The sequence below is a fragment of the Schistocerca cancellata genome, chromosome 2 (assembly GCF_023864275.1).
Source record: "Schistocerca cancellata isolate TAMUIC-IGC-003103 chromosome 2, iqSchCanc2.1, whole genome shotgun sequence".
NCBI lineage: Eukaryota > Metazoa > Arthropoda > Insecta > Orthoptera > Acrididae > Schistocerca > Schistocerca cancellata.
In genome coordinates this window covers 637985311-638057399 of record NC_064627.1, presented here as the reverse complement: position 1 = coordinate 638057399, position 72089 = coordinate 637985311, and the positions used below count along the sequence as shown (strand labels likewise).

General features: G+C 39.1%; 1 protein-coding gene across 3 annotated transcripts; it reads right to left on the bottom strand.

The window, feature by feature from the left end:
- Nucleotides 1-20645: 20645 nt before the first annotated feature.
- LOC126162307 (BUD13 homolog) lies at nt 20646-66940 on the bottom strand. 3 transcript variants are annotated; one of them, XM_049918731.1, is made up of 5 exons: nt 66203-66340; nt 42728-44630; nt 40918-41072; nt 32689-32867; nt 20646-20944 (listed from the first exon to the last, which is right to left on the bottom strand). In XM_049918731.1, the coding sequence occupies exons 1-5, from the start codon at nt 66304-66306 to the stop codon at nt 20772-20774; spliced, it is 2514 nt and encodes an 837-aa protein (XP_049774688.1). In that variant the 5' UTR covers nt 66307-66340; the 3' UTR covers nt 20646-20771. The 3 variants fall into 3 exon arrangements, with proteins under 3 accessions (XP_049774688.1, XP_049774687.1, XP_049774689.1); XM_049918730.1 differs by lacking the exon at nt 66203-66340 and adding an exon at nt 66497-66931 and having other exon boundaries at nt 20649-20944; XM_049918732.1 differs by lacking the exons at nt 20646-20944; nt 32689-32867; nt 66203-66340 and adding an exon at nt 66497-66940 and having other exon boundaries at nt 40968-41104.
- Between the last annotated feature and the right edge of the window lie 5149 nt (nt 66941-72089).

The following is a 72089-nucleotide window of genomic DNA, read 5'->3' as shown; positions in this document are numbered from 1 at the left end:
GATTGATGCAACATCTAAGAAATTGTTGTAGGCACATCAGACACTACACCAGCTCACTGGTGCACAGCCACCATGTACAGTCAACATACCTGCAGCCAGACCCTTGCCCCTTCAATGTCACCCCCTCTACAAGACTCTAAAGTCAGTGGCACTTGGCTTCTCCATGTTTCTGCCTAGTGCACTCCCCTCTCGCACCTCCTCCACTTCTGTGAGTATGAACAATGCACCATGGAAGGACCACATGAGCACTATGAGGTTCACTGTCTACTCCCAAAAACCAGCATCACACAAAAGTGGCTGTCGAGGACCTGCTAGATGCAGGCATTATCCACCTCTCGCACATCAACTGGCCTTCCTGCATGCACTCTATCTTCACAAAACTGGTTTGTTTAGTTTCTGTCAAGCCTACAGAGCCCTGAACATTTGCACTATTATGGACAACTACCAGATCCTGCATATATAGGACTTCACCCAACTACTTGATGGTGAGCAAGTGTTCAGTCTACTTGACAGACACCAAACATCAAATTTCCATGTTCAAAGATGACATACCTAAGATAACACTCATCACACTTTTAGGACTTTTTGAGTACTGTTTCATATCTTGCAATCTCAGGAATGGTACCCAGACTTGGAAATGATTCATTGATTCTTTATTGTCTAAATTTGATGACATCCTCATCTCTTTCTCCTTCGTCAAGGAGCAGGAACAGCATCTGGCCCAAGTCAAGGCCACATTGCATGACAACAGCATTGAAATCAACCCCGAGAAATCAGAACTAACTTTTGTCAGTGCTATTTTCCTAGGCTACACTGTTTCTTCTGAAGGCATCCATCTGACATCCTACCATGTGGATTTCATTCTTAATCTCCCAAGGCCTACTGACTACTGTGAACTGCAGAGATTTCTTGGCATTACAAACTTCTGTCACCATCGTCTGCCTCTTGCTGCCTACATCTAGGCCGCACTTACTGATGCTCTGCCTGGCAAAAACACCTCCAGCACAAGGAGAGTATCTTGGACAGAAAAAACACTCTTAAGATAGCTTTAGCCCACAGTGTTATGCTGGCATGCCTGGTACCTGATGCACTCATATCTGTTATTGCTAACATGAGTGTTATGTCAACAGGTTCAGTCCTGCATCAACACATCAGCAATACCAATGACCACTCTCAGATTTTTCTCCAAAAACCTATTGTCTTCTCAGCGTAAGTGGTCAGCTTTCAACCATAAGCTCCTTATGATTTACGAGGTGGTCAGGCACAATAACAAAGGGCATTAGTTTATCATCTTCATTGACCACCCTTTTGCTCATAGATGCCATCCGCAACCAAGGCAAAGATATTTCCTCTGGATGACTCAGGCACATGGACTTAATCTGTCAATATTCCACAGAAGTCCACTACATATGTAGAGCTGATAACATCATCAATAATTATTACTCATGAGTGAACATCATCAACTCTCTCATTGATTTGAACAAGATGCCTCTCTTAGAAAGAGATAACACTGTACTTGGAAGCAATCAAAAGAATCCCAAATGCGCACAACTTTTGAATTTTGCATACTGCCAGGCTCCTCACTGCCAATTGTATATGATGCTTTGACAGATACTGTCTGCCCAATCATACCTCCTTCACTTCAATGAGCAGTGTTTGCATTCTTTCATGAACTCACTCATCCAGGCAATAAAGCCACTACATGACTTGTTACTGAATGCTTCATCTGGCCTGCAGTCAAGACCAATTGCCATCTATCCCTTGTCAGAAAAGCGAAGTAGGAAGATGCACACAGCCACCTTGGGATCAATTTAATGTCTCCAAGGGTCACCTACAACACATACACATTGACATTGTTGGTCCTCTCCCTGCTTCTGAACATATTTGACACATACTCTTGATCATCAATCCAGTCATGAGGTGGTGGAGGCAGTCCCACTATCTGATATAATGGCTGACTTGAATGCTCATACTTTTAACAAATGCTGGATCTCTCACTTCCTTCATTACTACTGATCAGTGCCACCAATTTGAGTCAAACTATGTGAGCTGTTCAGTGCCAACAAGTTCCACACCACTGATTATCACCAGCAAGTTGATGACTTGTTAAATGCTGGCTCTACACTATCAAGGTGGCTCTCATGTGCCATGGCAGTTCCTGATCAGAAGTGCCACTGTGGATTGTTCTTAGCATCCACTCTGCACACAAAGAGGATCTACACATTTCACTCGCTGACATTCTGTGTGGTGAACTGCTCATTCTGCTAGCTGACTTTGTATAGCAACCAAACTACCAACTCAAGACAATCTCCCCACTCTAGCTGAACAAGTACACTCACATATTTCTCACATTTGTATTCCACTGCTGAAGCTGCATAGTTTGCTATGAACCTTCATTTGTAAAGAACACTCTAACTGTGAATATATCATGCTTCATGATGACTCAGTTCTTGCATATCTCCAGCCTCTATACTCGGGCCCTCACAAAGTCCTTAGCTGAGGAAAAAACACTGTGGACATACTGTTAAATAGCAAATGCAAAACTGCCTCAGTGAATGTAGTGAAACTGGCCTGGACATTAGCCAATGACCTCTCCCTAACTGAAACCCGTGATGCTCGTGCCATGAGTGATGATGTTTCTCTTTCCAATGGAGTAAATGATGCTTCTTTACAGAATATTGTGCACTAAGTGTGACAGTTTCCTCTTCATCCCTTCATGCTCCCAGTCTACAGTGTTAACACTCAATATTGAGGGCCTTAACTTACCTGAAGTCTCTACTGAGATATGTGACAGCACAGCCTTTGTCTTCCTTGTCTCTCTGATAGTGTGACCTACTGCATCCACAACCAACATTCAACTAATGGACACCTTTCAGCTGCCAGCGACACAGACGAGGGCTAAAATCTGAGATGATAGTATACTCTCCATTACCACCCCTCTATGCCCACCACCCATTGATTACGCCTTGGTTGATGAGCTTCCTCCCTTTTGTGCAGGATGTCACCTTTGCTCTCTTATGTGGCTACATGACTTTGTTGTGACAGCATAATCTGTCCAGCTTCTTCCCCATGCTCTGTGCTACCTGGAGGGGTGGGGGAGGGATCTTTGTTGACTGTCATTCAGTCAGACAGCACCTCTGTGCTTTGACTGAACAAACTTCATTTTCGCATGATGGCTGGTTTGTGTACTGTTTACTTGAAAATAAAATGTGTGGTGGCACTGCTATTCCCTCATCTGCTGCTAGGGGCAGAAGTTACCACATCTTCATCCACATTATGTTTGCTGTCAGCAATAATCTCACTAAAAATTATTGAGTCCTTTGTGATAATAAACATGCCAGCACCACTGATGTCTAATATGTCCTTATGAGGTATATTCCAATTTGATTTTAAGAATTCTTGGCTGTTAACTTCCAGTTTCAAGTACTAAACTGAGATGGAACCTTGATGGGGTGTGATCACTGTCAGCACACACATTATATGTTGGATCAGTTAAAGATGAAACTGAGGCAACAGAAGGAGGGGAGGGGTCATTGGCTGGGCCCAGAGGGACAGCAGCTGTAGCCTGAGTAAGGTCGTCAGAGAGTGACCAGGCGGGTTGCAATCAATTCGCTGAGACCATCTGACATTTGTCATTAATGTTTGTGTTCTGTCTGTGAGTGAAGACTTGGTGAAGGCCCAAGTAAGGAGGCTGAAGTGATGTGTGAACTGAGCCATCATGAAGCATCACGTAATGGCAAGTAGCAGTTCTTTGTGGACAAAAACTCAGGGTAGAGAATGTAGCTGCAGAGGTAGTGTAATGGACATGTGCAATGTGCACATGTACATGATCAACTAGTGTTAGCAGCTCATTGTCTTTTTGAGGAGTAAGAGAAGAGACAAATTTGGTGGGTAGGACAAGATGTCTGTGAGTGGTGCCTGGTGATCCTCCTTGCAAGCAGTGTGTACCCCTAAGAGGGTGATGTCCTTCACCAGCAATGGAGGTGAAGCTTTGACACTGCCAGTTACTCATACTGGAAAGATGTCAAAAAATAAATAAATAAATAAATAAAATAAAATAAAATAAAAATAAATCAACAAACGTCGGCTGAAGAATCCACGACAGAAACTAACATGTAGTTTGTCAGTTAATGAAAGCAAACGCAACTGTTCCAGCTGTAATGCTAGGGAGGGGAACACCTTCAAATCCTCTTGTGAATTTGTCAATGACACAGAATGTAGCAAAAACCATCTGAGGGTGCAAGTGGACCGACAATGTCAGTATGGATATGACATAGGTGACCCTTGAGGATGCTTAATTGTACAAGAGGGGACTACATGTGCCATCCAACCTTCTTCATCTGACATGGCATGCATGCACATGTACAAGTGTGACAATTGTGTTTTACACCTGGCCAAACAAAATGTGCTGTGATTAGTTTTGTAGTAGATTTGATATGCAGATCAGCCAGTCTGTGGAGGGATACAAAGATTGTCTGGTGTAGAGAGTCAGGCACAACCAGGTGGAGCATGCCTGTTGATGTGTCGCACATGATGGATGTGAGTAAACCCAGGTGTTAAAGAGCGTTTTGTGTCTGTCAACATTTTGGCTAGCTTGGGACCATCAGTCTGAAGTCTTGTCATCTTTTATGTCTGGGGAGTTGAGATGATGTTAACATGAGACAAATAGTCTGCAATGGTGTTATCAGACCCATGTATATACACTACATCCATGGAATACTGGCAGATGAGATCCATATACCAGAGCCATCGAGGAGAGATCAAACAGTATTACAGATGGCATCAGTCATTGGGTGTTGGTCTGTAATGATGGTCAATTTGCATCCCTTGATATCATCATGGAAGTGTTCAATTGCTTCATAGACCGTGAGAAGTTCATGGTCAAACGTTGACCACTTGCACTGAGAGGCTGGAAGTTTTTTAGAAATGAACCAAAGAGGTTTGCTTGTATCACCAATATGCTGCTGCATTATTGTGCCAATCGATGTGTCACTCGCATCCACAGTAAATGAGATGTGAGCATCGGGCACTGGTTGAGCCAGTGTGACAGAATGGGAAAGGAGCAGTCATGAGTGACTTGAAAGCTACAATCATATCGTTTGTCCAAGGCACTTTCCTGGCTACCAATGAGGATGTCAGTAAGGGAATGCTGAATAGAGGCAGAATGTGGGAAGTGATGGCAGTGGAAATTTTTGATACTAAGGAATCTACATAGTTCACAGTAGTCTGTAAATAAAGGTAGATTGTGAATGAACTCAATGCAGTCAGACATCAATCAGATGCTGTCAAATAAAATGGTATAATCCAGGAAGGTGATATTGTCATGCGTCAGTTGTGACTTTCCGTGATTGATTTCGACACCTTTGCAGTGGAGCATTGATTAGATCTGTGACAGAGCTGTTCGTGCTGCTTGATGGTAGATGAAAAAAAACAAAATGTCATCAACAAAAGCGTATGGAAATGGCAGGTTGAATAAACGAGATTCAATAAATCTCTTCCACATTTGGGCCAAATTTTTGGGGGCATAAGACATGATGCAGTACCCATAAAGCCAAAAGAGGGTAATCAGTGTAGTTTTTGGAATGTCATCAGTGATAAGCCTTGCAGCAGTCCAGATACTAAACACCTGTGCACCATTAAGAAATTGGGTGAAGTCTAGGCTGAGAGGGATTGGCTAGTTATCTATGATAGTCTGAGAGCTCAGGACCCAGTAATCCCCAGAGAGATGAAACGGGACACATTTCTTCTGGACATCTGGACATACTGTATGGGGAAGATCAGTTGCTGTGATGATGGGTGGATGGACCTTCCATTGTATTAATTCTGTGGCATGTATCATTAGAGATCACTGCGGCGAGCATGTTGTTGCAACTCACCTGAGGAGCATCACTATCAGAATGTGAGCGGGGACTACACTGGTGTGACACACTAGAGAGATGAATGCACTGATCTTGGAGTCCTAAGGCATCAACAGCATTGAAGGTAGAACAGATTGATAGCAGCCATGTCACCCAGTTGTGAGCTAGTGTAGTATGTGAAGAGCCTGTGCCAGCCATACATATGCAGTACCAATCTGTTAATGCAGTGAAGCACTTAGCACTTGGAGAGCATCAACAGCAGAGCACTCAAGTGAAAGCTTGACCAATGAAATAGTGAGCTGGACTGATAACATAGAGTACTAAGAGAGGAAATGTAGGAGGGGGTCCTTGTATAGGCAGCACAGAAGGGGCAATGCTTAACGAGATGCATGGTGTAGCACTAAAGCTGACTATATGGGGGTGAAAATCTGAAATGTCTAAGGAAATTGGTGCCAAGCACGGTGGACCTGGAGATCCACAGCAGCGAGGACAGGAGTTGTGTGCCGTGTACTATGCAGGCCTGGATCTGAGGGGTGGGGGGAAGAGGGGGAGGGGTGGAGGCAAACCTGTGCATCTGTCCCAGACGGCAGTTTCAGGGGGTGCCAAATTCATATTGTTGAAGAAAAAAAAATCTTGTCTCACAAAGGGCCTAGCATCCAGCACACATTGGTCTATCAATTATGCATATGATTTTGAAATGCGTCCCAGTTGGTTTTTGAACTTGATTTCTGAAAGAATCATAAGTTGATTTTTGAATGCATGCATAATGTATGTGATGTCTTTGCCAGGGGAATCCCCATCACCTCTAGAAATAAAAAACTTTACAGAAGAGAAAAGGAAACGGTGCTATATGAGCTGAACCAAATAAAGCCAAACGAGTGAATGTCAATTGCTGTTTATTTCTGTAGTTGATTGTGTGTACGAAGGAGCAGCATTGTTATAATTATTATCAAAATCCATAGATTCAGATTACCAGAGTGAAAATAAGTGACTAACAGGAATAATGAGTAAGAAAGATCACATATTATTTTCTTGGCGTATCCAAGAAAATGAAATCTTGACAGAAAACTTTTTGCCAGATTGCTACACTACCAGTTGTACAGTCCCTGGTTAGCAGCCGCTTTAAGTTCTATTGTCAGAATAGCATGGGAAAAGTGTTGTATGAACATGTAATAACGCCTAACCGGAGAATAAATGCAGGATTACTGTACCTGTGATTCTGTAGGGGTTAGTTAAGTTAACCAGAGGATAGGTTTTGACAATGGGAGGAATAGTCACAGAATTAGTATTGACAAGATTGTTTGTTAGAGCAAGGAAGGAGAAGAAATGGAGAAATCACTTTAATGAAATAGAAGAACATGACAATTCCAAATTTATATAAAAATTTCGTACCACTAGTTTTCCATCTCAAGCTTGAGACACTGGAGCATATGAATGAAATGTGAAACTATTTGCTAACATAAAACTTTTTGCTTGTTGTAGGCCTAATAGGCATTTCATATCAGTACTTCATGAATTATATTCTGTTGTGTTATTTACATAATGAGGTACATAAAAATGACCATAAGTGCCAAAAAAGTCTCACTTATTTGGCACGTGCTTAAATTGTTGCAGTATTAGAAAGGCCTATTTCATTTTATCCAGCAGACAGTGGCAACATAGACGTAATTAAACCAAGAAACCGTACCAGTCTTGTGTACTATTTGTATTACAAGCTTTTTCAGTATTAGACAACGATATTTTGATATTTCATGTAGCAAAACTTTGATGAGGTAATAGATTCTTTCGCAGAAAGCAAAGCGTGCAGCGTAAAGCTGTAGCGAGATTAGACAGAAAGAAATCCTGGGACCTGAGGATTGAAGAAATGTGTACTGTCTTGCTTGTCCTTACTGGTTTTATGATTCCTACATTTAATTTTATGTCACACAAAAGAGAAAGTTATTAGCTAATTGGGAATAAAGAGTGCAAATTTTCTGAAAGGTTCTTATTCTCTGGGTGACAAATAATCCCACCCAGTATTAATTGCAATTTTATTTTAAAAGAGGGGTAAGATGTCAAACTGGCCAACTGGGAGCAGAATAGGCACAACAGGACATTTTAATTTCAACAGTCCTGAATAAAAGTTTGACAGCTTCCATTGTAAAATACACGTTTGAATTCAACAGAACAAAATGCAGTGATGTGCGACAGAAGAATACTGTGCGAAGAGGTGTGGCACTGCACTTTGGCACAATTAAGACTAAATAACTTGCCTTACATTTCCTCGGACATATGTGTTTTATATATCATACTCTTCAGAAATACGTGTACTATAAAAAGGATATATTTTTGAAAAAGCAATTTTTTCTTTTCAGATTTATGGTGTACTGTCTCAAACGCACGAGGAGGGGGGGGGGGGGGGGGCGCCTCTATGAAGTTGGCACTATGTCAGGTTGGTGGGGAACATATGCGGCAGGGCCAGTGCCGTAAGTGTAACACTAGCCTCCACACTAGTATCAATGAGAAATCAAAAGCCTCACGTCCAGTCTGTAATGTAAACCCCAGAAGATAAGGAGTGTTTGCCAACTGTTTGTTGTATGATGTGCACTGTACGAGGGATGTGGGCTGGGGTGCCTAAACCAGTCTGTGCCCAGAGTTCACGGCACAGGGAGGGTGGCAGTTCCAAGTGGCATCTTCAAATGTAGCATGAAACCAGTAGAGACAGTACACAGGATGAGGATTAAGCAGCGCTGCATGCATGCCCTATATTGGTTCTGTGGAGAGCTGTCCTGTGGTTTGGCTGCTTCCTCAGTAGAGGTGGGAAGTGATCAGGAGACAGTGCGGGTAGTGCATGACAGTTACTGCCAGAGGGCTGTGTGTCGCCCTGAGCAACCGTGTGCACTCTCACATGCCCTCTGCTAGCTGAGCAAAGTGTACAAAGTGGAGTGAGGTGCGGGAAGGTGGGAAGTGGTGTGTAGGTGTGTGTGCGTGGGGTGGGGGGGCTGGGTCAACATTATCATCCAAATGACCATTCAGGCTTGCAAGAATGTGACTGCCACAGAATGCTACATGCTTGATCCATAAGGTGTAACTTACTTTGCAGTGGATCAGAAGCATGTGACAATAATTGTAATTGCAGTCCGTACAGGAGTTTGGAGAGACACAATGTCCACAGTACAATATCCCACAATAATTCGACATTCAGTGACATGCAGAGTTACCACCAAAGTTGGGATGGGGTCCTACATCCTAAGTTCTCATTGTGTATAATATGATGCACAATCTTGGAACGTCGAGAATGTTGTCCCCCGAGGTGAACCATGTACATGGATTGTCTTTCAAAATGGAAATAATTAAGGAAACCCGCTGAGATGAAACAGTTTGCATAGATGTTGATTTAGGAGGTAAATCTGCAGTAACCAGTGAAGGCAGTACAGTGTTGGCAGCTGTGAAATCTTGATTGAGCAGTTGAGGGTGTCCCAATGAGGCATCACCTGGGTTTATCATGGTGGGTTGACGTGATGACCGCATGCAGCAAAAAAAGCAGTAGGAACAAGACTGGGGTAGGATGGCATGCTAGGGATGACCAAGGTCATCGAAGGTAATGTTGCATGAACATGCAGAAGATGGATGTGATGTGATGTGTCGCCCAAGGCCCATGTACGGGGGCTGAGGATGCACAACACAGGAGATGCAGAAGTGTGTTTGACCACTGTGGAAGGTATAGTTGTAGCTGCAGAATGTGAAAACAGAGAAGTTGGAATATATAGAGTGTGGATGTTATTTGTATTGCACAGACCCCACGTCACTGAGTGGCAATAGTGAAGTACGTAGTACAGTAGCTGCACATTGTGAGGTAAGATCAAGGCTATGTTAACGGGTTGGGCAATGTCCAACGTGCTAAAATTGACATAACTGTGTGGAAACAGTGAACCTGGTGCACTGTTTTCATGCCATTACGCAGTCGGTGAGGTTAGAGCATCCATTCAAAAAGCATAGGGGCAGAATTGTTCCAGCTTCAGTTTAACCATAGGATGTGGAGGATGACACATCTGAGATTCACAGTCTACTGATGCAGTGTAATGTGTAGTACAGGGTTTGACACATTGTACATTGCAGGATTCATAGTTAGTAAGGTGCAACACTTGGAAGTAAACAAACGCCAGAATAAGTTTTAACAGAATGTAGGTTGGTCTGGGGCTGTACACACTCAGGTCAAGAAAACACACCAATTACACTTGTGGTACAATGCATCCAGATGCTACGAACTATAAATTGGTAAACATAGAAGTCCAAGCAAACGTAGCTGCATTGTCAGTCCGTGAACAAAAGCAAATCCACACGATAGGCATCAAAAATGATGTTCGTGAGCACTGCTGGCATCACCAATGTGGCAATTCCAGTCCTAACGATGACATGGTAGAGGATGGAAATCAACAATAAGTGATTTGTTGTTAAAAATTTTAATCATACATAGAAGCACAATACAATTGAACAATTCATAATGGTATGAAGACACAAAGACCAAGAGAGCAGTCTTAAAGACCATAACATCAAAAATGAATGGTAGTGTTCTAGTGGAGAATGGTCACCAAAACCAACAATAGAAATTCTATTCCAAATTGTCATTTCTCATTACACACTGATTCACAGTTAAATGTCTGACAGTAAATATTTCATCCAAAGATGGCATTATGGAGCTGTGACAGGTGATAAATACAAATAAAACAATTTTCTGTACAACGAAAAACCAGTCGAATGTCACAAATTTAATTTTTTTTTTCTCTGGATGACTAGTTTCAGGCTGAGACCCATTTTCAGATCACTGTAACATAGTAAAAAATTGCATTTCCATAGATGCGAAAACCACGTCAAAAATGTGTAATGAACAGCACATTCAGAGTTATCTGTATGCATTATAACTGTTCATTGCACATTTTTGACATGGTTTTCCAGTCTATGGAAATGCAATTTTCGACTATGTTACAATGATCTGAAAATGGGTCTCAGCCCGAAACTAGTCATCGAGTGAATAAAAAAAGTAAAATTTGTAACTTTTGATGGTTGCTCATTGTACTGATTAACACAAGTTAATGTTATATTTTCACACATTCTATTTAACTCAGTTTTAGAGAAATAATCAGGACATGGGACAAAGGAGTCAATGGGGTAAAGGTTGGGAAACACAGGGACAGGAACATCAACATGAAATGTCAGGTCTTTGCTCGTGATGTAGCCATCACAACAAATAATAGAAAAAAATCCAAAGCTCTACACACTTTACATGAAATCTCACCCTATAGCAGACCACAAATATAATATGAAAATACGTAGTACATGAACACAAAATCCATAGACAGACACCCACTGGAAGCGAAAAAGATAACACAAATAGAAAGTTTTAGATATGTGGGAGAGAGTGTACAGAAAACGGGACTGAACTCGACATCCAATGAAGAAAGGATTACAAAACAGATAGCATATAGATTTATGTGGAACTACTACAACAAAGCAGTATCTCCATCAATGCCAAATTAAGTTATATAATACAGTAGTCTTACCAAAAGGCCTCGTATGCCTCAAAAACATCAGCATTCAAGGGAAAAACAAAAATCAAAGAGACAGAAAAATAAGAGAGGAAAATACTGAGAAAGATCTACGGCCAATTCAGAAAGTGGATATCTGGATAAATAAACCGATAAAGGAACTGTATGAACAGACAGTGATGATTATAAACACCAGGAAAAGGAGACAAAGTTTACAGACCCATACATAGGATGAACAAAGGCCGACAGAGCAAGAAAATTTTTAACAGACCAATGACTTATATACCGAAAACTAACTGTGCCATGTAAACCATGGAAGATCTTAACAAACTAAACATCTCTACAGATGACAAGACAGATGGAGGACAGAGAGAAAAAAAATCGGGAAATGGAACTTTCAATTTCAGATTACAAAGGTTTTTCAGGAACCCCTAAATGTTCCTTGCAAGATGGTGCACACACTTGAGACTCTGAAAATTTTAATCAACCCCCCCTCCCTTTTGTTGTCACAACTATCTTTATGGTTAACTCTTTTAATAAGTTTTGAGAGGAGAAAGATTTACAATAAACTTTTTACTTATCTTCTTTTCTCGTAGTTGGTTCCACTTCATGTCTAGGGGCTGATTCTTGAAGCTGAAATTGTTGACATTTTAGTTTCTCATGGTTCCAATTGATGTAACTAATTTGAAAGAATGCCTGCGCTGTATTTTTCTTTTCACGGTAATTTATTCTCTCACATTTTACTGTATTACACGTCTCTTAAATCTTCAAATTAACAAAGCCAAACTTACATTGTTCTTCCAAAATACAAAATCACGTCCAATGACATCACAGGCATGCCCACTACCACTTACTCTGCAGTAATAACAGTATTCCAAAAGGTTTGCAAGTTTTCTTGAGAAACGAATTTCTATAATTTTTATTATTGTCTTATAAATGACTCCAGAAATAAACATAATAAATAGTATCAGATTGCATAATTTTACGATGACTAATTGCACTCTTTTCAGGAATCGTGGACTGGTCATCTGAAGTAAAAATGTAGTTGCAATGTGGGAAGACATTTGTCTACCACTGTTAAAACACAAATTGTTAATCCTAGAGTGTTGTTTTCCAGCTGCCCCAAACATGAGGTACAAACACTGACCAAACACCACCCAATCCGAGAACAGATGTGAAAAAATGAAAATAGCATACATGAAAGTAAGGAATATGTACAATAAAAAATGTTTATCTGAAGATGTTAAGTTAAGGCATTATAATACAGCTGTAAAGCCAGCAGTCTTACTTTCATTTGGATGCAAAATTGCTTTGGAAGATTTGGAAAAGATACAAAAAAAATCTTGTGAAAAATATTAGTCCAATCAACAATAAAGAAGGCAAATCTATTTTGAGATCAGATAAGGAAATATACTCATATTGCCATAAAATAACAGATGAGATCAGGAAAAGACACGTTATACTCTATGGGTATCTAAGAGAGTGGAGGAAGACAGCTTAACAAAGAAGATCTACATTCTTTCAAAACAGGAAAATAGACAAAGAAAATGAGTGGAGAGGCAAGACAAAAAGGACTTAAATCCAAATTGAGCAAGAGACTTTACTCAACAGAAACAAATTCTGATTAGTAATCAATAAATTAACAGGTTTTCAGGAAGATTGATAGGAAACAACTAGAGTCAAATGGCCAGATGAGGGGAAAAAAGCTCTTTCTGAGAAAATGAAAAAGTTTTGGAGAAGAATGAAGGAAAATCAGGAAATTAGTGGGCAGAAGAGAGGAAGAAAGAAACAATGAATATATGAGGAATTTTTGGAAGGAAGAGACAGAAAAAAGGCTATGAAAATAGATTGGGTTTTTGTGCTCTGATAAAGAAGGAATTACTGATAGTAATAATAATTGTGTATGTCTTTAAAACATCCATGATTAGTGTGTAAACCTCTAAAGGAGTGTGACAGTTGAATTTTGTCATCAACAGGTTGTGGAAGTGAAGGTTGGCAGTTATTATTCTGTATTCTGTAGGATTAATAGACACAGTGGTGCTCTGACCTACTATAATAACGTGTGTGACGAGGGCCTACCGTTGGCTAGACCGCTCGCCTAGTGCAAGTCTTTTGATTTGACGCACTTTGGCGACTTGCGTACCGATGGGGATGAAATGATGATGTTTAGGACAACACAACACCCAGTCCCTGAGCAAAGAAAATCTCCGACCCAGCTGGGAATCGAACCCGGGCCCTTAGGATTGACAGTCTGTCGCGCTGACCACTCAGCTACCGGGGGCGGGATCAATCCCTACTGAAGATGGGATGGGGAGATGGTTCTTTCTTTGGTTCCGACTTCCTGTGTTTTTTATTTCTACTTTTTATTCACCTTCTCTATCTTAATAATCTCTTTTCACAAAATTTCCTTGTATCAATCCCTCTTATTTGCAACGCAGTTTGAATTACTGACCATATTTAATGAACACTTTCATTAAAGGCAGTTTGCTGAGGTATAATAGGCATAAACCATTGTGCAGCAAGGACCAAGCGATAGTGACTGACCACATCTAGTTAATGTGCTCATTAATAAATACTAGCCTGATATAAGATGTGTAGAAAGAAAGATTTTTTTTTTTTTTTTTTTTTTTTTTTTAAGAAATGGGACAAAAGATTAGATAAAATTACTGATTTGAAATGGATCTGTGGTCAGGTTAGTGACTGTAGGTAAGAAAATTATTTGAAAGACATAATGAAAAAGATGTAATTAGATTTAAGTGAACACGTGATAAATATATATTGCCTTTTGGGTTCCAGCAGTTATTATGTTAAAGGGAGTTGGAAGTTTACAGTCTGAAAACTGCCTTTTTTTACAAAAGGAAGCATAGGCGAGGGACCAAAGTCCATGGGTTTGATATGTGATGGAAATGGGAGAAAAAACCTTGAATTCTTTATAAATGAATAAGCCTGGACAAAATAAAAAAAAAAATAAAAAAAATTCATTTTAGTGATAATATAATTAGAAATGGTAAAAAAGTTGTAATTCTATTTTGGGTCTGTTCTGGAGGGTGCATTTAGTAGCCTAAGTATTGTTTTAGGGCTTGCCAAAGGGATGTACAATGTTAATTTTTGATAAAAAGCTGTCTTTAAATGTGTGCTGCTCTTTTGGGTAGGGTTTTGTTGTAAAAAATGTTTAATAAAAAGTTTTAAATGATTAAGAGATCAATCAGCAAAAACCAAAGTCTTCAGCTGTACACCATTGATCCTTAGAAGTAATGATGATGAAGGAATAGTAGGTAAGCTGTGCTACGAATGATAAAAAAATATATAAGAACACTAAAATAAAATTAAAGAAAAATATTTAAAAGCAAGTGATGCTGAGTCCTAAGTATACACTCTTCTAATTCAAGCTATAGTTAAAATTTGTTAACACACTAATACTATTCTTAACCAGCCCAAACTATCCATTATGGTGAGTGAAACGTTAATTACATGCTCTAAATATATTAGACACGTTTGGTTTCAAATCTGATAAAAGCAAATGGCAAAAATTTTGAAAACCGGTGTATGGATTCCGAAAGCCAATGGTATGCTTACATTATATATTTTCTGTCTTTCTCCACCCAGATCTCATAGGCGTGAAAAAGTACAACTGTTCAAAATTGCTGCTCCATAGCAAATTGAAAATAATAAGAAAGTCTGCAGAGTTTTTAAACCAAAAATTTGGCTTCCGTTGGAATTTATTGGTGGTTTATTATCTTCTTCACGTCCCACCTGTCATATATGACATGCAGAAGTGGTAATCTTTGTCTGCATACAGAACCCATGCAATGCCAAAGATACATGTGTCAATAACCTGATCACCTTCCATGAGATATTACACCATACCACAGCAAATTTCAGTGCTCTGTACAGTCAGTCATGAAATCAGCTATTGTTTATCTGACATCCACAGTGTAAGAATAGCAAAATGATGTCAAGATTTTATAAGTGTATGTTTTCATTAATTTATTCACATCCTATCTTGAACCAATGCTGTTTTTTTGTGAACAGGCTATGAAAGGTAGCAAGACTTTTGGATTTGGCTTTCTTTCACTCTTAATTTTTCTGTTCATGAAGACAGGTACAATTAGGGAATTTGTATTGATATCTGATGACATTTTGATTGACATATTAAGGAGGGTTGACAATGGCTAAGTACTAAGTCCATTAGTACCTTATTGCATGGAGTAATTAAAGGTGACATGACTGTATTTATGCTTTGTTGGACAGTTATGGCTGTAGCTGGGTGAGGGAAGGCTCAGTGTGTGTACATAGCAAAGAAGGGTGCTTTACTGCTGTCAATTTGTGGAACAAGAGGGACTTGGACTCAAGTATGTCAGATGACCCTGGGAACTCCGGCTGCCACTATTACACAGTGAAACTCATGCTGGTGGACACAGGCCGAGCAGGGGTGGGGGAGGAAGTCTCATAGCCTCAGGGAGAGATAAGCACTTAGTGAGCTGCTGCCGAGCTGCGATGGCCCGGTGCCTTGATAACTGATCTTATCCAGGGAGAGAGTATTCTTCTGAATCTCCAGGTATCCACTTGATGTTTCCTGTGAACCTTCCTGCCAATATCTGTACCTGCTAGGATCGTGAAAAACGTTTTGCCATGGTGGCTGAAATAGACCAGCATGGCAGGACGCTCATCACAATGTTGCCAGGACAGCTCTCTTGTTTTTTAGAGTCATGGAGGCACCCTCAACAAGCTGCTTCCCATGCATACAGAGAAACAGTCTCTTGATTGGGACACCAATTGTCACGTCAGAAGAAGTGCCAGTGGTGCCTATTCTTTGTCATGTATAACAACAGGATTGGTGGAGGAGAATTTGCCCATCTTCTGGAGGGAGGCTGTATGGAGGATAGAGAATTTTGCAATTGGTGTGTGGAAATGCTGACACATTATTATTGCGTGCTTTAGCTTTTTGAGAGTACCCCCCATGCCGTGTTTTTGGAAAACCATAGTGAAGAGATGGAGTGAACATTCAAGTGGAGTAAGATCAGGCTTAGGCTGTGGGAGGTGTTGAATTGAGTTGTCAGCCAATGGCCATTATAGGTATTAGACTGAGGATTTGGGACTTGCACATGGGGAACAAGATGAAGGTCCACTGTCTGAGTGGATGCAGGGACACACTGGTCACCACATTGCTGATCCCAGCTGGTGTATGGTAAGGATTCTGCAGCTCCAGCACAGCAGGAATTTTTAAGGTGTATTTTCACTGCCCACACCAAGCACTTTCAAACAGCTGCAGTCACAGTCCAATTTGCCTTTCGTGGCAGCGTGCAGCTTTGCAGTTCACAATCACTGTCAATGTATTAGTCGGATCATGTTACCATAGTTAATGTTAGAATAGGAGTTAATTTTCCACCCACTCCCCAACTTTGTCAACCATATATCAGAACACACAATTAATTTCATTGTACAATTACTTTGATGCAATCGATGTTGCTTCTATCATAGGGCAAAAGTTCAGAAGAGGTGCTTGATGAATCATCAAGTGGTGATGAGGCTAATAAGACCGCTTTCCCAACTGACACACAATCTGTAGTATTGTAATCTGATGATAATTCAAACATGGCAGCTCCACTATTACTTCTGTCAGAATGATGAAGTAATCCCCCTTGGTGCCATGCAGATATGTTTGGGCCCTAGCAGCTCAAATAGCTTTAGAAAAAGCAGTTTGGGAAGCAATATGTAACTAACCTCACCAGGATTTCATAAAACACATCACAGCACAGCCTTCTGACCTAGTCTCAACATGTAAGAACTAGATGTCATTCATATGTACTAGGATGTAACTAAACACAAAAGCCAATAAAATAGAGGTATTTTTAGGAATATTTATTAAGATGTCATTTCGAGGCAATTTATTTGCAGTCATGGTGGCTTATATAAACAGCAGCTTCCACACACTAACTTCCATATGTCGTGGTATAGCACTTTGTTCAAATAGCCAATCAGGGAGACTGAATGTTATGATCTCTCAGTTTCTCTTGGTGTGAGGGTTAATGGTATACTTCTGGGTATTTGGCCAAGTTTCTTTTTCCATTTTCCCACAGTGTTTCAACAAGCACAGTTGTCTTCTTCATATGCTGTGAGTTACATTACATGTACTTGCTGCTTGTAGTTCAGGTGAGTACACACAACAACGTTACTCACAGCACCTGATGAAGGTGACTGGGTCAGTTGTTGGAATACTGTGTGAAAACAGAAATAAAAACTATGCTGGACACCTTTAAGTACACCACTGAGACTAAATATCCACCTTTTTGAAGTTGGTCAATCTTGAAGATAGACACATAGGTCCAGTACGTCAAGTTGCTAAAGGATTTAGGAATGACAGTGCTGAGGTAAGCCCACTATAAAAATTAGTATAGTATTTTAGTCCAATAATATCTGTACGTACCGTACCAATTGATATATCTACGTATGAGTGTATGTTCCACATCTCCTCCAAACCCACTGAACTGCTTTCAACCAAATTTGGCACACATACTCCTTACTTTCAGGCAACAATCGTTATGGATAAGAACCACCAACCCGTCCTAGCTCAGGAGATATGTCATCATAAACAATGAGATGCATGAAAAAATGCTGCATCGAGCATTAAGTTTTAACCCATTTATCCTTTACTACTAACAGACTGCTACAGTCGAGTCAACTGTGAAGCACAAACAGCTGTAGGCAAAACAACAGAGCTATAAAAAAGCCTTGCCATAGTGACATTGATAAAATTGTGTTGCAGGCACGTGAAGTAGCTTTGCGCAGCTACCTGCACGTATAACTGTAAATATTGTTTATAATAAAGTTCCGATTTACTCGAATCTAAGCCGCACTTTTTTTCCGGTTTTTGTAATCCAAAAAACTGCCTGCGGCTTAGAATCGAGTGCAAAGTAAGCAGAAGTTCTGAAAAATGTTGGTAGGTGCCGCCACAACTAACTTCTGCCGTCGAATATATGTAGCGCTACACAGGCATGCTTTGCAGGCACAAAGATAAATACTGGTGCCAAAACCTCTGCGTCATTTAAAAAAAAAAAAAGTGCAAGACGAGCTTTATTTCCTCCGCCCTGAGTTTCAGCCACTGCATTTTCATACATTATCCATCGAAGTAAATACAAATTCTGTATTGTTCATCTTCGAATGTTGCTGCGTTTCAATGTACTATGAAAATCCAACTGGCAAGACTGTTAGAGATGTTTTTCAATATGGCCAACTCTACGTGTTGAATTTTTTCCTACCTGTGAGAAGAGATGGTTGCTAATAGGAACTTTTATGACTTGTGAATCACATGCAGTATTCTCTTCACCATAAGAATAATATGAATATAAACATTTTGCCATGCATTCTTTCGTGTTTGCTGCTATCTCATTCAAATTCTGTCTGCCTAATAAACTACAAAAGTAGAGAGAGACAACAGCAAACCGAAAGAAAATACATACCATGTCATGTTTATATTTGTATTATTCTTAAGCGTAATAGTGATACAGTCAGAAATGAAGCACGGCAATTGACTAGATTTTCAAAACTAACATGACTAATTTCTGTGCAGAATGTAATGTACTAAAGAGGAGTCTGCAAAGATTTTCAAACAGAGAAAAATTTTCTTGTTCAGAACATCTTCAATCATACGCAGTCTATTACTTGGTTCTTGTTGATCATTAGCAAAGAAGCAGTGTAAGTAACAACAAAAAGCAGTCTCTTGCCATTGTTTCACTAATGAGACGATTCCTCTCTCTCTCTCTCTCTCTCTCTCTCTCCTATTTTTTTTTTTTTTTGTTGTTGTTGTAAGCGGCGGTAGCACGCACAAAAGCAAGCCATGCCTCGAGCGGCGACAGGCCGTAAACACTCATTATCAGAATGCGACAAACAATGCATGATACAGTACAGTAATGCATCTTCAGCTTAGTGTGACGTAAACACCTATAACAAAGAGATTGGCACTTATCAGATCAAAGAAAATTAAGCAATCAATTCAAATCAGATGAAGCACGTGGAAAAGGAAGGGTATCCACATAAATACGCATGGAGCACCTGATACACAGCAATGGCTACCTGATAAAGCTTAACTGCTAAGATTACGACTCGAACCAAACTACAGTAGCTGTATCGTCATTCATTTGACCTAAATTGTCTCTCCTATTACAATGGACCAATTTTGTTACGATTTGGAGATGCGGCCAAAAACTTTTCTCTCCCCTTGAATTTCGAGTCTCATTTTTCAGGTGCGGCTTAGATTTGAGTAAATACGGTAATTAAACATTACACAGATTTTGTATTTTGCATATTATGTTTCTTAACTTGGGTACTGTACAAACACATCTGTACATTACACATTTTTCTTGTAGCACTGTTTTTTTTGTAATTTGAAAGGTATTTCCAACAATAAATGCAAATGCAATTTTTTCAATTTTGCACTAAAACACAGTTGATTTTCTGTCTTCATTTCTAATAGAAAATCGGTAAAATGAATACCTGGGTAATGCTGGGTTTGTCAGGTAGTTACAAATAAATCTGATTTCAGTGTACATGATGATGAAGCTTCAGAACAAAATACACTTACATTAGCACAGTGAGATCTGTAACAGCACTCACACCAGCATGGCAAAAGGAAATGCACTGTTGAGTGGCATATATTACCGATAAAATCAAAAGTCTTCAACTGCAATTATACTGAGATAAGCACTGATGGAGATGATTTTTTTGCCTCATAAAATAAAAAAAAAATTAATGTGTTTTTCCAAAACAGACACATGAGTCTTACTTCTAGATTAGAGACTATTTAGGTTCTTTGGTGGTGGGGAGGAAGGGAGGGAGGGGGGAGAGGGAGGGAGTTGGGGGGGGGGGGGCGGACAGAGTGGAATGCGGTTGTGAATAAAAGAGTGCGACAACTGGAGATCACATACGCTTGGTCACTGTAACTAATCCTTTAGATAACTTCAAATTGTGAATCAAATACATACGGTTAAAATGGACAGTTAAAAATGACATCAGCTAGCTGCTTTTAGGAAATTTACTTTAAAATACCTACAAAACAGACTGCACAAAAATTCAAGCATATCTCATAAAAACTGAACACAATCATGTATTTCAAATTTTCATAAACAGTGCTCTTAAATTTAAGGGTAACACAGAAGGTTTTAAGGTGTGCATTGTAAATTAATAAGCAACTTGTAAATCTTAACAATTAAATTCAGGAACATTTGTAGCTCAGGAAATTTGGGTCCCATATAAACTAAATGGAAAAAAATGAATGTACACATTTTATAAAAAATATCACTATACATTTTTTTTATTTTCAGCTACATAGTATGTACAAAATCATTCAGATAAAAAAATTAAAATCATGGATCTGTTCCATTTTTACAGACTACATATCTGAGGTGCTCCATTTGTGTGCTTCCTCTTCTCGAGCTCGCCTTGCATTTAATTCTTCAAACCATTTCTTTTCATAGCCATTAGAACGGTCAACTCCATCCCAGCGATGTCCTGGTGGTATACCAAACCTATTTGGTAAGTATGATCCTTGGTATTTCGGTTTTTCTGAAATGAAAATAATGAACTCAATGAGAATTAAAAATCATTTCAAAATGTGTTTCAAACCCAATAACATAAAACAGAAGCTTACTATTGAATAAATAACACTACCCTCATACAGTCAGACAAATACATCAGGCAAACGCACAAAATCATAATGAAACAATTTTTGACTATTGACTCTTTCTTTCTTTTTTTTTCTTTTTAAGATTTCTGCTTCATATACTATGATCCTGAGACTATCAGGTGCAACAAAAGTAAGCAAAAATTCAGTGTGCTTTACCAGTGCAAAATATATTTACTCTACCTAAAAATGAAGGCCATTCTGCAGGAAATTTCACCCAGTTCACAAAAAGTCTTCAGAAGTCACAAAAGTGGCATAAAACCAACTGCACTATGAAAAAGGGCAACACCTTAATGCAATAACATAACAGATTACAATGATAAGAACTAGAAACTACTAAGAGCTTTTCAAATGACCTAAAATGAGCACTACGAAGTTAGTCCTAAATTTAGATCATGAAATTTGAGATTATTTACATGTCTCATATCTGTTCGAAACTTGGTAAAAGAGAGACATTACTTTAAAAGAACTTCATATATAATCTGCAAACATACTGCTCCCCTCTCTTATGTTTACTGAATAGCTGCTGCTGTACTAAATTTGTATCAACTGAACTTATGACTAGGGACCAGATAATTCCCATTTTACGATAAATGTGAATACAGACGCAAAGTCTGCTGAAAATGGAGAAATACAAACTTACCTAATACACACTATTTAATAAAGAATTATTTCCAAGCGCATTATTTTATCAGAGATAGTTTGAAATAACTATTTTCTGCACACAAATGTCAAAAACAAACAAATTTTTGGTTATTGGTACTGCACATCATCTGGCAAAGCCCAGTTCGGAAAGATAATGTGCGTAAGAATGTATGTGCAAAATAAAATGTGGACAAACACAACATCATATCGGTGCACTTGATGCTCTGATGCCGCGCTATGCCGCCTGTAGGCAGTCCAACTGTCTGTATAAGATATAATCCACATAATGCAATGATGCACTGAGCCATGAGATCTAGCATCTGGGAACAGGGGAGCCATGAGGGAGGGGGGGGGGGGGGGGAGAGTGGGTTGAACAGTGGCTGAATCAAATAGCATTAGAGGTATGACCCAAACTATCTTGTTAACAACACTCTGCCAACTTCAGCTAGCAAATGTGTGGTTGCCATTTCCAAAAGCATTGTGTGTGCATTGTTCGTTGTTTTCTCATTTTGAACTGAGTAACAGACTAATCCTGGAATTCCAATTACCACTCTCACAACACCAAAAGATGTCAGTGATCCCTCTGACAATATGGCAATGTAGACTGCTGCCCTGTGAGAGGGGAGGCAGGGCTTGTTTCCCTGCACTGCTCCTTTCCCCTCAAGTGGTCAATATTCTACTTTGTTCATACTCATGGCCATCTGTCAGTTCATGTGTCTGCACTATACAGTGTAGAGACTGGAAAACAATACCTATCACATATTTCGATCACACTGAAATTCTTCCCCTAGCATTTGAAAACAGTTATTTTCAGTTCTACACTAAGTGTCTTGAAGATTCTATCCTTAGCATTGTCACATATGGGTCACATGGCTATGAGTGCCCATAGAAGGTCAAATTAATATTCTGCAGATTTTTTAATCATCAGATTGGGTGGGAAAGGAAAAATAGTGTTGAGAAACATCTTAAATCAGACACACATTCAGTTAACTGGTGGGAAAATGTTGCTGCTTCTCAACAGAAGTGTCATTTGGTGGAACTTAAATATAGCCAAAAGAAGAAAATGAAAGGCCAATTTAAACAAAAAGCTGTTAAAGTTTTCACAAAAGCAAATATTCCAGTCAAAAAGTTCCTCAATCATTTTTTAATGATTTGAAAACACTAAGCCTTTGCTTTCACTCATGCAGCATGACAGCCTTTTAAATTTGTATGTCTATTTTTTTTTTAATTAAAAAAGAGGGAAAGGGAGAGGAAATTTATACATCTTCCAGTACCAAATCATGACAAAATTTAGAGTGGAACTTCATTTTTAACACTATCTGCACACTGTACACATGAACAATGAACCTGTGCAGTGCTTCTCTTCAACTCAACATGTCTTCAGAAAATAATTTTTGGCCTTCTACTACTACTACTACTACTACAGTGTGCACATTAGGTTATCAGTCAGCCATGAGTGTAAACAAACCAGAACGTAAGACCACCACAGGGAGAGGAGCAATGCGAGGGGGCAACCTTGCCCTCCCTTTCATATCACTGGCAGCCTCCACCAAAGTTTTTCGCTTCATCAAAAGCACAACTGACACACAGTGATAGTGATCATCAGACAGGAATTTTACACATTATAAATCACTAAAATAAGAAGGCAAAAGGGCACTACTAATTCCCGAAACAGGAAATAAAGGAAAACCTTACATTATGTCCATTTATTTACTAGACTACACTAGACAAAAACACATTCAGCATAAATATGTTACAATTGTTTTGAATTATTTTTTAAAGTACCTTTAAGTTTTAAACAAAATGCTAATTGTACACGACAGAAAAGTGAAAATGTTTCTTGAAAGCCTACGTGTTACAATGTCTTGCTTCTCAACATCAACAGAGATAATTGTAGCAAACTAGAAACAGTGAACAATTTTATGGCCCACTTCTACTGCAACAGACTTGCCATCTTGTAAAATTTTTGAAATGTTTGGATCAGGAATTTCAAAAAACTTTTTATACTTGAAACTTCCTGGCAGATTAAAACTGTGTGCCAAACCGAGACTCAAACTTGGGATCTTTGCCTTTCATGCGCAAGTGCACTTGCCTGTGAGCACACACTCCACTGCAGAGTAAAAATTTCATCCTGGCATTTTATATTTTTTGATAACTGATGCAGCCCATTCCCCTGGCACTCTCTCCAACTTTTGCAGGCCAACATACACAATTTGCACTGACCTTTCCAAAGGGGCCCTGTTTCTTGAAGATGGCAGATCACTTGTAACCAGGAACCAAACTCAGCCATAGGAAAAGTTATGGTAAGGCATTTCTCACTTACAAAGGTTCACAAATTTTCTTTGCAGCTTCAATCAGAGATGCCTTATCCTCCAGAGCAATATACTTGGGGAAATTTTAAGTAATGTAAGCTACTGCTGAAATACATGTCTCCCATCTTGTTAAGGTAGTATGAGGGAAATTGGGGTAAATCTGGTGCAATGTTTTTAAATACCTTTAAATATTGGAGCTTTTACAAAGATTTTCTTAATACTGGAAATCAACTTGTTGACACCCAGAAAAAGCCAACCCTGTGATAACCATGTGCTACACTGTCCATGTGGAGCATGTTTGGAAATGGGACTTCTAAAGTTTTCATGTATGGTGCAGTATCCAAGATGAAAAGTACCACACTGTTTCACTGAATTTCTTCGGGCTACAGTAACATCAACAAATTAGTAAATAACAGTGCAATAGTTGAATTGTTAACCATTTCCAGATACACTGTTATAAGCAGGAATACTTTTACTGATTTGCCTTCTTAAGGATCTAACTGTCCAGCAATGACATTGGTAATAAAACCATCCACAGGATCACTTGACTCGTTGACGGAAATAATTTTATTTTCTTTACTTCATCTTTAATGATTTTTATTACTTTATGGTAACATTCACTTATGTAACTTTTTTTTTTTTTTTTTTTTTTTTTTTTTTTTTTTTAAACTTGACTCACTGGACACAGATTCATGCTTATACTCCTCCAAAAACTATCTTAATGTAGGATTCTGTAGTTTCCAGAAAGGGTTATGGTATCAATAAAAATTTTGCATAAATAAAATGCAAATTGTTCTTTCTGACGCAATGTTACAACTGCTGCTGGAAGCAAAAAAAATCTTGCTCCCAATAGTTTTGGACAGTGCGTTTTTGTGTTTGGTTGAACTAACATGTTGAGAAATGAAATATTTCTTTTCATTATTTACTGATTGCTCACATATTTTGCACAGGAGTATTTTACCATCATCAGATGAAACATTGGACCTAGAAGCATAAGTAACTTGGCAATTTGCTGTGTTAAAGGAACACTGCATTTTGACATGTTACTAGCTACCCTGCAAGACAATACCATAACAAAAACTGGAAGAGATTAATAAAAAAAATAGATAAAAAATAAAAAAAAACCTTCTAGCTTTGGCACTTGTTGCTTTTGAAGAAGGTATGATCATCAGTCGAGACTTTAATAATCCAACGAGCAACTGGGAAAATAACAGTTTTGTTAGTGGTGGGCATGACGTGACATTACTACAGTGAAACCACTATTTTACATTTTCTTGAAGTCCAGACTTAAAAAAAAAACACAAAATTGAAGAGAAAATGCAGAATCAATGACAATGTTAAAACCCCCAAAATATGAGCAAAAACACATGAAACTGGCATATATGATTAAAAATCATAATCCTGTTCAATACACTGTACAAAATCTGTATTTGTGAAAGAAATTAAAGTACAATATACAAATTTTATACAATTATTTGTGGTAATAAATTTACCAGTTCTTAAAAAATGACAGATGTGTAACAGCAAGTAAAAACTGACGCCAGTGTTCTGGGTACAACGTAATTGAGCTATTTTCCAACATGCTACAACAAATTATAAGTCAAAACATGTGTTTTTAAGAGATCTTTCTTTTGTGCTCACACAGAAAAAAAGCAAAAATTGATGAATATGGCGAATTAAACCAAAAACCAAAGTACAGTGAAAGGCGTTGGAATCTTACATGCGGGGTATGTGTTTTCCTCCTATAGCCAATGGCAGTGCAACATACTCTGGTGACACATGTACAATGACCTCTAGTATATTGCTTGTAAACTTTTCCCTGTTTAATGTGCTGATTAGCCGAAATGAAGTGTTCTGCAGTTGCCAACGTGCACTGTTTGCACTTTGGACTCATCGCTTGCTGTAGGGTAAACACAGCAGGTTTCACAAAAGCACGTATATACACAAAAGTTTCCTTCACATGTGTTATTAATACCAATGAATATGAATTAAAGTTAAGCCTCCTGTGATTTCAGTGTTTTTCTGTCCCAGCAATCCATACATTCAGAACACTCTGCCTCCCATCACAACACATTAAACTTCAACGAGGACTGCAACAAAGACGAACAAGCCATCGCACAACTATTCACCAAATACATCCTGTTAATTGCACATAGCAAATGGAGTAGCCTACACTGGCTACAGTTGGTAGACGCATGATACATTCTGGATTCTGTCAACAGGCTCCGAGCAAAACTACAGAAAGCAAAATTAATGCACAGTAGTGAAGGGCGAATGAGGTATAACTGTATTAAGTAAACCTATGTGGGAGCTGCAGTCACTCCATTTGTTATACACCGATCACTTCAGCCATACTTTGGAAAAAGCCACCAAGTAAGCTTGCTGCTTATCACTCTATATGCTAGAAGCCACTGCATTAGTGTGATGTCACCATGCTATACAGATATTGGGTGCAGATGGAAAACAAACATCTGAGATGATGTAATCCAGCAATTTTCACATCTTTCACAGATTTCAGTTTATTTCCCCACGCAGGCTATAAATTTTTGCTATTTTCAAGGTGAAAATAAAATGAAATAATGCTCAAAACTGCATGTTTTAAGGATAATTTGTGGTAATAATGTGTTTGGAAATGACTCCATTACCTCATACAAAAGCGATAGCGAAAGTGATAGTCTTTTCAGTTATGTACTGTACAGTATTCCTAACAGCAAAACCCACTTTTTTCCTAATAGATCTATTATAGGACGTAAAATTTTGAAATTTCTTTCTTGGTTGTTTATGAATTTGCAATTTGGTTATGTCAGTTGATGTTACGAGCATTGGTAAAATTGGTACCTAGGAGGAGAAAAATGAAATTCTCCCATCAACTTTGGCTTATAGCTTCTTTGCCCATTTATAGTTTATAATCCAGTACTTTAGGAATTTCAAATGTTTCATAAGGTAAGGTCTGTAAACTTATTACGTGTGTTAGTGTGGTGTGGCAGCTGCACCGGATGTTGGGTGACATAACAAGTTGCCAGGAAATGGTCCACCTTTCCTTGATTATGACCAAGCATATTCTTTGAGTCTAGGTGTTTGCAGATAAAAGGTTGATAATATTGTTGCTGAATACAGTAGCACATCGGAAATACACGCAAAAAGACAAGACAGAGTTATACGTGGGACAAGAAAAGATGGCAGACAGGCCGCTTCCTCACTTACTGGCTCGATCCGGAACACTTCACTCTGCCTGTCCTGGTTTTCTATTGATGCCACAATCCAGCAGTAGTTTCATCATAATAGTGCGGTGGAGCTAAACATTGCATATTGCAAATGGCATTGGCAATGCCGATCATGGATTACATCAGCATTTCCTCTCTCATGTCTCCCCTCTCCTCAACAGTCAAAAATATTCCCTTACATCCGTCACCAGCCATGTTGAGAACCGTCTGTCTTCTGTGCCACTTGTAAGTCATTCAGTATCATCATGTGTCAATAAGTAGGAAACAGAACAAAGTCAAGCAAAATGTCAAGTATGAACAAAGAATTGAGGTAAACATTACTAGGAAGAAACATAAAATTGGCTATTGATATTGTGGGTTTTTGAGAAGCACTAAGAATTTATGGTGTAGAATCGTGAAAAATGTAAAATCGGAGAATGTAAAATTGGAGAACGTAAAATTTAAGTTCCACTGTAAATGTCTTCTCTGAAAACTACCTAGAACAGATAATTTGGAGACCCATTAATGATGGAAATAAAGACACACAGGAATAAAAGGTGTTAGCTGCCAATAGGCAGTGATTTATATCAATGGTGCAAGTTGAAAATTTGTGCCAGACCCAGGTCTCCTGCTTAGTAGGCAAATGCGCTGACCACTATGCCACCAGGACACAGTTGTAACCACAATCGTACAGACTACCCTAGCACGCTTCTCAACACATCAAAATTCTCAACTTGCATCACACACTAGTGATGTAGTGCCCCTGCTCATTAGCCTCATTACTTGTGACATCTAGCCCATACGAGTTTGAGCATGAAAAATAACATAAATAATCCCATTGGTTGCATCACAATACGTGAATTACATCCCAAGAAATTGCAAAGCGAAGTTGACGTTTGAAATAAATGAAGCGCACAGCTAGCGCAGGTCCTGAGACTCAAGTGCGCGATTCACGCTGCCAGTAATCGTGATGTGATTGATGTACTATGTCAGTGGAGTGTTAATAAATGGTGTGGTATTGTGCGACAACACATCATTGACCCATATTTCATTGTGGCACACCTAACCAGGATAGTTCAGCCCCTTCTTGAGCTGTACCTTACTTGAACCAGTCCACCTCTTATAATGTCTCAAATAATGCGGTATCAGAATGATGGATGTCCTGTGTATAATGTTTATTGTTGCGAAATGACAACTAGAGGTACAATTAGTGGTAACACACTTTGTTTCACATTTCTAAACCTCATAAATTCTGAAATATGTGGCTTGTAAAGGGAAGCAATGGCGTCACAGTTTCTGACATAATGCATCGCATGTACTGTGCTCAGGGCAGGGGTTGCCTGCACTGGCACACATTATTGTTGTTCTTGCTGTTGTTGTTGTTGTCTTCAGTCCATAGACTGGTTTGATGCAGCTCTCCGTGCTACTCTATCCTGTGCAAGCTTCTTCATTTCCCAGTACTTACTGCAACCTACGTCCTTCTGAATCTGCTTAGTGTATTCATCTCTTGGTCTCCCTCTATGACTTTTACCCTCCACGCTGCCCTCCAATACTAAACTGGAGATCCCTTGATGCCTCAGAATATACCCTACCAACCGATCCCTTCTTCTAGTCAAGTTGCGCCACAAATTTCTCTTCTCTCAAAATCTTTTCAATACCTCGTCATTAGTTATGTGATTTGCCCATCTAATCTTTAGCATTCTTCTGTAGCACCACATTTCGAAAGCTTCTATTCTCTTCTTGTCTAAACTTTTTATCATACACATTTCACTTCCATACATGGCTACACTCCATACAAATACTTTCAAAAACGATTTCCTGACACTTAAATCTATTCTCGATGTTAACAAATTTCTCTTCTTCAGAAACGCTTTCCTTGCTATTGCCAGTCTACATTTTATATCCTCTCTACTTCGACCATCATCAGTTATTTTGCTCCCCAAATAGCAAAACTCCTTTACTACTTTAAGTGTCTCATTTGCTAATCTAATTCCCTCAGCATCACCCGATTTAATTCGACTACATTCCATTATCCTCGTTTTGCTTTTGTTGATGTTCATCTTACATCCTCCTTTCAAGACACTTCCCATTCCGTTCAGCTGCTCTTCCAGGCCCTTTGCTGTCTCTGACAGAATTACAATGTCGTCGGCGAACCTCAAAGTTTTTATTTCTTCTCAATGGATTTTAATTCATACTCCGAATTTTTCTTTTGTTTCCTTTACTGCTTGCTCAATATACAGATTGAATAACATCGAGGATAGGCTACAATCCTGTCTCATTCCCTCCCCAACCACTGCTTCCCTTTCATGCCCCTAGACTCTTATAACTGCCATCTGATCTCTGTACAAATTGTAAATAGCCTTTCGCTCCCTGTATTTTACCCCTGCCATCTTGAGAATTTGAAAGAGAGTATTCCAGTCAACATTGTCAAAAGCTTTCTCTAAGTCTACAAATGCTAGAAACATAGGTTTGCCTTTCGTTAATCTGTTTTCTAAGCTAAGTCATAGGGTCAGTATTGCCACACGCGTTCCAACATTTCTATGGAATACAAACTGATCTTCCCCAAGGTCAGCTTCTACCAGTTTTTCCATTCATCTGTAAAGAATTCATGTTAGTATTTTTCAGCCGTGGCTTATTAAACTGATAGTTTGGTAATTTTCACAACTGTCAACACCTGCTTTCTTTGGGATTGAAATTATTATATTCTTCTGGAAGTCTGAGGGTATTTCACCTGTCTCATACATCTTGCTCACTAGAGGGTAGAATTGTTAGGCCTGGCTCTTACAAGGCTGTCAGTGGTTCTAATGGAATGTTGTCTACTCCTGGGGCCTTGTTTCAACTTAGGACTTTCAGTGCTCTGTCAAACTCTTTAAGCAGTATCATAGGTCCCATTTCATCTTCTTCTACCTCCTCTTCCATTTCCATAACATTGTCCTCAAGTACATCGCCGTTGTATAGACCCTCTATATACTCCTTCCACCTTTCCGCTTTCCCTTCATTGCTTAGAACTGTGTTTCCATCTGAGCTCTTGATATTCATGCAAGTGGTTCTTTTTTCTCCAAAGGTCTCTTTAATTTTCCTGTAGGCAGTATCTATCTTGCCCCTAGTGAGATAAGCCTCTACATCCTTACATTTGTCCTCTAGCCATCCCTACTTCGCCATTTTGCGCTTCCTGTCAATCTCATTTTTGAGATGTTTGTATTCCTTTTTGCCTGCTTCATTTACTGCATTTTTGTATTTTCTCCTTTCATCAATTAAATTCAATATCTCTTCTGTTACCCAAGGATTTCTACTAGCCCTCGTCTTCTAACCTACTTGATCCTCTGCTGCCTTCACTACTTCATCCCTCAGAGCTACCCATTCTTCTTCTACTGTATTTCTGTCCCCCATTCCTGTCAATTGTTCCCTTATGCTCTCCCTGAAACTCTGTACAACCTCTGGTTCTTTCAGTTTATCCAGATCCCATCTCCTTAAATTCCCACCTTTTTGCAGTTTCTTCAGTTTTAATCCACAGTTCATAACCAATAGATTGTGGTCAGAGTCCACATCTGCCCCTGGAAATGTCTTACAATTTAAAACCTGGTACCTGAATTTCTGTCTTACCATTATATAATCTATCTGATACCTTTTAGTATCCCCAGGATTCTTCCAAGTATACAACCTTCTTTTATGATTCTGGAACCAAGTGTTAGCTACGATTAAGTTATGCTCTGTGCAAAATTCTACCAGGTGGCTTCCTCTTTCAGTCCTTACTCCCATTCCATATTCACCTATTACGTTTCCTTCTCTTCCCTTTCCTACTATCGAGTTCCAGTCACCCATGACTATTAAATTTTCGTCTCCCTTCACTAACTGAATAATTTCTTTTTATCTTATCATACATTTCATCAATCTCTTCATCATCTGCAGAGCCAGTTGGCATATAAACTTTTACTACTGTGGTAGGAGTGGGCTTCTTATCTATCTTGACCACAATAATGCGTTCACTATGCTGTCTGTAGTAGTTTACCCGATTTCCTCTTTTTCTATTCATTATTAAATGATACCCCTACTTGATTTTGTATTTATAACCCTGTATTCACCTGACCAGAAGTCTTGTTCCTTCTGCCACCGAACTTCACTAATTGCCACTATATCTAACTTTAACCTATCCATTTCCCTTTTTAAATTTTAAAAGATTATGGGATTTTAAAAAGATTATGGGATCTGACATTCCACGCTCCGATACGTAGAACGCCAGTTTTCTTTCTCCTGATAACAACATCCACCTGAGTAGTCCCTACCCGGAGATCCGAACGGGGGACTATTTTACCTTCGGAATATTTTACCCAAGAGGACGCAATCATCATTAAACCATACAGTAAAGCTGCATGCCCTCGGGAAAAATTATGGCTGTAGTTTCCCCTTGTTTTCAGCCATTCGCAGTACCAGCACAGCAAGGCAATTCTGGTTAGTGTTACAAGACCAAATCAGTCAATCATCCAGAATGTTGCCCCTGCAATTACTGAAATGACTGCTGCCCCTCTTCAGGAACCACACATTAGTCTGGCCTCTCAACACATACCCCTCCGTTGTGGTTGCACCGATGTTACGGCTATTTGTATTGCTGAGGCATGCAAGCCTCCTCACCAACGGCAAGGTCCATGGTTCATGGTGTTACGAGGTTCAATTTAGAATTCAACAAGGCAATAAAACAGTATCAAATTATCTGCAAGTAATATCTGAAACATCCTTTCATCCCAATCAGCACTTCACAAAATTACATACAGCAAGTTACAGCAAGAAAATTTTCAATAAAATTACAGTTCAGATCACAGGATAGGCAAAATAGCTTCTGCATCATATCAGAGAACCGCAAACGTTTAAAAAGTGGCAAAACCATAACTATTTCTCTGCTGCACTGGATGACAATGACAAATGCATTAATGTTTGGCTGAGGATAAAATGAAAACTAAACAATAATTTGTCAATATTTTACAATATGAAATGTAATCACTGACAAAATTTCACTTACTAACTTACCAAAAATTTACTTGATAACTTATCATTATCCACTAATCAAAAACCAATCATTATAAGAGCATTTGTGAACTGAATTATTTACTGCAAAAACATATAATAGATCCCATTTAAATGTTACAAATGGAACATGTATTTCAAATCATAAATGAAGTCTATATTTCACACTGTGGTTTAAAGCGAACTTTGAGACTTTAAAAAAAAAAAAAAAAAAAAAAAGAAAGAAAGAAAGAAAGAAAGAAACAAACAAACAAAAACACACATGAATCTGGTTTCAATCATTTGAAATCAAAGAAACATCTTACCTATAATGCCCTACCTACGATAAGTTAAATACAATGCCCTAGTAGCAATCTCCACCAATACCATCATTTACAAGACATAAATAAATCTCTTCACCTAAAAAGTTAATGTCTTTGTTTTAATTTTTTTAAATAAGTTAATTACCTTTGACACCTTCTTCCTTTTTCTTATTTCGGATGTATTCAAGCATTGGATCACCTTCTCTCTCTTGGTCCCGCAAGTGTCTCTCCAGATCTGCATCATCAGCATATCTGGCCAATGGTTTGGACATTTCATACAAATCTTCCTTTAACTTCTCTGTTTGATCTTCCACTTGCTTCAACCTAAAATATATAACAAGGTAGATTTTAATGTTTCATCCTAAGTATGTAGACGATGATGCCTAATAATACGAAGAAAGTTTTTGGATGTAACTCTAAGCTTCTGCATAATTACATATGAGGTAAACTGGTCACTAGCTATGTCTTCTATACAATACAATTTTCGTTCATCTACATAGGTTATGCTCTATTTAACAAAATATCATGACAAATTATAGAGAATTCTGGATGGAAATGCTTTGAGAATTGAATGTTTTATCACAGGACTAATGAATCAATAAATACCATGTCGACCTCAAACACATCACTCCTTAGTACCTGTGTATATTCTCTAGGCAGTAATGCACGAGTTAGAAGTTATCTTGCAAAATCAACATGGATATAACAGACACATGGTATTTTCCATGAAATGTATTCAACTTTTTGTTTTCTTGTGAGTCTTCCACTAAAGGCTGCAGTTACCTCAGAGTCAGAAAGTTCACAGTATTGCATATACTGCAAGTCTAGCTCCCGAGTTTATTACATCAGTTTTTCCAATTAGGTCCACGAAGTGACAATTAAAAAGGTCTAGGCCTCTGTCATCATGTACCAGTTCCCCTTTTTTTAATAACTAAAAACAGTTTACGCATTTTACTAGTTGTTACCCTCTGTGGCAGTGAATTTATTATTTTTAGGAATAAAGCAATCAACCACTTTTCTGGAGCAAATTAAAAAAAAAAAAAATCAAAAATAAATAAAAACACACAAAAAAAGCGATTGGTTGCTGTATTTCTTCAACAAAATACTTTAAACATGCTCCTTGACCAAGATCCTACAGCTAAGGTTGTGAAAATGACCCCTGGGCAATGGCACTGCTATTGTCACCTTCCAACTGCAAAGCACAAGTGGCTTCAGGTGATACAACAGTAGTCTACTGTGCTGCAACAACACTGAGATGACACATACAAAATTGTGTTACACGAATGGTCAAGATACATGTGCAAAGCAGCAGTGCCTATCCCAAAATAACTGTCAGCAACCTCTTTCGTCAACTCTACAACAGCTCCTTTCAACCATCTCTTTGAGGCATTGGTCTTCTGACTGGTTTGAAGTGATCAGCCACAAATTCCTCCCATGGACCAATCTCTTTATCTCTGACTACCACTTGCACCCAACATCCTCAATTATTTGTTGGATGTATTCCAATATGTTTTGCTGTAGTTGTTACCCTTTACAGCTCCCTCTAGCACCATGCAAGTTATTCCCCGATGTCTTCACACACATCCTTCCATCCTGTCCCCCCTCCTTTTCAGTGTTTTCCATATGCACCTCTCTTTGCCAATTTTGCAGAGTGTCTCTTCATTCATTAAAAGACCACCTAACTTTCAACATCATTCAATAGCAACACATCCTAAAAGCTTCGATTCTTTTCTTTTCTTGGTTTGCCCACAGTCCATGATTCTCTATGATACAGTGCTGTGCACCAAACGGAAATTCTCAGAAATTTTTCCCTCAAATTAAGGCCTATATTTGATAACAGTAAACTTCTTTTGGTCAAGAATGCCCTCTTTGTATGTGCTAATCTACTTTTTTTGTCTCTTTGCTTTGTGTATTCTGTTTATTTTGCAACTACAGTAGTAGAATTCCTTGATAGTGTCCAGTTTGTAGCCATCAATCTTGATGGTAAGTTTATTGCTAATCTGTTCTCTGCTATTCCTATTACTTTCATATTTCTTCAGTTTACTCTCAGTAGATATTCATTGTTCACTAGACAGTTCATTTCATGCAATAGATCCTGTACCACTTCTTCACTCTCATTGAGTTAAGCCATGTCATCAGTAAATTTTATTATCCTTTCACCCTGAATATTAACCCCGTTCTTGAACATTTTATTTCTGTCATTGCTTCTTCGTTGAATAGACCAAACAGTAGAGGCAAAAGCATGCAGCCCCTCTAACTCCCTTTCAATCAGAGCAATTCTTTCTTGGTCTTCCATTCTTATTGTTCCATCATGATTCTTAAACATATTTTCTATAACCCACCTTTCCCTACAGCTTAGTCCTATTTTTCTCAGAATTTCTAACATCTTTTACCATTTAACATTGTCCAATGATTTTTCTAGGTCAACAAATCCTATGAGTGTGTCCAGATTTTTCTCAAGTCTTGTTTCCATTATCAAGTGCAGCATCACCATTGCCTCTCTGACACTTTTACCTATACAAAAGCAGAACTGATTGCAATCTAGCAGCTTTCCAATTTTATTTTCCACTCTTCTGCATATTATTCCTGTCAGTAACTTATATGCATGAGATGTTAAGATGACTGTGCCATCTAGCAAACATTATTAACTCTGGAACAATACGCAGCTTTTGATATTTTGGTAATGTTTCTCACTACATACAAATATTCATTATGAGAGCAATAACATGTACCAAGTTGTCAAATCCATTTAAATTATTTTATTTAACCATAGCTTCTTTCATACTATGTTGTGGCAACAATTACTATTTTTACTAGCAAACAGTTACGATAAATACCATATACATCGCATTTATATACTCTCAGGTGGCATATTGCACATTCTTCTCTTAACTGTTGTAATATTATCAATCTTTCTGTTTTCCTTGTTAATATTTAAACATGACTTACATTATCCACTATGGCCACCTATATTTCAATAACACCACATACACTAATGAATAGATAAATTAGAGCACACTGCATATATTCTTATACATAAAACATTTTCCATTATGTTGTTACTGTTCCGTACAATTCTGATGGTAAGATTAACAACTGCAAAGCACAAAATATTTTTAAAAGTTCATTCAGGATCCTTTTACAAATTAATACTGAAAACACTACAACTCATTATTTGACACTTCTTGTTTGTTAGGCCTCAATCACACTTAGTTCCTGTTTCTCCCACTGACACATGACCTTGTACTGCAATAATATGGTGTTAGCAAACAAGAAGAAGAGAAATTTGTTAAGATCGAGTATTGATTTAAGTGTCAGGAAGTCGTTTCTGAAAGTATTTGTATGGAGTGTGGCCATATATGGAAGTGAAACATGGACGATAAATAGTTTAGACAAGGAGAGAATAGAAGCTTTCGAAATGTGGTGCTACAGAAGAATGCTGAAGATTAGATGGGTAGATCACATAACAGCAGCGAACAAGAGAATCAGACATTGTACAATTGTTTTCATTATATCCTTTCTTAGCTGTCAAATCAGCTACTTCTTGTGAGGTTTGGTATTCTAAATTAATGAGGCACTCCATCTGCACATAGGATTTTCTCCATTACAAGTACTAATCACAACACTGAGAAGATATTCAATGCGGTGGCTGATGGAAATAAAAGAATGGTCAAAAGCCTAAGGAAGGCATATGAATTTTGACTAATAGTAATACAAGTATGCAGGAATGAGAATCACATTCTACCTTCATGGGAGTTGTGCCCATATTTCCCATATTGCTTGGCCCTTGCATCACAGTGTGATGTGATAAAAACTGATGGCATCTGGAACACTGTAGTAGGTGCAGATAGAGAGCTATACCTTACAGCTAATATGCCAAGTGTGGTATGTTGTGGGAGCTACATCTTCAATTTTCTTTATAATTTAGGATGTCAACATTTCCAGCTACCTCCTATTTGTTTATTAATATTCATGCCCTTCAATTCTGTGAGGAATAATACTTTTTCAAATATTAAGAGTAGAATAGAACTGTCTTAAGTGAAGAGTGAAAGAAATTTTGCATTCAGAAATATAGTGAGTTGACGTAACAGTGCCATGTATCAGAGGATTCTAATTTTTCAATCTTTTAATGTTCGTAATAGCCCTTTTCGTCAGACACGGAACTCTGTATCTCTCATGTCTTGAGCAATATATGTTTGGAGGAAACTGTAATGAAATGTTTTGAAGGGAACTAGGGTACACCAGTTGATGGGAAAAGAATAAAATAAAATACATAACATTCACTGACAACATGGTGCTTTTGGCTAACAGATAATGAACATGGAATAAAATAACTCATGGTCTGAGTGTGACATGGTATGAATGAGGGATGAGAATTGATAGCAAGAAAACCACGAGTATGGTCACAGGTAAGAAACACACAATATTGGGAAGGGACAAATTGAAAAAGTAAAAAAATTCAAAATATTTACGCACCTTATTAATGAAGCTAAGCAAGCATTCAAAAGGAAGTAGTTACTATACAGAATACTGAACAAGTAACAAAAAGACTGGTTAAATGCTTTGTGTGGAGTGTAGTTTCATACTGTGTAGACACGTGGCTGACAAGGAAAGATGCTGACAATAGAATGGAGAGGTTTGAGATGTGGGTACATATATACGTAAGAGGACAGAAAAGATAATGTGGACAAAGTATTATGAATGAAGTATTACAAAGAGTCAGCAAAAATAATACAGGAGATATTAAAGAGAAAAACAAGCTGACTAGAACACTTGTCTAAGAAGACAATGCTTACAAACCAATGCTATAGAAGGGATGGAGAAAGGAAAAAGGAGGAGGAGGAGGAGGAGGAGGAGGAGGAGGAGGAGGAAAAAAGATAGTAGTTGACAGATAAAGTGAAAAACAGATATGGAAAAAAAGGACAGAAGGCAGAAAGATTTGGGGGTAATATTATGAAAACACTTGTTAACATGTAGAATACTACTACTACTACTACTACTACTACTACTACTACTGAAGACCTAGCTAATTAGTTTGGTAACAACCAATATTGCATGGAGTGTTAAGAGTAACATGTGATGTCATAGTTTCTTGAGTAGCCGGGAAGATACAGCTCTATCCAATCAGTCCTGTTACATCTGGGAAGGACTGGTAGAACTAGGCACGTATGACACAGATTGTCAACTTATGACTGTTTTTCCTCAACAACCACCAACACAATTAGGCACTGCTCACCCCCCCCCCCCTCCTCCTCCTTTCCATCCCCTTTGGTAAAATTTAAGCCACAATATCCAGTCACTGAAATGCACAGCATTTCATAGGCATACCCACTGGTGGTCACACTAAGTTCCCAGAGTTTACAGCATTAGAAAACTGACACATTCGACCAATCCAAAGGTTGGGATCTTAAAAGTTGCCAATACTGATTGGATACAGGATAGACATGCCAGAGTCTGTGTGGAGGCCAGATGATCTCTCTTAGTTCTTAAGCCAATGTTTTAACCCAAAATACAATAGACTGTTTGAGAGAGAGGGGGAAGTACAGTAAGAAATGGGGAAGAATACTGGGTTACAGTATTTTAGGTGGGTGGGTGAGGGGAATATTACTAAGAGAAGTAAACAAATGTTGCATATTGAACAGAAGGAAAGGAAAAGATATGAAAGGATCAACCAGTTTACTGATCTATGTCTTTCACTTCTACCTCAAAAAAGTCTGGGAAGTCCAGGATGGAATAAATATTTAGTGGTCTTATCATTGTGCCTGACTGCAGCTCAACACCACCTCTGTGTGGGGAATAGCAATCTATCAATTGTTGATATGTCCAAGGGATTGTTCTATAATCTGCTTTATGTAATACAAGTTTTAATCTGTCTTACACTACAATACTCTAACGTTTGCTATTGTTGTTGATGGATTTAAAAGGACTCAACTATGAAGTTGGCAGTCCCTCCAGCCTCCGGTGAAGAGAAATAAATCAAGAGAGAATTTAAAGTTCCCAAAAACTGATAGGTCTATTACTTTTGATTAATACCTGTAATGTGTCACTTTACATAAAGAGGATTAAAAAAGAAATAAGCACCTAATAATAGTAATATGCCAAAAGAGTGAAAGACACACATATACAGCATATTTAAAAGTAATTGTCAACTATTTTGAAATTTGGTAGTGAGAAATGAATACTTTCTCAAATCTGTACATTTACTCCTGGTGGCTGAAGACATTTGGTTGTCAATATGCCTGTCTCTTTGACAACAGACAAGATAAACATTAAGGGAACAAATACTGTACAGCCACAGTCATTGTCACAGCGATTTGTCGAAAGTGTTTACTACTTTACTTGTCTCTCTGTATTGAAATACTCTAGTGTACACATCAATCTGAGTGTTAAGTAGTCCACAGGCAGTTATTGTGTTTGCTTTGAAATGTAGGTACTGAAGTTTCAGTCTTGTTAGTACGTGTTATTGCACAGTAAATTAACTGCAACACTGTGTGTGTATCGTGGTGTCATATCTACTTACAAAAATTGCTTACTGCTATGTTTATTATTATTATTTTATTATTATTATTATGTTTGTTCTGTTCTTTACACAAATCATTCAGTGCATTTTCTTTTCTCTACCCCATGTCAGCAATGGAAGTGTACTACTTCACAAGTGATATGGTGGAAATGATTTTCTGCTACGGGTTGGCAAATGGAAGGAGACCGTGAACCCGTGCCCTCTAAGGGGGGAAAAAATATCCACATCACAGAGTATCATCCAATAATGTGTTCAGCCAACTTTTTCAGCATCTTAAGGACAGAGGTTCTCTAGCACCTAAAAGATGAACAGTGGATGGCGTCCGTCAGTTCACATACAGCAAGCCACAACCTTGAAGGAGCATGTGCTGCATTTACTGGACTTATGACCTGGAACCAGTGTGCGATGACTGGCAGCAGCAGAGGGTGTGAACCATTCTCTTTTCTGGGTGGTGCTACACGAATAATTGCTGTATCCATACCATCTTCAGTGCATCCAGGCGCTAAGGCCAGAAGACCTGTGTAGCAAATTGCAATCCTGTCAGCTGATTGGTTTGTGGGATTGAAGGGACCAGACTACTAGGTCCATCAGTCCCTTTTTCCACAAACTTTAAACATCCACAAAGAATTTAAAAAACCAATGGAGATGACAAGAGACGACACAGGACAAGAAAGACACAGACAGAGACCAGAAAAAAGGAATTAAAATCACACCAAGTGTGATAGTGGTTGGCCAACCATAGAAACAAAAAAGGAAAAGCCAACCACCAAGAAAGGCACTAAAAACCCCAGTCTAAAATCGTATGCCAAAGGTCAGACACAACACAAAAAAAGGAGAAACACTTAGATCAAGCGATAAAAACCCCCTGCACAAATAAAACTCAAAACTAAATCTGCCATCACAACGTCATCTGATAAAAGCGCAGGAAGTGCATCAGGCAGCGCGAACATCTGCCTGAGCGGAGTTAAAAGCAGGCAGTCCAACATGATCTGGACCATAGTCAAAGCTGACCCACAGCGACATAAAGGCGGGTCCATGCGGTGCAATAAATGGCTGTGTGTTATCCAGGTGTGGCCAATGCGCAGCTGGCAGGGGACAACAGAGTCCTTGCGAGAGACCCGCAATGAGGAGCACCACACACCGGTAGCCTCCTTGATGGCCCGAAGTTTGTTGGGTGAAGGACGGGTGCATCATTTTTCACCCCAGGTGTGAAGTATCTTCTGCCATAAATCTGACCTGAGGTCACTCTCCGAAAGGACAATCTCCAAGGCTGGTGCACCGACAGCCTGTTTGGCCAGCATATCAACACGTTCATATCCCGGGATGCCGACAGACCCGGGGTCCACACAAAGACCACAGAGTGGCCGCAACGGGCAAGAGTATGGAGGGACTCCTGGATAGCCATCACTAGATGAGAGCAAGGGAAACACTGGTCAATAGCTCCCCCACTTGGGAGCACACCTAAAATCACAATCCTTCAGAACACTGTGTGTCACCATCCACAATTAAGGAAGGAAAACTCAAAAGAAAGGCACTTTTGAGGAGGAAAGGCTCCCTTGCAACTGAAAAGTTATTAGATGCAGCAGAATAAGAATTCCTTCCTTACATGATTCTGTGATTTTTACAGTTAACTACTCTACTCAGTCTGTGCCACCCCCCCCCCCCCCCACAACACACACACACACACACACACACACACACACACACACACACACACACACACTCTCCATCTCTCTCTTCCCAATAAAGTGAGCAGTTTCTATGCACAACTGAATAATTCGAGAGGGGGGGGGGGGGTGAAAAAATACATTGTTACTTTAGTTTGTAGTATGTATGCTAGTTGTTAAACCTTACCCTCTGCCCCATCTGGAATACTTTGACTTTTGTTCAGCTTCTGCTATTTGCTGCTCTTCTCGGTCCCGGGCCTCTTGTTCTAGATTCCTTCTTTTTCCTGTCTTCCTGTCTCGCAAAATAGCACTAACACCTTCTCCTGACACTGATGGGTCTAACTGCAAAGTAATATTAACCAACACAGCTGAAACTAAAAACAGAACTATTAACTTTTCTATTTAACATATGATTAATCACTTAATTTAATAATTTTTTGATACTTAATATCCTTCTTTTATAAAGGGGAAAAATGGGATTAAGTAAATCATTAGAGCTTATTACAGAAGATATCAAAATGAGATATGATAACATCACAAATGGACGCAATACTGCACAATCTGTCAGCTGTTCAGTCAAATTCTAGTTACCATGAAATCTGAGATATTTAGAGGTAAAACTAACCAAGGAAGAGGCAGAGAAGAACTCTTAAATGCACAAACATGTTTACAGACAGACCCACATCTTTGAAAAGCTCACTGCAGTTTTAATGTAGACAAATTATTGTAAACATATTTGCATGGTTCAAGGATTCACTTTCCAACAAAACTGGAATTAAAGCAGGACCAACTGATATAAAATGTTAATATACCGGGAGGTTATAATTAAACTTTTGCTACTTGAGAGGGCCCCCCATGAAAAACAAATGACCGTAGGACAATGAAACTTTGTGGAAAAATTTGTAAGGACATTCAGAAGAGAAATAATGAATAAACCACCAAAGGAAATGTGTTTTAATGACCACCTGAGGGGTAACACTCTAACTGCACACCATGTTTGAGTTCCAGGTTATAAACATTGCTGAATGTGACGACCACCTGCATCCACGGCAGCCTGGAACAGCACTAGGGATACCATAACTGTTCACAATACTTTTCAAATGGTGGACCATGGAATGTTTAGCTGTAGAGACATGGCTCATGCATTGCTTAAAGATCACACATTGTGTCCAGATACTTGACCATGGTAACAGTAACTTCTTCAATTTGTGGCACAATTGGCAGTTAGACTCTCCCAGGAGCAATTCCCAAATCACCAGTTAATTCAAACCTCTGAATCAAGTTGTTCTACTCCCGTGCAAAATGAGGACTTCGCTATACTCTTCCACTGTACTGATACTCAAGAAGAGCACCAGCATTGTTGCTATTGTTCTGACAAAATAGCTTTATGAGCAAAGTTTTGATCACCTTGTCCTGAGCCATGTTCACTGTCTGCAACAGTAATGCAGTCTTGTGTATCAGCCCTAAGTCACTGTGCCAGTACTGGCACATAAGGGCAAGTCATGTCACTAACACTACTAACAATGCAAACCTTGCAGCACACAGTCTCAACATAATTCCATTCATTGGGTATCCATATAGTAAAAAAGTTTTCTGTCAATACTGGCTCAAGAAGCAAATTTAATTATAACCACCCTGTAAATAATGGCACACCATTTCTTTCAAACCTTCCACATATTTTACTTCTCCCCCCTCCTCCAACACACACATCAAGAGCATATTTTGGCCTATTTTACATCCCTATCTTTTATAATGTTTTAAAATAACTTTATTTTTATTTACCATTCAGTTTCTATCCAAATTAAAATATGTTTGGAGATTTTGTGCTGCTGTTAGTCTTTCTGAACTTTTTACAGTCTAAGTAGTAGGCCTATGTTAATATGAAACATTACATTGTTGATTGAATACCAACATCCAATCTTTATGTTAACTAATTTTACTTGTGTGATAAAAAGTTAAAATTGGACAAATAAGGGAGACTATTAAGAATTACTAACCTGGGCAAACATTTCATGTTCTCGTTCCTGAAAATCTTGAATCTCCTTTTTCAGTTCGTCTTTGGATTGCAAACCAGCTTTCATTCCATCTAACATTTTGGCATTACCTTTTTTTGCTCTTCCAGGACTAATTCTGGTATCAGAATTCTCTCTCCTGCTCCTTGTATCACTGCTGCCATCCTGCTTTATCTTTCTATGGGAGGTATCTTTAGACTCATTTCTGCTTCTTTCAGGAAAGGTGTCACGGGTTTTAGTTGCTCTGGTTTCCTGACCATCAGTTTCAAAAGATTTCTTCGAAGAAGACTTAACTTGTGAATACTTCCTAGGGGGTGACGCATCAGAATCATTATCTGACTTGTTTCTACCAGAAGGTGAATTCTGCCTATGCTTCCAACGTGATGGTTCTCCATAATTTCTTGAAGGTGATACACTATCCCTGCTATGTTGTCTGTTCACTGAATTTTTGTCTTTGTACTTAGAGTGAGTTTTTTCAGAACTGTGACTTTTATGCAAGTTATCAGCAGTATCTTTCATAAATTTACTTGCAGAATCAAATCCAAGACTCTTCTGATTGCTTCTACTTTCTGGAGATTTACTTCTTTCATTTCTGTTATAAAACTTTTTTGCAGGAGATTTTTGGTCAAACTTTTTATTTCTTATGAGCTCAAAGTCATGTTTCTTCACCGAGTTTTGATGGCCTTTCTCTACATTGTACTGGTCTATATTTTTCCTTTGTGATGACCCAATAATGTCAGAATGATTTTTTGTTGCTCTTGAGGGTGAACTGTACCTCTTGGTAGTTCGGGACGGTGACTCTCGATGTTTTGAGCTTCCCTCTGTACTGCCATCTGGTAACTGTTGCTTGTGTTTCTTGCGAGAAGACTGTTCTGATCCTTGTTGGTACCTTGATCTTTGAGCAGTGTGTTCATCTGGATACTGCTTCCTATGTCTACCCTGACTGCTGGTTTGATGCTGTTTCACTTTTCTAGGAGGCGATTCAGAAGCATGCTGCCGCTCTCTTTGCTTGGGTGGTGATCTACAATACTTCACTGGCCTTCCTTGTGGTGATTCATCTGCTCCTGGCTTTCTAACTCTATGAGGAGATGATCTGTCAATAAAATCTTTCCTTACTTTTCTTGGAGGAGATTCATCGGAATCCTGTTGCTGATTTGATCTCCTAGGAGGTGATACATCTGAATCACTTTGATTCCTTGATCTCTGTAATGAGTATCCATCCAAATTCGATTTCCGTGACTTCCTGGGTGGTGATTCATCTGAATCATATTTCCGTGAGTGTTGCACTTTTTCAGTTGCACTCAGTTTTTTCAGTCTTCCAGAGTAATCAACATGGGGTTTCTCCTGAACTTTCTCCTTGTCCTTCGAGGGCATTTGAAACTCACGAGACTTTTGCCCTTTCCTTGGAGGGGATGCATCAGAGTCATTATCACTTCTATGTACAGTTTTTTTCCATTTTGCACGTGGAGGAGAAATGTCTGCATCACTATAGTTTTCATTAGTCCTTGACAATTTGTTGTTCTTTTTTGGTGCTGCTGAATCATCTAACTCACTGGAATTTCTTATAATTTCATTCTGTAATGTTTCATTCTTCTTAGAGTTGCTACGGTCACTAACTTCTTCTGAACTTCCATTATACTTTGGCTTTTTTGTAACTGCTGGTTTTATGTCAATGGCTGTGATTTTTACATCATCAAGACCATCCTCATCAGCTACAACTTTCCACCGCTTTGTCCCAAATTGTTCCAATCTTTTAACTTCTTCAGGGCGCTCATCAATTATTCCTGCAATTTGTGGAGCATCTTCTGCTAAGTTGTACAGCTCGATTTCATCATCATCTAGTGGTCGCATATTCTTTATGTCGATGTCATCATCCACAATGCGGAATCTGGAACAGTATGACAACAGAACTTAATGTGCTGCTTCATCTGAGTACAAGACAGTATATCAAAAGCTACAAAGAAAATTATTTGATTACAGTTGACATCAAATACCTTACATCATGGTTAGAATGTACTCTTCAGTATCTTACGAACTCAGCGAAATGTTTTTATGAACACACATCCACATGCTTGTTTCCTTTTATCTCACAATCTTAGTTTACAAATACTTAAATATCGTTGTAAACATCTGATCAAAAATTTCCATTAGTATAGCACAATCCTACAACCGATACAAGTCTCACAAAGTGAATGAAAAAAGTTTTTTGCTCTCACAAAGGAATATCGATAAAATGTAATTTACACTAAACTACATGTGGATACTTTGTTATTCCCCATGATTTTCCTTTAGATTAGAGTAGTCAATCTTTTCATCCACTGCCCACTCTTACCTCTGTCAGCAACGAAATTTTCTAACTACCCACCGGTTCCACAATTACATTCTTTTATAAAATAGGGAAGTAACTTCATAAAATTTATGAAGCAGAGTTATAGCAAGTTAAAACAAGTAATAATAATTACTTTTCAAGTGCTTAATGTCAAAATTTTATGAACATATAACGAAATTTTTTTAAAATCCCTACTGCCCACCAGGAAAGGTGGAATACTCAGTAGTGCATTGCAGGGACCAGGTTCACCTTTGCTGCTTTAAATGGTGAACTAAATATTTTTTGTAGCAAGTAATAGCTCACTGTGGTACAAGCTAACTACTGCAAAGAATTACAAAACATAACACTGAAAACTCTGAAATTCACTTTGCCACAAAATAGCCATCAACATTATTACATCAGACAACATACAAGCCAAACCCATAAATATATTTCCACTTTTGAATTCGGACTACATTAAAAATAACTGGCCACTTTATGTGATAACTGTCACGGAGTATAACCACCTTAAATATTAGAAAAATATCAATTTAAAAATGGCTTTATTTGTTCTACACATAACATTATCTGGCTTCCCAAAACAAAGTAATGTATGAGGGAAAAAAAGAAACAAGGAAGAAAAGGTTTTAAAGTGCATGTCATATATTCAGACCTTGTTTCAATAGTGATACACGTCCAATTTAGTTAATTTCAAGAACTGAAGCTTAAACATACCTGAGTGATGACAATAAAAAGAAACAGTAACCCCATCCAACAAGTGATGGACTGTAATATTCAGGTATCTTAGTCAGAGAACTGTCATCACACAACTATGTTTATGCCTCAGCATCTCTAAATAAACAAAACTGAGCGTTTACCAATACTGAAATAAGGCCTTCATATGTATTCAAGATATGAAACTCATTATGTGGAACACAATGTCACTGTAACTAACAATGGTATACCTACAAAGGAAATCAAATACTAGCTGTATCTCTAGTAGTTTCCCCATATTTGGATCCACAGCCTCAAGGTGTATTCTGAAGGACAAAACCATTATTCCTACCACAGGCTTTTTAAATTGTTGGAACAAGCCGAAGTCTTAAGTCAACACTTATGCTGCATTACTAGCCAGCTTTGACCAGTGACCATTTTTCAATGACAGCTGTTGATGCTTAAAATTACTGCTGTATTTGACAATGGAAATGGACAAAAATTAAATAGTATAGGCAATGTAACACAAATGCTGGAAGCAAAAGAATCATTCTGCAGTCAGCTTCAAATGCCAATTCTCTAGATTTTCTCAACAGTGTTCTTCGAAAAAAGTGTTGTCTTCTCCATTTGAGTTCCCGAATACTTGTGTGTTGTCTCAACTTATCAGTCAAAAATCCAGCAGGCCGCCTCTGAACTCATTTGATGTCTTCCTTTAATTCGATCTACTGTCAATCCCGAAAACTCCAGCAGTGCTCAAGAATAGACTGCATTAGCAAACTATATGTAATCTCCTTTCCCAAAATTCCCCCAATAAACCAAAGTCAACCATTCACCTTCCCTACCATAATCCTCACATGCTCGTTCCATTCCACATTGCTCCGCAACTTGATCCCAGATATTTAAATAATGTGACTGTGTCAAGTAGGATGCTACAAGACACTACTAATGTTATATCCAAACATGATGAGCTTGTACCCCCCCCTCCTCAATTCACATTAACTTGCATTTTTCTATATTAAGAGATAGCTGCTATTCATCATGCCACTAGAAATTTTGCCTACATCATCTTGTATCCTCCTACAGTCACTCAACTTCCAACATTTTTCACACACCACAGCATTCCCAGCAAACAAATGCAGATTACCACTCATCCTGTCCACCAGATCATTTATCTATACAGAAAATAATAGTGATCCTATCACACTTCGCTGGGGCACTCCTGACTATATCCTTGTCACCAACGAACATTCGCTGTCATGGACAACATACTGGGTTCCATTACTTAAGAAGTCTTTGAGCCACTGGCATGTCTTGAAACCTATTCCATATGACCATACTTTCGTTAACAGTCTGCAGTGGGGCACCGAGTCAAACGCTTTTTGGAAATTTAAAAACATGGAATCTGCCTGCTGCCCTTCAGCCATAGTTCGTAACATATCATGTGACAAAAGGGCAACTCTACATGTGTAATGCTTTCTAAAATTGTGCCAACTTGTGGACATAAAATTCTCTTTCTCAAGGAAATTTATTATATTCAAACTGAGAATATGTTCAACAGTTCTGCAGCAAATTGATGTTAAGCATTCTGGTCCATAATTTTGCGGGTACTTTCTTTTACTCTTCTTATATACAGGTGTCACCTGTGCTTTTTCTCAGGGACTTTGTGCTGGGCAAGAGAATCTTAATACATGCAAGCTACATAATGGTCAATGCCATAGAGTACTCTTTGTAACATTGAACTGGGATTCCATCTGGACCTGGCAACTTACTTGTTTTCAACACTTTTAGTTGTTTCTCTAAGCCAGGATTGCTTATTAGTGTGTTGTATATAAGGGAGTCAGTTCAATGGTCAAATGATGGTATGTTTGTATGATTCTCTTGCTTGGACAATTTCTTGAACATGAAATTTAAAACTTCAACTTTTATTTTGTTATTTCGAACTGCCACACCCGAGTGCTCAACGAATCACTGGATAGCCTTAGACACGCTTAGTGATACAGGAGCAGAATTTTATTGAGTTCTTGGCCAGATTTTTTGCTAAAGTATGACACTGCAGTTGTATGCTTCATGCTTAGATCTTCTCACAGATGCACAAATTCCTAGAAACCATTGCTTGTCGTTTTTGTATTTTCTTTTGAACTGACATAACATGGTTCCACAGCAATTTCTGAATTTAGTTGTTAAACCATGGCGGGTCTTTTGCATCCTTAATACTCTTACCAGTTCTTCTTAGTTCTCCTGATCATGATTTATGATTTGTTTAAGTTTTGCCCATAATTTCTCTATGTCTATCTTACTTGATTTAAGTGATGTCAATTCATTGTCTAAGTGAGATGCTAACAACTGCTTATTTGCTCTTTTTAGCAAAACACTTTACCCGCCTTCTTGACTGATTCATTAACTTTTGTAATCATAATTGGTGGTGGGAGGATGTATTGGACAGGTCTTGCATCTAGGTCTATAACAGGGGTATGAGCCATGAGGTAAGGGGTTGGAGGCAAGGGTTGTGTTGGGATGGACAAGTATATTGTGTAGGTTCGGTGGATGGCAGAATACCACTGTGGGAGGGGTGGGAAGGATAGTGGGCACAACACTTCTCATTTCAGGGCACAATGAGGGGTAATTGAAAACCTGGAGGAGAATGCAATTCAGTTGCTCCAGTCCTGGGTGGTACTGAGTTACGAGGGGGAATGCTCCTCTGTCGCCAGATGGTGAGACTATGGGAGGTAAGATAAGGTACAGGAAATTTGTTTTTGTACATGGTTGGGAGGATAATTCGGTCCATAAAGGCCTCAGTGTATTTTGATAGGGACTGCTCGTCACTGCAGATGTGATGGCCACAGGTGGCTATGATGTATGGGAGACGACATGGTATGAAACGGGTGGCAGCTGTTAAAATCGAGGTGTTGCTGGTGGGTAGTAGGTTTGATATGTACAAAGGTACTGATGCAGCCATCTTTGAGGTGGAGGTCAGCATCTAGGAAGGTGGCATGTTGTGTTGAGAACGACCACATGAAGTGAATAGCAGAGAAGGTGTTAAGGTTCTGAAGGAATGCAGATAGGGTGTCCTCATCCTCAATCCAGATTGCAAAAATGTCATCACTGAATCTGAACCAGGTGAGGGGTTTAGGATTCTAGGTGTTTAGGAATGATTCCTCTAGATAGCCCACAAATAGGGTGGCATAGGATGGTGTCATGCGGGTGCCCTTAGCCATACTGTGGACTTGTTTGGGAGGGGAAAATGTTATTTCACAAGCAATACAGAAAGTTGATCAGTGAAAAACTTACATGGAGCAGTTGCTACCACAATCCCTGACAAAAAACACTAACTCAAAAAAATTCCATTAAAAGACCTCAGTACAATTTGGTAAGAGCATCTTAAGTGGATGGAACAGACGTGGCACAATGGCAGGAAATCCTTCTCCTGTCTATATGAAACTTAAATACAGAGAAACATAACCCCCGTTCAAATAAAACAAAAAAAGTTTCCAGTCATTAGTTCATTAGTTAACTGCATTGTCTACAGACCATAACAGCACCCTCTTGCTATGATGTGGAATATGTAACTCAACACCTGACTGTGTGGGGTGCCCATGAGGGATTTTTAGATGAAGTACACTTCCATCCAATCCACGTAATGGTAGGTGTTAGAGACTTCAATGCACAGGTGTGATTCAAAGAAACAGCCTCCACAAATGTAACGATTAAAATCCTTATCAGATGCTGAGATAGTCATGACCATGTGCCACAGCTTGAAGCTCTCCTAGAAAGCAGTGGAGCTCACATGAAACTACATACAGAAAGCTGGTTAAACTTGAAATTGATAGCTGTGAGAATTTCGGGAAAAATTCAAGTGTGTTTCAAAAGATTAGCAAAATGGGAGATGGAAGTACTGTATTTGTCGCAGTACACAAGAATCTCCAGTTCATCAAGGCAGAAAGTGAAGCTGCATGCAATACTGTTTGGGAAAAACTCAGTACCAAGAATGAGCATAAACTTATAATAGGGATTTTATCAAAGACCATTCATCACACCTAGATGTATGTTGAAAACTACACAAAACCTCAGTTTGCTAGTACATACATTTCCATACTGTCATTGGAAGAGACTAATCATCCATCAATCACTTGGGATTAATACAGATTTTAAGTAGCGGGTATGGCAAGACACACTGCAAAACAATACTGAATGCTTTCTCTGAAAATTACAAAGAACAGACGGTTCTGATACTCACTAATCATGAAAATATATTCGATCTAACAGCAACAATCAGACCTGACCTTTTTGGTTGGTTGGTTGATTTGGGGGAGGGGGACTACACAGCAAGATCATCAGTCCCATGGGATTAGAGAAGGTAGTCAGCTGTGCCCTTTCAAAGGAAGCATCCCGGCATTTGCCTGAAGCGATTTAGGGAAATCACAGAAAACCCAAATCAGGATGGCCGGATCTGGATTTCAAACATCGTCCTCCCGAATGCGAGTCCTGTACGCTAATCACTGCGCCACCTTGCTCAGTACCCAACCTTTCTGTCAGAACTGACAATTATTACTGAACTAGATAAGGCACCTAACACAAAAATGGAGGTTTGCATGTTCAGAAAGCTAGATAAAAGTGGCAGTAGTGTCATATCTCAATGGGACACTTTGAACATTTAGCCCTGGACAGAAGCAGGTGGAAGAGCTGTGGCTCAAGTTTAGTAGAATATTTGGCCACGCAGCGGATAGATCTGTTCCTTGTAATATAGTTAATAATGGGAGAGATTCTCCATTATATAGAGTCACCTTAACTACTACGGAAACAGAGACTACTATATTGGATGCAAAACACAACATGTGTTATGAACAGAAAGATGCTAGCCTAACAGAAACACATTTACTTATCAAGAAGGAACATATGTGAACTGAGTTCAGCCTTTCTGCTTTTGATTTGCTACCTTCAACTTCAGTCCCTGTCTCATCCATGACCATCTTAACACTAACTTTGGTGTCACTAATAGCCTTTACATGTGACTTCTTTAGAGGAATAGTAGCTAAAAATATATCACGAAATCAAAAGGAATTCGATCATATGTAAGGCTATTAGTGACACCAAAGTTAGTACCAAGGCACTTATGGATGAGACAGGATTTGAAGCCGAGGTCTGCCAAACAAAAGCAGAAAGGCTGAATTCAATTCACTAATGTTCCTTTACAAAGGAAAATCGATGACTATTGCCACAGTTTAATTCTCGCATCACTGCAGAGGCAATGATCAGATTCTACACGGAATTTGCAGCCGAGTTAGGTTTCTTTTGTATGTCATATACACTTAGCCAAACATTATGACCACCAATCTACTATCAATATAATGCCATCCCAGCAAAAGCAGCGTCACCTGGCATGGAAACATTGGTAGTCAGAAACACGCATGGTGTAAGGAATATCAGAAAGTGTGCTGTCTGTGTGCAGAATGGGGAAGGCTCACGATCTATTCGAGCTTGACTGAGGGCAGACTGTAATGGCTTGGGGGCTCAGCACAGGCGTTTTGGAAACTGCACAACTTGTCAGATGTTCGAGGATGCTGTGGTGTGCGTCTTCAACACATAACGACACCGTGGTGAAATTGCGTACAGATATCATGGGGTTGGGTAGCCAACCCCCATTACAGATGACAGACATCACAGGATGGGCAGACTGGTCAAACAGGACAGGCACTGAACTGTGATGGATCTAATATCACACTTCAATGCTGGGCAGAGTACAAGTGTGCCTAAACACACAGTGCGCCGAACACTACTAACAATGGACCTCTACAACTGATGACCCATGCATGTGCCAATGTTAACACCACAATTTTGGCAACTATGACAGACATGGGCACGTGACCATCATCACTGGACATTGACTGAGTGGCAGAGGGTTGCAATACCTTCTTCTTCAGGCCGACGGGAGGGAGCGACTCTGTCTTCTCCCATGAGAACAGCTCCTTGACACATGTACTGCAGAACAGAGACAAGCTGGCAGCAGCTCCATTATGCTCTGGAGAACATTCAAGTGGGCATCCATGGATCCAGTGGAAGTCATGCAAGGCATCATGATTGCCAAAGAGTATCAATAAACTGGCTGCAGACCACATAGACCCCTTTATAATGATAATATTTTTTGACGGGAGTGGCATTTTTCAACAAAAGACCAAGAGTGTGATGGAGTGGTTCGAGGGACACAGTGGTGAGTTCTACTTTATGTCCTGCCCCCCCCCCCCCCCCCCAACTTGCCAGATCTGAACCTGATTGAACACATCTGGGATGTGATTGGATATGGCATTAGAGCTGACCCTCCCCCCCCCCCCCCCCTCCTTCCTGGATTTACAGGAATTAGCTGACTTGTGTGCACACTTAACTCCCTCCAGTTACCTGTCAAGGCCTCATTGTTTGCATGCCATAACATGTCGCTGCTGTTACCTGTGCCACAGGTAGAAATACCGGCTAATAGGTAGGTAATCATAATGTTGTGGCTGATTAGTGTATATCACAGATACCTCAAAGAAAAAACTGTGCCAAATAGGTGGAAAAAAGCAGAAGTGAGGCACAACCTAACATTCAATATCTCTAATCTATTGTAGAAACATAGAAGAAATTCTGAATCCAGATATATCTAGGTATTTCTAACAGAATGACCTCCCCTCCATGCCCACCAATAAAATTCCAACTATCAAAACACAAATCACTTTTCTCACTTGAGATCCTTGAAAGCTGTGGATAACTGCAGTAGCACAGATTCAGTATTTCTTGACGTCTGAAAAGCATTTGACTCAAAGCCACCCCTATACTTAGTACAAAAAGCACGATCATATGCAGTATCAAGCAAAATTTGTGACTGAACTGAGGATTTTTTGGTCAGGAGAATGCAGAGTGTTAGATTGAATGGTCAATTAGCAACAGATGTAGAAGTAGCTTCATGTGTGTTGCTGAGAAGTGTCTTGTGACGCTAGCAGTTTATGTTGTACATTACTAACGTTGTGGACAATATTAATAGTAACCTCAGACTTCACAGATGGTGCAGTCATCTATGATGAAGTACAGTCTAAAAAAAGCTGTACAAGTGTTTGCCATACCTTAGCAACGTGTTTTAAATTTTCAGAAATGCAAAATTTCGTACTGCAAAAAGTGAAAAAACTTAGTATCCTGTGAATATAGTATCAGTGAGTCAGTCTAAATCAGTCACCTTTAACAACAATTCTAGGGATATGAACTGGAACAGTTGTATAGACTTAGTCCTAGGCATAGCAGGCAACAGTCTTCAGTTAATTAGTATGCTACTAGGAAATGCTATCAATAAACAAACGAGACTGCTGACAAAATACTTCTGCAACCCATCCTAGAATATTGCTCAAGTGTGGGCAACCAATACCAAATTGGACTAATCAGAGGATACTGAACACACACACAAAGAGTGGAGCATAAATGGTCATGTGTGTGACCCAGGGGAGATCATCATGGAGATGCTGAAAATAATAAACTGGCAAGTGGTTGAAGATAGTTGTATGTTATCCCACACACCTACAAGAACCAGCTTTAAATGAGAAATCCAGAAATACTACAATCCACCCGTCCTTGTCCCTGTAATGCTCTGAAGATCAAATTATACTGATTACAGCACAGACAAAGATGTTTAAGCAATCATTCTTCAAGTGTTTCTTACATGAATATATCAAAAAGCAGCCCTAGGCAAGTGGTACATTGGGAATTAACCTACGTCACACACTTCACAGTGGTTCGCAGGGTATGGATGCACACTTTCTCAATGAAAAATGTAGCAACATGTATGTCATTTATATTACCATCTCTTACAATAATCTTATGGAACTTTTTCTGTTGTTTACATATTATGAATCACACTTATACAGGAAAATTAAAAAATTGTGTTCTCTCTTAACAGTCACAGAGTTTGTGTTATTTCACAAATAACTGCTAATTTCACATTCACATTTTTGTGGAATTTTTCTGTCTCTACCTATAGCAGATTAATGCGTGGCGCACAGAAACATGTAACAGAAAATAGCATTCACTCTAGCTTTATAGCATTAGCTCTTTTTCCACCTAAAGTACACACAACAACAACAACAACAACAACAACAACAACAGACACCTAAACGTACACTCCCGTGGTCACCAATGTTCCCCATTCCCTCAACACCAGCTGGAGTGCACAATCACATGCTTTATTGAACCTGGATTCATCTGAAACCATCAGTGACTCTTTGGCCTACAATGTTTGGTGTTTGTATTTTAACGCGATGTTTTCACTAAGCTGTTACTGTTCATCAGTATCTCCTGAAACTGTTTAATCCATATTTGAATCAACTCACAGAAAATGAATGAATGTAAGGATATTTTCAGTAAGATGGAACAACACCACACAAGCCACTGACAATCTTGTCAAGGGTGCTCGAAGTTTGGCAAGAAGAAGACAATCAGCAGAGACTGCACAATCTCCTGTCCATCTTAACTGCCTGAGTCCTCTTCCTGTGATTTTTTTCCTATGGGGCAAACTGAAGAGTCACATGCACTGAAATAATCTTCATACACTGGAAAAGTACAAGCAGAGCATTGAAAATGCTTTGTTGATACCCTTCAGGTAGAACAATGTGTGGCTCACAGCTTGGTAAATCAAGCACAGTGCTGCATTGACATCAGCGGTGGCCATTCCAGCGTCATGTCTGACATTCAGGATTTATCCCTTGTCACTCTTATAGCAATGATTTTTGAAACAATTTTATGCTGTATTAGGCTCCATCTAAAGTAAGTATTTTTTATTGATGTTCACCTCTTTTCACACAAGGTCTGTAAAAAGTACAACTGCTTCTGCGCATCCACATGTATTCTTGCTCTTACTAGCCTAATTTTATCATCAAAATTTATGTAAAGACATCAACTGGATATTAAATTTCCCACGACTTCAGCCACAAAACAGATGCTTCGAATTTTTTAACTAGATTTAGTGAGGCATTTGATCTCTGCATCTTTGGTTTAATAATCTGACTTAAGCACAGATATGTGATACACACTGTGTCCCAGTACCAATTCTGCTGAGAAAAAAGGTTTCTAACAAATTTTCAATATAAGACTCCCCCCCCCCCCCCCCAATAAGTTGGCATCTGACTATTTATTGACAACAAGCTTTAATATACCCTCCTTCTTCTGATCAAAATAGCCAAGTCACACTGGCTTGCTAGTGTGGACATTGCCATCAACAACATGAAATACTCAGCTATATGTTATGAAAATGGCCTGCCCCGATAAGAATTGGTCACACCAACCAGAAGATGACAGTACTATCAAAACTAGTCACGATTTGAGGAAATTGTACAGCAGGCTCTTGCTGGTCACATCTTCTTTCTTCAAGATCTTGTAAGGTGTGTAGCACCATCTGCACAAGATACATTTATACACTGACATTTGGAAAGTAGTGTCTCTTGTCATTTTTAGCACCAACACTGCATTACAGTTATGGTTAGTGTGTGACAGTGTCTCCCCCTCCCCCACTCTCCCCATTGTTGCTTTCATTTTCTGCATATGTAGTGCAGTCTTAAATTACAAATGTTGGACATGACAAGTTTAGCAGTCACGTGTGTGACTAAAAACCAAATGGTTGCAGGATCAAATCTAGGTCAATAAAATTTGCTAAAAAAGTCTTGATCACATAAATACTTTATTTAAACTGGTGATCGGTTTCAATTTATTGCACTTAGATCGTCTTCAGATCTTGTACTAGCGAGAGTGGTATATCAGCTTCGAGGTGACAAATCATAACAATAAAGTGACAATATTATGAAAAGAAAAGTTGCCACTCACCATATAGCGGAGATGCCGAGTTGCAGATAGGCACAACAAAATGACTCTTCCAAATAAAGCTTTCGGCCTACGAGGGGCATTTGAAACGTCCATGCAAAGTCCAAGAGATGGCACCACCGGCGCGTATCGAGGTCACGTTCAGTTAGTAGCATCTTTGGAAAGAATGCACACCAAGTTTCAGCCATATTGGTCTATCTCTTTGTGTTTGGCATTTGTGTGAGTCAAGGAAGTCGAGTGATTGTCAAAAAATGGACGAAAAATAATTTTGTGTGGTGATTAAACATTACTTTACGAAAGGCAAAACGCTTCAAGAGACTAAAGAGAAGCTTTATAAAAATTATGGTGACTCTGCACCTTCGATTAGAACAGTTTATAAGTGGTTTCAAAATTTTCGGAGTGGTCATATGGGCACAAATGCTGCTGAACATTCTGGATGCCCTGTGGAGGTTATGACTCCAGAAATCATTGATAAAATCCATGATATGGTGATGGATGACAGAAGAGTTAAGGTATGCGAGATTGCTAGTGCTGTGGACATCTCGAATGAACGGGTACATACATAATATTTTGCATAAACATTTGGACATGAGAAAGCTATCCGCAAGATGGGTTCCGCGATTGCTCACGCTTGAGCGAAAACGGAATCGTGTGAAGTGTTGCATGGATGGTTTGCAGCTGTTCAGGAAGAATCCGCAGGACTTAAAGCGTCATTTAGTCACTGTGGATGAAACATGGATAAATTACTATACTCCTGAGACCAAACAATAGTCTAAACAATGGTTTACCAAGGGAGAATCAGCACCAAACAAGGCGAAGACCATTCCTTCGGCCAGAAAGGTTATGGCGAGCGTCTTTTGGTATTTGCAAGGGATAATGTTCATCGACTATCTGGAAAAGTGTACAACTATTACAGGTGCATATTATTCATCGTTATTGGACCGTTTGAAAATCGAGCTGCACACACCTCAGCCGTTGTGGTTACAAAATTAATGGAAATAGGATTCCAACTCATTTCACATCCCCCCTGTTCTCCAGACTTTGCTCCCTCAGACTACTATTTGTTCCCCAATTTGAAAAAATGGCTGGTGGTACAAAGATTTTATTCAAATGAGGAAGTGATTGCAGCGACTAATAGCTATTTTGCAGACTTGGACAGTTTCTATTATTCCGAAGAGATCAACAAATTAGAACAGCATTCGACGAAGTGTACAAGTCTAAAAGCAGACTATGTTGAAAAATAAAGGTTTACCCCAAACATGTAAGTAGTTTTTGTTTTTGCAAAGACTTTTCGAATGCCCCTTGTATAAGGCCTTCATCAAAAATAGGCACGCATGCACGCAGGCAAATGTGACTCATACACATGACTGCAGCCTAAGCTAACTGTAGCCACACTGCGAGCAGCAGCACCAGTGTATGATGGGAGTGGCGACTGGGTGGGGGTAAGGAGGAGGCTGGGGCAGGAAGGGATAGTAGGGTAGGGGTGGCAGTGCAGCGCTACCAGGGTGCACGCAGGGACGAGGTGAAAAGGGTAGGGCAGCTATGTGCAGTTGGGAGATTAGATGGGGCGGGGGGGCGGGGGGGGGGGGGCGAGAGGGTGGTGGAATGAGGGCCGTATAGTGCTGGAATGGGAACAGGGAGGCTGAATGGGTGGATAGGTGAGGACAATGACTAACGAAGGTTGAGGGTAGGAAGGTTATGGGAACGTAGGATATACTGCAGAGAAAGTTCCCACCTGTGCAAATCAGAAAAGTTGGCGGTGGTGGTGGGAAGGATCCATAGGGAACAGGCTGTGAAGCAGTCAATGAAAGAATGTCATGTTTGGCGGGGTGCTCAGCAACTGGGTGGTCCACTTGTTTCTTGGCGGCCATTTATGCAGACAGACAGCTTGTTGGTTGTCATACCCACATAGAATGCAGCACAGTGGTTGCAGCTTAGCTTGTAGTTCACATGACTGGTTTCACAGGTGGCCCTGCCTTTGGTGGGATAGCTGATGTTCGTGATCGGACCGAAGTAGGTGGTGCTGGGAGGATGTATGGGACAGGTCTTGCATCTAGGTTTATTACAGGGGTACGAGACATAAGGTAAGGGGTTGGGAGCAAGGTGTGTGTAGGCATGGACGAGTATATTGTGTAGTTTCGGTGGAATACCACTGTGGGAGGGGTGGGAAGGATAGAGGGCAGGAAATTTCTCATTTCAGGGCATGATGAAAGGTAGTGCAATATATCCTACGCTCCTGTAACCCTCCTGGCCTCAACCTTCATTAGTCATCGTCCTCAACCATCCAGCCTCACTGTTCCCATTCCAGCACTATACAGCCCTCATTCCATCACCACACCCAGTCTTTTTACTTCTCTCCTTTTCTGCTACCCCTTCTCCCCAGGCCTTCATTTAACCTCCTGGCTGCACATAGCTGCCCTACCCTCTCCACCTCATCCCTGCATACTCCCTAGCAGCACTGCACTGTCCGCCACCCCTATCATACTTGAGGAAGAGCTTATGGGCAGAAAGCTTTACTTGGAACAGTCACATTGTTGTGCCTATCTGCGGCTCAGCATCTCTGCTATATGATGAGTGGCAACTTTTCATATTATTGTTACATTCCTTCCTGAATTTTCCATTGTTTGATTAGCAATAAAGTGAAATAGTTATAAAATATAATTACTATGAATAGTATACCTATGATGACGACAGGAGCTGGGCTGGCTGAACAAGCTGCTCTAGAGAGATAATCAACTGCTGATTGTTTCTCAGCTGCTCGTGGTACTTAACCAAGAGCAGCTGAGCGACCATCAGCAACCTACTACATCTCTCGAGCAGGCTGCTCAGCCAGCCCAGCTCCTGGTACCATCATGGGTGTACCATTCATAGTAATTGTTTTACATAACTATTTCGCTTTCTCATTGTAATGAATTGTTACCTCTTAGCTGCTTTACTACTTTCTTTGCAGAGTATCTGAAGATCTAATTACAATGGACTAAAACTGGTGACCAGTTTTAATAAAAAACATGTGATCAAGAATGTTTTTAGTAAATTTTATTGATAGACTTGAGATCGCTGTTTTGCTAGAACAAAGTTTCTGAAAATTATGTCAGATCACGGAATATTTCAGTCTGCACTTAACCCAGCCCTCACCTTCTCACATAATACTAGGTACAGAAAGATGGCTGAAACATGAAATTGATAGCAGTGAGAGTTTTTGAGCAAATTTAAGTGCATAGATAAAGTATAGGTTAATGGTAAATGGAGGTGCATCAGTGGCAGTACACAAACTTAAAACCACCAAGATCAAAACAGAAATTGCACCCAAATTGTCTGGGCAAGACTCAGTACCAAAGGAGTGCACAAACTTTTAGTTCGGACCTCCTCTCAACCATCAGACTCGCCTCCAGATGGAACTGAAAACTTTATTGAAAATCTAATGTACATTAGGTCCCCAATCATCCTGTAATCACTGGAGTAGACTTTAATCTTCCAACAATCACTTGAAAAAACTAGTTTTGTAAGTAGTGGATGTGACAAGATGTCCTTTGAAACAATACTATACGCAGTATCATGATGGAACTATATTGGATCTAATAACAACAAATAGACCTGATCCCTTTCAGGAAATCAATACAGAAACTGGTATCTGTGAACATGAGGCAGTTCTAGAGAAATAATAACCAAAGTTCAAAGGGCAATTAACGCAAGCAGGGGGATTTATATTTTCAGTAAAACAGATGAAGTGGTGGTAGTATCTAATCTTAATATTGAACTCTAAACATTTAGTTCTGGAGAGGAGCATGGACCCTGCATGGTATACAGTCACTGTAAAGAAACTTACAAAGAAACAGATTACTACTCAATAGGTGCAAAACACAGCAAGGGGCCATAGGCACAGAAATGCTGACTGAAATACATTTTGCCTTAAGAGGGCAATGTATGAAACCTCCAATGACTACCACAACAGAATATTATCGAAAGCTCTTTCATAAAACCCAAATTCTGATCATATGTAAATGCAATTCATGGCACCAGAGTTAGTGCACAGACACTCGTAGCCAAGAGAGGGACTTACTGTAAAGGTAGCAAAATTAAAGTAACAAGGTTAACTCAATTTTCAATTGTTCTCTTAGAAAGAAAAATCTAGGGGTAGTGACCCAATTTAAATCGCACACCATTGCAAAATGAGTGATACAGATACTGATGTAGGTAGTATTGGGGAAGCAGCCAATAACACTAAACTTGAACAAAGCATTAGGGCCCGATGGAATTTACGGCTGAGTTACCTCATCTTTGAACCGTAATATGCCACAGATCCCTTGAGGTAACACTATGCCCAGTGTATGAAAGTACAGATCACACCCATCTACGAGAAGGTTAGCAGAAATGACCCACATATTCTGAGGTCAAAGATAATGAAGTATCTCTAACAGAATGACCTCCTCTATACCACCCATCATTGATTCCAAAAACCTCAGTCATGTGCAACCCAATGCAGACTTTTCTCATGACGTCCTGAAAGCCAAAGACCAAAGAAGTCCAACAGAGATAGAATTTCTCAATTTACAAAAAGCATTTATTATTACCCAAAGTATGATCATATAGGGTATCAAGCAAAATCTGTGACTAGATTGAAGATCTCTTGGTAGGGTGGACACAGCATGTTATCTTGGTTGGAGAATCATCCACAGATGTAGAAGTATCTTTGGATGAACCCCAGGAAAGTGTGTTGAGACCCATGCAGTTCATGTTGGATGTTAATGACTAAGGCTAGGATTTTTATAACCTAAAAAAACCAGCACAATGTGCACAAAATTATTTGGTTATGCCCTAAAAATTACAAATGTATGCACAATAATATAAAAAGTCTGAGCTAAAATGTCGCAATGACTTAAAATATCTGTTGTAAAAGAAATTACAAAGGCGGATCAAATATAAACGGGATTTTATTTTTAATTTAAATTAATTTATTGAAAAACTCAATGCAAATATAATTTAATTTTCCACATAGTCTCCTGCTTTGGAAATGCATTTGTCCCAGCCTATGGGCAGCTTATTGATGCCCTCATCATAAAAAGAACTGGGTCGTGTCACCAGCCAGTTGCACACAAAGTGTTTCACACTCTCATCATCTTCAAATCGTCGCCCTGCTAGAGGTTCTTTAAGTGATCCAAATAAATGGAAATTGCAGGGCGATAAGCCTGGGCTGTAAGGAGGATTATCAAGTGTAGTCCAGTGCATTTCCTGTAGCTTGGAGGCAGTTAGAGCTGCAGTATGGGGTTGTGCATTCTCGTGGAGAAGGATGATCTGTTGAATCGAATAGTCTCATCTTTTGCGGCGATATGCACCTCTCGCCTTGTTCCAACAGTTTGCAATAGTAACCAGCATTGATCGTGTGTCGCTCATGCAAAAAATCAATCAGCAAAATGCCTCACTGGAAAAAAAGAGAGAGAGAGAGAAACTGTTGAAAGAATCTTGCCAGCTGACAGTCGAGTCTTTGCTTTCACTGGTGCTGCCTCCCCTTTCCTCCGCCACTCCTTACTAGCTTGTTTGGATTCTGGAGTGTAGTGGTGAACCCATGTTAAGTCGCAGGTGACCTGACTCAAAAATGCATCACCTCACCTTGTTTCACAAACCTTGCTGTAAGCCTCTGACAGACCTCCAAATGTCTCAACTTCATATTTTCGGTCAAAAGTTTAGGGACCCATCTGGAACACACTTTACGGAACTGTAGGTCATTTTGATGACTGCTTGGCAGCTTCCATAACTGAGTCCGGGTTTTTGTGCAATTTCTGATACTCTTGCCCGCCGATTGTCGTCAATAATGTCTTTAACCGCACAAATGTTTTTATCTGTAATACTGCTCCGAGGACAGCGATCATGTTGCTGGTTTTCCACATGTTCTTGTCCTTCCTTGAACTTTTTATGCCAGGCAAACACATGCATCCTTGATAATGTTTTATCACCAAACTGTGCAGTCAATCTTCGGCAAATTTCCGCTGCTGTAACTCCTTCACGAGCAAGAAATTTGATAATTTTGTGTTGCCCAATGGAGGGGTGCACCTGTTGCTGAGACATCATGAGCATTACTGACGAAACAGCGGGAAATATCTAACAGCACGCACTCCTCACTTCTAATGGTCCCACCTAAGCATTGCAGAAGTGCAGGGCCAGTCCTATCAACTGTTGATGTTCAGGAACTAAAATCCCATTTATATTTGACTCCCCTCATAGTAAGTCAGTTCATCACAATCAACTATTTATTTAAAAATAAAATGAAAATTAGATATTTGTACGAGTTGATCAATTCCGTGACTTGTAGGATTTGTACTCACAGGCTACTAGGTTTTCTTTTTCCATTTTGTTAAGTGCACAATTTTAAACTTCTAAACTTTAGAGCAAGTTTCCAATCTTTGCACCACTATTAAATCTTATGAAGTTCCAACTGAATATTGGTGCAGCTTTTTTTGGACAATAATTTCATTGTATATAACTGCATCACCTATACAATGTCTGAGGTTCAGAACCTTCTACTGCACTTATTACATCTTGTTTATCCAGGAAATCTAGCCAAACTAAAATGGTGTATTTGACTTGTTTGGCTCACACCTTACACATAGTTACAGGAGACGTTTGTAATAAATTCAGTGATGTTGACAGATTTAGTAGGTGTGTCAAAAAAGGTAATTTTTGTGCACCATTTCATGTGTTGCAGCATTTAAGCTGTTAGCTCCAGACATTTCTTATAACAACCTCCCTCATTTTGAAAACATGGGGCTCCAGAACCGATGTCTACAACTGTTACTACCACAACTTCAATATTGAGAAAAGACTTGTTGATTTATTTGGCAGCAATGAATTCACTTCGATCAGAGTAGCATAAGAAAGACTATGCTGAAACTTCAGGTAATATATCACACATAAAATCAATTTCTTTAACTTTTCCTGCTGCCATAACTGATTTGTAGTAATTGGAATTGCCATTAGAGAAGCAGATAGTACTACCAGAAAAAAATAAATAAATAAAAAAAATGAATCAGAAACTGTATGTTGTAAAGTGTGAAAAGAAATGTCAAAGATAATGAAAATAAAGGGTATCATACCCTGTGTTCCATTTCAATGATTTTGTTGCATGAAAAGTTCTGTCTTAATCATTTACATCTACATGATAGTGTCCATTTTGTTAACAGTTATGTATTAGAACCTCTTTGTATTTTCAATACGGCACAAATGTAAACATGTGCTTCGCTACCAGTCACTTTCTTACCACAACCAGATTTTCTGCTTTCACATTTGTTGGCTTCGCCAACTCTTAACCAAACTGCCACCTTCCAACCTAACCTAGACTTGGGCTGCACTACCGATCAGTTTGTCACGACAACCAAGTTTCGGGAGGGCAGGGGGAAACCAATGTATAACTTTAGCCATCCATTTTAAATACACTCCTCCTGAGGAAGAGAAGGAAATTAGTGTTTCACATCCTGTCGATAACGAGTTCATTACAGATGGAGAACAAGCTCAGATTAGGAAAGGATGGAGAAAGAAAACAGCAGTGCCCTTTCTGAAGGAACCATCCAGCATTTGCCTCAGGCAATGGAAATACGGAAGCGTCCGATCCCGCCCGTTGCTTTGATCCATGACGTCACAAATATGGCGGAAACAAAAACAAACACACACACTTTCCACAAGACGCCTAATGACACTAACGGGACAAGCGCGGGAAATGGGGTGTTTTGGGTGGGGGGGGGGGGGGGGCAAACTAAATATAAACAAATTTAGACGCCTTGCGTAGCTACAACGTGTAAGTGAAGACAGCCATGCATGAATACCCACCCACCTCCCCAGGGGTCGTAACCCCTGCAACCCATAGATGATAAAGATGCTTCAGTAGCTGATTAGTGTTTTTTGTCTTTTTTTAAAAAAAAATCTCACGGGATAGAACGAACAGATCAGAAAGATAAATATAATAAACTAAAACAGAAATTGGAGGAAACAGATAATTAAAATAAGTAATACGCGTTTTTAAATTTAAAAAAAATCTCACGAGATAGAACGAACAGATCAGAAAAGTAAACAAAATAAGATAAAACAGAACTGGAGACAGCCACACTCAAACCAAACTCCGCGCCATCATGACGTCACACACGAAAACACCCTTACGTCACAGGTCAAAGCCGACGCGTGGGATCAGACGCTTCTGTCGACCCCAGGCAATTTAGGGAAATCACAGAAAACTTGAATCAGGATGACCAGACACGAGCATGAACTGCCATCCTCCAAAATGCTCGGGTACGCTTCTCCTGTATCAGCTGAAGTAGAATGCAGTTTTTCTAAGTACAAGGCTTTGCTGGGTGACTACAGAAAATTATACTGCAGAAGCTTAGACTACAAGAAGATTTAAGAACACAATGAGAGACACCTGCCTGCAGTCCAGGATCCAGAATGTCAGACTTTTCACAGATGATGCAGGTTTTATACAATCAAATTATTGTCTGAAGAATTCTGCACAACTATTAAGTTGGAAATTGATAAGGTTAATTGAAATTTGTGCAAAGATTGGCAACTCAGTTTAAATGTGCAGAAATGTAAAACTGTGCACTTCACAAAGAAAGAGTCTCCTATGACTGAAGTACATATGAGTCACAGAACTGGACGACACATACAATGTCCAACCATCAAACTCCAGGGATATGAAATGGAATGATCACGTAGGCTCAGTCATGGGTAATGCAGGTGGCGGGCTTCAGTTCAGTTATAAAATACTGGGGAAATGCAATCAGTCTACAAAGGAGATTGCTTACAAAACAATTGTGCGAGTCATTCTCGAATACCAAATAGGACTAACAGGGGACACTGACAGAAGGGTAGTTTCAATGGTTGCAGGTTTGTTTGACTCATGGGAGTGTATCACAGAGATGCTCAAGAAACTGAACTGGCAGACACTAAAATAGACACAAACTATCTTGACGAAGTCTACTTACAAAGTTTAAAGAACCAGCTTTAAAGGATGAATCCTGGAATATATGAAAATTCCTGATTTATCACACCCGCAAGGACTGTGAAGAGACAGATTATTTACAGCATACACATGGCATATGAACAGTTATTCTTCCTACTTTCCATAGAGGCAAATATACGATTTTCGTGAGGGCTGAGCTCGCAGCAACTTTGTATCACCTTGCCCCTCCAAACTCTCGAACGTAAATGTAGATGTTTTCTTAATCTATTATAACACTAACTACAATAACATGAAAATTTCTGACAGCTATGTTGCAATTTTCTGCCTTGAGATTAAAAACAAACAGGTCACTTGGGGAAAAGGGGGGGGGGGGCTGTAGCCTGATAGGCCCCCATCCACCAGATTCACCTATGGCTCTCTGTATGTGACTGGAATGGAAAGAAATCCTAATAATTGGTAAAATTGGTAGTACTCAATATCATGCACTACACAGTGGTTTGTAATGTACGTATTTAGATGTGAAGATTCAGGCACAATACATGGTTCCGTTTCCATATTAAATTATAGGTCCTCTTTCCCAGGCAGGACTAAAGAAAGGTGTGAGCCAGGTTGGGGACTTGATCGACTCCACAGCATCCAATTTAAAAAACTTGAACCAGGCCGTAGAGCCACACTAAATTAATTAATTACTATTATACCATATGTAATAAAAGTGAGACTATATAGCACCTAACAGATAATCTACAATGAGTATTTTGGTGCCTATTATGAACATATTTTTCACATCAGTTATATTGAATTTGAAAGGGGTGGGTCACTATTTAAAAGGCTATGCTACAGATCAGCCTGTTACCACAACAAGGTTTTCCTGCTTTCACAACCACTGATTTTGCCAACTACCAACTATAATGTGAAAATATACACCAAAAGACGACATTTGACATTAACATTATGTCACTGGTAAAACATAACTAGTATTGAACATTTCTCTTGACCCGTAACTATTAGCCGCAATTACAAACACTATGATTGTGTGTGCACAACGTAAATATAGCCTATTCTTAGATTTTGCATATGACTTTTATAGTGTTTCATTAACTTGTGCTATGAAGCAATTTAGATAAACAAAATACCAATGTCCTTCATACTGTTTCAGTGTCCAGCACTGCTGTGTTTGCTGTCATTCAGCATATATTACACGAAATAATGGGAAAAATGTAACAAGATATACAGAGGGCACTTACAACAATATGATTATGCCCACACTCAGCCATTATCTTGTACATGCAAAATGTGATGTAATATGCACAAATACAGTATTTCAGATTTGTGGAATTCCTTGTGAATCCGTGAATAGTATTCAGGTATATACTAATTATCCCTACATTCCGGCAGTACACTATGCCCTCTGTAAGAGGATAACAGTGCACAAGATATAACAGACATTTTATACCCTTCCTAATCTATTACAAATACACACATATAAAACGGCAACTAACAGTCGCAAAAGCATTTAATGCTTTATTTTTTGTCCAAAAAATAAATGACAAGTGGAACTTTTAAAATGAGGAAGAAAACAATTAGTTCATCAGGCAAGAAGTCAATATGAGATAGCAATAAATACGAGGAAAATAAAATTGCAACGAAAGCAAGAGCTCTACGTTACCTTAATCCTCTCAAATGTCTCAAAGAATCATCTTGTATTCGCTGGTACAAGAGTTGCAAATTAGCACAAAAAGTATGACATGACGCTTTACATAGTTGGCACATCTAAGAGATAGCTCTTCGAATAATACACAGGAGTACCACACACTAGATGATGTGCCGTTAAACGATCACTGCTCTCTCCAATATTAAGCGTTGAAGAAAACATTTCTCCTAACCTTTCACTCTACGAACTAGTGCAGCAGCTGATCGACTACCATCTTTCTTTAAAACCAATTCATAATGTTATGTATACCTGTCGTCCGTCGATTTCGAGTTTTTCTTTTTCTTCTTCTTTTTCTTATCATCTGAGCCCGATGATAGGTATTTCTTCAGATACTCCTTCTGACTCAAAGCGTTCACCGACATCTTTAATTTCGACCCTCACACAAGCTTAAGGCCGCCAACATTACAGCAATTCTTCCAGTACAGTCAGTCTTTTCCAAATACGTTAAATTCATACAAAGTTTCATGTCTATAATGGGTACCTTTTTAACTTTTAGATGGGTACATCTAAATTTCAACATGCGCTCTAAGAGTTAATATCAATCCGTGCATTTATTTACATTCACGAGCAACTGACGGAACATGGATACATGTAAACAACACTGCCCTCGATTAGTCAACATATTATCGCTGAGGGAAATTCAATCCATGTTTCAATCCGGAAGATGCAGTGAGGTTGAGTGAGCTCAATACTGCTCACTGGCTGAACGCAACGAATCGTGCACGGTACCAATATAAGCTCCAAAAAGTCGCGCACAAAAATTCGGTTTTTCAGGGGACCCCAATCTCGACTTCTATTGATCACAAAGATACGGGGCCAAGTGTTGGGTAGTCCTTGGCCTAACGACCATTTACGTATATACCTTTAGGAAAAAAACGGGCATAGTGTAGCAATCCTACAGCGCAGAGTCAAAATTTACAGATTACACACTTCCTCCAACCCAGACAAATTGAGCAAATCAGTTGGTTCTTTGGCATTAGGAGTGGTCTAGGATGGACGTTAGGCGGCTTATAAAAGTACCATTCGTTCATGGGCGGTTCCTAAGAAAACCCTGAAAAACCACGACTTTTGGGCACGAAAATTAACAGGTGTGGGGGCGGACACTTCCAGAATTTCTGTTCATGGCAGATCGTCGAAATTTTTACCATATGTGCTAAAAGCGACATTCTCGTGAAACTTTGAAACTTCTATCCATATCATTAACCGCTGCCGATATCCAGATGTTCAAAGTTAGCGTACGTGCAGAAAACCGGTTTTTAGCCGTTTTTGCGCCGTGGGCCGCAATTATCTAAATAACTAACCAAAGCAAATGACTGAAATTTTAACTGTACATTCCTTAGACATTCATCTAGTAACGCCCTTTTCCGCATTCGAAAACCTGTAACAGTTACAAGATACATGCGGAAAACTATGATTTTCGGTTACCGAAAATAGCAATTATGGGGCGGTCAATTCTATAATTTCTGTTCACGGCAAATCGTCGAAATTTGCACCACTTGTCCTTAAGATGATGTTCTCGGGAAACCCTGAACGTTTTTCGGTATCATTATCCATTACCGAAATAAAGAGGTTCAAATTTAGTGCATTTATCGGCGTAAAATTTAATGTAATATTCGATGTGAGATATAACTGTAGATCTAACTGTCAAGGCGATTGTTCTAGGACCACTGCAAGAGTTCTCAGGTAACCAAACCACATGTTTGGTTAGCATTTTTTCAACCATAAAACTTTATGACGCGCCGTCTCCGTATAATAGGGTACATCACGCCGACACAAATATGGACAAAATGGTCATGTAGTGACAAAAGATGGGCTGAAAAGGGTCTTAAACATGCCTGAAAAGAACTTAACATGACTGCCAAAAATTACGTAAAACTGGAAAGAATGCTAATTCAGTAAAATATTTTTAATAACAGATTTCCTTTTTTAAGATACAAGATGCGTTTTCGGTAAATTGCGATCGATGTGCAAAGTATCCAGAAGGCATGTACAGGAAATAATGTTATACTAATCTTATATTAAGCGTACTTATTTGTTATTTATAAGTGTCAAAGTGTACAAATAAACTTTCGAAACTTTACTGACCTGTAGAATTCGTTTTATATAAGCAGCACACCCGTCTGTAGCAGGAAAACGAAGAAAACTAGCGGAATAGGACCAGAAAAAATCAAATACGTTTTTCTGTAAAAGACTCACAGAAAAATCTGGAACCAGCCGCTTTATTCCTCATCCCGCTTTCCTCACAAAAAAATTTGGCATGCGAACATATTCGCGTCTTTTTTTTTTTTTTTGTGCCAAGAGAGAGAGTAGCAGAGACACAGTGACGGTGGAAGAGACAGGAGACAGTGCCAGTGGGAGAGAGAGCGAGAGACAGACAGACTGACAGAGACAGAGAGATTGAGGGGAGACTGTGGAAATTAAAAATACATTCGAGTCGAGACCATACATATGCTTGGGAGGTCTGGACCCTTTCAGAGCGACGAACTTTAACAACTACAGTGGAGGGCGCATATTGGACCGAAATTTTAAACAAATGGGTAACGCGGAAAAAGAATTTCTGAACTGCCGAGAAATGGCGGAGACAGTGGCGTTGGGAAAGAAAGACGAAAGGAGAAACCGTAACCATAAAAATACCTGGGCATCATGATGGCCCCAGTTCTCTCAAGGGTTCGGATCGCTCAGGGTACTCAGTTGGCAAATATCGGACTGCTGTTGTAAAATAAATTTTGTATCGTACTGGGCTTTAGAAAATGACCAAAGATGACAACATTAATTACAGTTCATAACAGAAGTCAGTGCTGCCAAGTCTGCAATATTATAGCTATACCTCCACTAATATATGATTGCAAGGGGAGGTTCGTCTCATCTTTTATTTTTCACTTCTCTTCAGTGCCGAAGTAAAGAATGAAATTACAATGAAATGAACACCCTTAGCTGCTTACAGGCGTTGACATACGTCAATGGGGACAGATGAAAATGTGTGCCCCGACTGGGACTCGAACCCGGGATCTCCTGCTTAGATGGCAGAAGCTCTATCCATTTGAGCCACCGAGGACACAAAAGGGAGTGCAACTGCAGGGATTTATCTCTGGCATGCCTCCCGCGAAACCCACATTCTCAACGTAAAAGAAGAATTACTGTAATTACGCCGTCTCAAGGATACGCCTTGCTATTCCTCAAAAGATTACTATCCTCGTCAGCTACAACCAGAACGTGGGAACTACCGGAGAGTAATAACATTGTAAAGCTTACCATATGACTTCGTACATAGCGATAACAAAACCTGACCACAGTCTGCTACCACCACATCTTTATTCCCCTGTGTTTGCAACATGACAATGATTTGTTCTACAAACTTTCACAGTTGTGAGTTTGGTTAACAAATGTGCAAGCTTGATTAAGTAATATTAACATTACGGAATCTAAACATAAGTCTGGGGCAATTAAGAGAAAAGAAAAAAGAGATAAAGAGTAGAAAGGGAAATAATAACAGACAAATTTATTCAGCCTAGCGTTTATTTATATCTCAAAGATAATTTTCGTCTTTTCATAACGCATTTTCTCGAAGATTTAGGTTATTTACTAAAGTAATTTTTAGCGTATTACGAACATTTTAAAACTCATTTACAACATCAACATTCAGGCTCCAATTAATAAGTTCAACCCTCACAATACCAAGAGGGAGGGGGTAAATTATATCTACCTTTTGAAAATATTGTGATCTATGATCTATTCAGTTAATTCATATTTTAAAATTTTGAAAAAATGTTTATTATTTTAAATAAATTCTTCTACCAGATTCCACAAATAATTTAATTTTTTCAGTTAAACTTAACCCCAATTTTTGTCTAAGTAGATGTCACAGAATGAATGCCATTGCAATATTTTCAGGTTCAGTACCTTAATATCTCTTTAAAAAGTATGTCGTGAATAAAAATCAACAACAGTTAACAAAATTTGTATCTTTAGTTTTTTTTAGCGGTGCTCATAAAGTACTTCCACTTGGTGGTACTTGTTATTGAAAATGCATTGACATTGCTAAGCAAGTGCTAAAATATATTTTATGGTTCTTGACAATGCTTCCACCTGAGTACTTCCTTAAGAAGTCAACAACAATTAACGAATTTTTTGAAAACTATTATTGGGTGAGCGTAAAGTACCTCCCCCCCCCCTCCTGCCCTTGGTAATGCGCGTTATAGAAAATGCGTTGGTATTACTAGGGTTAACAATGATGAAAAGAGATTTTTTTCCAGATGAACAATAGACCAGTGCTCATAACAGTTTTGATGTAGAGCTTTAAACATTTTCAGTTCTACAACTAAGGGAATAGAAGAGGCACTAAAACGTGGTACACCTAATCATCCGTGGCAGATGTTAATTCCTTTAATTTCCTACATCTCTACTTCACCGTAAATTTCCGAACAATGAATGTGTGACCTGTGACTTGTTAGTTTGGAGTGAAAGTCGATAAGCATTATTGTGTTTCCCTTCCCACCTTTTTTTCTCGCCGGGATGAAACAGTTCACTCGTGCTTCTCTTCAAAATCAGAGCATTCATATACAAGAAAATGGAAAAAGATTATCTGGCGGGATCCCTGGACATCAGTCTAGCGATCTTCGTAAGTAATGTTACTTGAAATGGCGAGACTTTGAAATTTAGTTAAAATGCTGTGTTGCTGTATTCGAAAGAATCGTGAAGCAGATCGCAAATCTGTTTGGAAACAAATACTAAGACGGTTACTTGATGTGACATTATTTCTTGGCCAAAGAGGCTTGTCCTCCCGAAGTTCTTTTCCGAAAACTGGAGATGCAAATAATGGAAATTTTCTCGAAATATTAGAGCTCTTGAGGCACTACGATCCAGTTCTAACAAAAAACATTTGCCTAGTGACACATAATAAATTTCACTTTAGTTGTGCCCTTCATACCAGGAGTGTCATCTTGCTGCAGAGAGAAAATGACATATCAGCAGTGCCATCTTGAAACAGAGATAAAATGCGAAGTTCCTGATTCAAATGATGTTGAACATACAACATTCACCCCGTATACATGGGGCTCCTAGAACCAGATTTCGTAAACCGATTTCCCAATCCCGCTTCTGGGTGGTCACATAAACACCTGAAAATCGATTATGGAAATCCGCTTCTGGTTACCGGTTTTTCAACTCCTCAATCGATTTTCGCTCCCATGTAGACGCAACCGGTTTTGAAACGTGTCTGGCCATCAGGTTTCGTCTTGTTTTTACAAATTTTCGACTAATATGGACGGAGTGGCTTTTTATACAATGAAAGATAAGTATAAATATTAGATTGAAGCTGTTAACACGTCGTCTAATTGAAGAGAAAGAGTGATTGTGCTGCCTAAATCATAAACTGTAACAGCTGTTTTCCAGACGCCGCATTTAACTGGGCTAGGAAATCCGCTTCAGGCGTTAACATGTAAACACGACAGCGAAAAATGGTTTCCGAAATTCGGAATTTGTTTTCCGGAAGATGTGTCGCATGTAAACGTAGTGATTCATCCTGCGTTACATTTACTATAGTAAGGAAACTGGAAAATACGAAATAAATGAATTGTTTTTGGAATTCGTAGATTGTAATCAGGAAACAGGAGTTGTGCCATCTATTGCACATCTAATTCGATTATCCAATTCTTCCCAGTGAACGTCGCGGATAAGGTTATGATAACGGAAGTAATCTGAATGAGGCTTATAAAGGACCACAGATATATTTCCTCCGACGGGACCCTTTTGCAAAATTTTCTGTGTGCTTATCACAGCGTTAACATTTGTGGAGTACATGCAGCCGAGAGTTGTCGCAAGGCAGATACTATTTTCGGACTGG

Coding starts and splice junctions, on each gene's coding strand:
- LOC126162307 (XM_049918730.1), bottom strand. CDS start 66,609: ATGTCGGTGAACGCTTTGAGTCAGAAGGAGTATCTGAAGAAATACCTA. Junction 32,868..40,917: donor TATTCCAGATGGGGCAGAGG/GTAAGGTTTAAC, acceptor TATATATTTTAG/GTTGAAGCAAGTGGAAGATC. Junction 20,945..32,688: donor AAAGGAAGAAGGTGTCAAAG/GTAATTAACTTA, acceptor TTTTCATTTCAG/AAAAACCGAAATACCAAGGA.